The sequence below is a fragment of the Erinaceus europaeus genome, chromosome X, assembly GCF_950295315.1.
Source record: "Erinaceus europaeus chromosome X, mEriEur2.1, whole genome shotgun sequence".
In the NCBI taxonomy this organism is placed as follows: domain Eukaryota; kingdom Metazoa; phylum Chordata; class Mammalia; order Eulipotyphla; family Erinaceidae; genus Erinaceus; species Erinaceus europaeus.
Window position 1 is genome coordinate 40,347,458 of NC_080185.1, and position 72,089 is coordinate 40,419,546.

Sequence of the window (72,089 nt, forward strand, 5' to 3'; positions counted from 1 at the left end):
ATGTCATCATTTTAAAAGCTACATACTACTCCGTTACTTAATACACCACAACTTTCTTAGCCACTCATCTTACATATCAGTTAGGAATACACAAGTACAATATCTCGTTGTTCCATGTCATGTGTTTGTAGACCTATTCCATCACCAATGTAGGTTATTTCATACCACTGTGCACACAATTTAGTCCCCATTACCCGGCCCACTCAACCCCTCCCCCTTCACCATTCCCCTACATCCTTGGTCTTACTCAAGAGATCATGTCTTCTGCCTTTCCCTCTTTGTTTCTTAACAAAGAGATCATCCTGTATTCAACTTTTACCTTCTACCTGATCTCATTTAACATGATTCCATCAAGCTTCATCCAAAATAAGGCAAAGATGATTTCATCACTTTTGATAGGTGGGTAGCATTTCTATTGTGTATATATGCCACACTTGCTTAACTATTAATCTGCCATTTGGTATCTGTCGCTGTCGGCCCGCAACAACGACACAGACACCAGAGTCTTCTTCCTCAATTCCCTTTATTTCCTTCTTATGGCCACCTTAAGTACCTTTCACTGTTACACAGTCAGCCAATGGGCATTAAGCAAGCATACAGCATTCATAGATCATGCAGCCTTCTACCAATCATAAAACAGTTCACATGTACAGCACGCAGTCTGTGAAGTTGGATCGTCCAACTTCTGCAAAGTTGTTTACCACTTTACTGATTTAGCCGCCACGTGGCTGGCGCCATCTTAGGGGCGTGATGTGCAGTGTCATTATGGCTCCCGACAGCTCCCCCGTTTATATATAATAAAATGAGCAGGGGACCATGCCTGTCTTAGGTTGTCCCAGACTGTTCATATCCTTACCCGTCTTCAGCGGCCAGGCAGCTTGGCACACCGCCTGTCTTAGGTTGGTATAGGAAGCCCAGGGAACTTACCCGTCTTTGGCTACTGGTCCAGCATACTTAGCCAGATTTGAGGGGTCTCTCCACCTTGGATAGCCAACATGGCCTGGACCATAATTTGTCGTTCGACTCAAGCCTGTGCTCTGAGACGACACAGACAATAAAGGCCCAGGATGATGGCACCCACAAGCGCTGTCCCGAGGACCCCTACTCCAGCTTATTCTTTTAGGTGGGAGACTGCCAAGAGCACATAAGTGGCAAACTCTTTTGCCGTGGCAATCTGCACTTTGGTGGTATTAATGGGGAAATTTTGGCGTATTAATGGGGAAAATTTGTCAAACTCAGCAGACCAGGTGCCACTGAGCATCAGGGATAATCGCCTGGAGTGATTAGCTGCCAGACTGTTATTGACCCATGCCGTACTGGTGACACACACTCCAGGCATGCTCCGCACGCAATGAGCAGCCAGCATACCCTCTATTTGCTCAACTGACTCTTGGAGAAGGTCTACCCTTTGGTTCACAATCATGATACCTGTTCTGAGGTGTTGAACAACAGCTAGATTGGTTTGTAAGGCCTCGGCCGTGGATGCGGTGAGATTATTTAGAGCTTCTGCAGTAGGTATGCTGGTAGCTAGGGAAATGCCTGCTGCTGCCATGGCGGTGGCAGATACAGCAATGGCAGCAACAATTGCCTCTGTGATACCAAAATTTTGCCTGGGGCGGAGCAAAATCTCTAACTCTCCTTCCTCTATCTTAGTGGGTACAGGGAGATAAGTGGGTACCCTGGCCACTACAGCTGTGCCCATACCGTTCCAACATTGTGTCAGGTTACATCTCCCTGACTTACAAGGCAGCCGAGTGGTATTAACTGAAGCATGAACAATGAACATGAACGGGGGCTGTACATGTACAGGTGTAGGGGGGAAGTTCAATGTAGCATTGCATTCAGAAGGAGAAACATTAGTTTCAAACCTCTCTCCAGGAGTATAAGAATAGGTGCAGTTTTTCCACGTAGCCCCCCACACAAAGGAGAAAGGGGAAACCGAGCAACCCACGTCCGAGGTGCAGAACAGCCACACTTGCCAAGGGTTGACTGGGGCACCCTGCGTGGGGTTGCCAAAAGAGTAGTTATATCCTCCAAAAGAGCTGTTGCTAAAGGTCGGGAATCTGCAAGGTAGAGTTGCACACCCAACGAGGGCAGACCCGCAGGACAGTGGCAGAAGTCATTGTGACTGCGCAGGGGCGCCCGGACCTATTGGAGAAATGTCCCAGGGTCTGATTCAAAAGCGTCACGCAGGGTCCGACAGAGTCTGCCAAGACACCAGGGGCTTGAAAGCAGACAGTCCCTTGGAGTAGAAAGTCCGTGGTATTGAAGTATCCTGTGGCCGGGTCGAAAGGCACTGTAGGAAGTCCCGTGGAGGCATTTGTGGACAGGATTTTGGACTCATTGGTCACTGGCAGGGGGAATGGCCATGTGCGGGCCAGACTCCACAGGGTTCGCGTTTGTGCTCTGGCCGTCATCGTCGTCACCATCATCATGATCAGCAGGGCACGCGGGGGAGTCATCTTTATGCGTCACAGCACGGGTCAGCCTTTCCTGGATCCACACAGGCGTCTGCTGATTCTGTGGAAAAACACAGACAGAGCCTCGCACCCATCTGAGAACTGGGTCCAGGCCGGCCCAGTGGCCGGTTAAAGGATCTTTCCACATGACCATTTCTTTAGGGCCAGAGTCGGCAATGGAGTGCTGATCTGCTGCTGACTTCCCGTGTTCATCCAGGGATAGAAAATTAAGAGTAAAGAGAGCAATATGCAGCTTCTCTTTGGGGGAGCAAAACGTCTCCCCTATACCCCCCTTTTGTTTATATAAGCAATTTTTTAAGGTGAGATGAGCACGTTCAATGACTCCTTGTCCTCTATCTTTCTGAAAACTTCTCCAAGGTGCTCCCATTGCAGGACGGTAAGAAATCCCTCTTTCAGGAACCATGGAGCGACCTCTTCTACTGTGGACATGGAAGTCCTAATGGTCCCCGTCTTAACGGGGGTCCCATTACTCTTCAGTAATTTCTTAATAGTTCCCTCCATGCGCTGGCTTGACTGAAAGCCTCCCATGGCGACTCCCTACTTCAAAGCAGCTTAACCTGTGATCACAATCCTGCACTTCTCGCAGCTCCCTAGTCTGTTTGACTAGCTTTCAGTTTACTCACGGACCGTTTTGAGATTCCCGGGTTTCGGCATCACTTGTCGCTGTTGGCCCGCAACAACGACACAGACACCAGAGTCTTCTTCCTCAATTCCCTTTATTTCCTTCTTAAGTACCTTTCACTGTTACATAGTCAGCCAATGGGCATTAAGCAAGCATACAGCATTCATAGATCATGCAGCCTTCTACCAATCATAAAACAGTTCACGTATACAGCACGCAGTCTGTGAAGTTGGATCGTCCAACTTCTGCAAAGTTGTTTACCACTTTACTGGTTTAGCCACCACGTGGCTGGCGCCATCTTAGGGGCGTGATGTGCATTGTCATTATGGCTCCCAACAGGTATCTGGGTTGCTTCCATGTTTGGGCCATTACAATCATGCTTCTATGAACATTAGTATACACAAATCTAATTGGATAGCTGTTTTTGTTTTCTTTGGGTATATCTCCAAGAAAGAGATTGCCAAGTCATAGTGTAGATCCATTTATAAAGTTCCCAGACTGCCTTTCACAAGGAGGGAACCAATTTATATTCCCACCAACAGAGTAAAAAGGTCTTTCCCCCCTCCCCCATCCTTGCCAACACCTGTAACAGTCCTTCCTGATGTATGACATTCTCACAGGTATAAAGTGGTATTTCATCTTCATTTGCATTTTTCTGATAATCAGAAATTTGAGCATTTTTTCATGTTTGTTGATCCTTTGGATATCTTCTTTGGTGAAGATTCTGTGCATATCTTCTCCCCAAAATATTTAATGGTGTCGTGTTTGTGTGTGTGTGTGTGTGTGTGTGTGTGTGTGTTTGAGAGAGAAAGAGAGCTAGCTCTTAGTGATATACAGACATAGACATGCATATATATGGGTTATTAACCCTTTGTCAGAGGTATGACATGTAAAGATATCCTATCTCATAAGGAGTCTCTCTGTTTGATGGCAATTTCTCTTGCTATGCTGAAGACTTTCTGTTTGGTGTAGTTCCGTTAGTTTATTTTTTCTTTAAGTTTACTTATTGTTGGACTTGATTCATCAAAGACATATTTAAAGGAAACATCATAGATTGTTTGTCAATGCTTTCTTCTTTTTTGAACTGATTTAATTATGATTGAAAAGTCTATTGGATAAGAGGAGTACAATTACACTCAGTTCCCATACTACCAGAGTTCCACATCCCATCCCCTCCACTGGAGGCTTTCCTATTCTTTATCCCTCTGGGAGCATGGACCCAGGATCATCATGGGGTGCAGAAGGTTGAAGGTCTCACTTCTGTAATTGCTTCTCCACTGGACATGAGCATTGGCAGGTCAATGTTTTCTTCTATATACTTGATTGTATCTGGCCAAACGTTTTTGACCCATTTGGAGCTAAGCTTTGTGCATGGTGATTGTGGTAGCCCTGCTTCATTTTTCTGTATGCTTCAACCCAACTTTCCCAAAGCCATTTGTTGAAGATACTCTCTTTTCTCCATTTAATATTTTGAGTCCCTTTTGTCAAAAATGAGTTGTCTATAGATGTGGGGCTTATGTATAGCCTTTCAATTCTATTTCATTGAGCTTGTGTCTATTTTTGTCTTAGTAACAAATAGTTGACTAATTGTAATGGGTTATCTGGACACCTAATTTTTTTCATATACTGGAGACACTTCACTAAAGCTCCCCAAAGTATTCATAGTTATTTTTAAGGGTTTATTTTATTTCATAACATAGAGCTTCACATCAGAGAGAAAGATAGAAAGGAAAACAGAGCACCACTCTGATGCATGCAAATTGGGAGATCAAACTGGGCTCATCAGGCATGTAAGCTCTGCAGTCTACCAGCTTAGTTATTTCCCCTACCTGCCATACTTAGTCCTTAATGAATTTAAAGTATATTTAATAGGGGGCCAGGCAGTGGCACACCTGGTTAAGTGCACATATTACAGTGCACAAGGACCCAGGTTCAAGCCCCTGGTCCCTACCTGCAGGAGGAAAGCTTCACGAGTGGTGAAACAGGGCTGCAGGTGTCTCTCTGTCTCTTCCCTCTCTATCTCCCCGTTTTCTCTAGAATTCTGCCTGTCTCTATCCAATAAATAAATAAAGATAAGTTAAAACATTTTAAAGTATATCCAATAAATAAAATATCAAAAAACACAATAGTTCAGTGAATAACACTTAAGAGAGCATTAGCAAGAAAAGGAGTCAGAGTAGCAGAAATGAAAGCTTCACGAGTGGTGAAACAGGGCTGCAGGTGTCTCTCTGTCTCTTCCCTCTCTATCTCCCTGTTTTCTCTAGAATTCTGCCTGTCTCTATCCAATAAATAAATAAAGATAAGTTAAAACATTTTAAAGTATATCCAATAAATAAAATATCAAAAAACACAATAGTTCAGTGAATACCACTTAAGAGAGCATTAGCAAGAAAAGGAGTCAGAGTAGCAGAAATGACAGATGCAATCTGACAGCACAATCAAAATGGAAAGGTTCACTACCTACAAAAGAGGATATAGAGATTATTTGGGAAGACTGCACATGGTATCTGGTATATTACTTGAGTGGTCTTTTGACTCCTTTTGTGGACATCACTTCTTTGCCTAGATGAAGAGGCTACAACTGACCCCAAGTTAGTAGGTTGAAATATTTTGCTGATTGAGCTGAGTCAGTCATCCTGCCCAAGCTGATTCTAAAAATAAGCATTTGTGAACAAGTTTTTAAAGGCATTTGTCCTTCATAAGGATAAATATGTTTGAAGGGGGGTAGCAGAAATGACAGATGCAATCTGACAGCACAATCAAAATGGAAAGGTTCACTACCTACAAAAGAGGATATAGAGATTATTTGGGAAGACTGCACATGGTATCTGGTATATTACTTGAGTGGTCTTTTGACTCCTTTTGTGGACATCACTTCTTTGCCTAGATGAAGAGGCTACAACTGACCCCAAGTTAGTAGGTTGAAATATTTTGCTGATTGAGCTGAGTCAGTCATCCTGCCCAAGCTGATTCTAAAAATAAGCATTTGTGAACAAGTTTTTAAAGGCATTTGTCCTTCATAAGGATAAATATGTTTGAAGGGGGGGCAGCAGCAGTAGAACATCCTGTTAAGTACACATAGTACTAAGCACAAGGACCTGAGCAGTGTGGCAGGAGCTTGTAGGTGTCTCTCTCTCTCTATCTCCCCCTCCCCTCTCAATTTCTCTCTGTCATGTACAATAAAAATGAAAAAAATGGCTGCCAGGATCAGTGGATACATAGTACTATCACTGAGCCCCTATGATAACCCTGGAGATAAAAAGAAGAGGAAGAAGAAGAAGAAGGAGGAGGAGGAGGGGAAGGGGAAGGGGAAGAAAAAGGAGAAGAAGAAGAAGAAGAAGAAGAAGAAGAAGAAGAAGAAGAAGAAGAAGAAGAAGAAGAAGAAGAAGAAGAAGAAGAAGAAAAAGAAGAAGAAGAAGAAGAAGAAGAAGAAGAAGAAGAAGAAGAAGAAGAAGAAGAAGAAAGAGGAGGAGGAGGAGGAGGAAGAGGAGGAGGAGGAAGAGGAGGAGGAGGAGAAGGATATAAAATAAAAATAAATATTTTGGCAGTGGCATCTTTGGTGTGAGGCCAAGAAAACCAGACTTAGTTGACCACTAGCTTATTTCATTAGATATCAGTATGTCTTGGAGATAGAAATCACCCAAGTAAACTCATTTTTAGGGACAAATAGAAGGAGAAGGCCAGAAAATTCCCATGCTAAACTTGAGACACAGAGCCTAGGTGAAGACTCACCTGGTAATTTGCATACATTGTTGTATGCAAGGACATGGTTTCAAAACCATCAGTGCCCATCTGCAGGGGTAAAGCTTAATGAGTGGTGGAGCAGTTCTGTGAGTATTTGTTCTCCCCTCTTCATTCTATTCCTCTCTGTCTATCAAAAAAGAAAAAGAAATAAAAGACTTCTGGGAACGATGAAGTTATTTTGCAGGCACTGAGCCCCAGCAACAAGCCTGATGACAAAATGATTGAGAGTCAATGGACAGTTAAATACTAATAACTCAACCTCATTCAATATAATTTCTTCTGAGGAAACACCATAGCTATACTTATGACTGGAAATATTAAACACACACACACACACACACACACACACACACACTGGTTACTTTTTTTCCATAGCAAATTATTAGTCTCATTTAATGGAACATGACACCCTCAGAAGGACAGGTCAACAAAGAAATCATCTATGATTCCATAGGGAAAACACTAAGAAGGTGAAGCTCATCCGGACAAGTAACAAAAATCTGGTGCATTTACCACCACCTCACTGCCCTTACATAAAGGAGCTGGAACAGAACAGTAATCAGAACCTGCAGATAACTTGAGGGAATAGCTAACAGAAAAGACTGAAGGTCTCCAACAGAGAACAAAGTAGATTCCAAACCACTTTCAATAAGGAATTTGGAACAGATCCAGCTTTCTATTGGCTCCTCCCACTGGTAAAACCCATTTAAAAGTCAAAGCTAGGTAGGGGAGGTAGCTAATGGTTATGAAGGAACTTTCATGCCTGAGGCTCCAAAGACTCAGATTCAGTCTCTCCCCTGCCTCCGCCAGACCCCACTCCATCATCAGCCAGAGCTGAACAGTACTCTGGTAGGGAAAAAAATTGTCAGCCAGAAATGGAGTTCATTAATGCAGTCCATGAAGAATAGCTTTCCAAGAGTCAGGAAATAATTCTCCCAGTAGAATGTATCCATTGCCATGTGTGAAGGCTTCCATCAGAGAACCCAATGCAGCATATGGGAGCATCATGCAAAAGAGAAACTTCACAAGTTACTGAGTGGTGCTGTGTTGTCTCTTGTCTTTTCACCCCCTTGTCTCTCAAACCTTTTATATGGAAGAAAAATATAGGGTGGGCATACAGTGGCCTACCTGGTATTCTGTATACATTACTATGCATTAAGATCCAGGTTCAAGCTCCTGGTCCTCACCCACAGAAGGAAGTCTTCACATATTCATCTTCAATATTCTTGCCTTAGGTTCATGATTAGTCAAATTTTTTTCTGTTGTATATATAAACTCCTTTTCATCCATCAGGTTCCATGATGCCAACCTGACTTTCCTGGGCAGGCGATCCCACCAATGTGTCCTGGAGTCCCACCTCCAAATCCCTACCCCACTAGGGAAAAAGAGAGACAGACTGGGAGTGTGGATCAACCTGTGAATGTCCATGTTCAGTGTAGAAGCAGTTACAGAAGCCAGACCTTCCACCTTCTGCACCCCATAATGATCCTGGGTCCATACTCCCAGAGGAATAAAGAATAGGGAAGCTATCAAGGAAGGGAATGGGATACGGAGTTCTGGTGCTGAACTGTGTGGAAATGTACCCCCATTATCATATAGTCTTGTCAATATTTCCATTTTCTATTTATTTTCCCTTTTGTTGCCCTTTTTTATTATCCTTGTAGTTACTCTTGTTGTTATTGATGTCGTCATTGTTAGATAGGACAGAGAGAAATGGATAAAGGAGTGGAAGACAGAGGGGGAGAGAAAGACAGACACCTGTGGACCTGCTTCATCGCTTGTGATGAAGATCTTTACTCCAGTCCTTGAACTTTGCGCTACGTGCGCTTAACCGGCTGCGCTATCGCCCGACTCCCAATATTTCTATTTTCTAAATAAAATTAGAAATCAATCAATCAACCAATAAATTGAAGGAAGGAGGGGAAGAAGAAAGGAAGAAAAGAAGGAAAGAAGGAAGGAAGGAAGGAAGGAAGGAAGGAAGGAAGGAAGGAAGGAAGGAAGGAAGAAGGAAGGATAAAGAATAACCTTAGGGACCAAGCATTAGCACACCTGATTAAGTGCACACATTGCAGTACACAAAGACCTAGGTTCAAACCCCTGGTCCCCACCTGCAAGAGAAAGTTTCATGAGTTGTGAAGCAAGGCAGCAGGTGTCTATCTTTTTCCCCATCTTCCCCTCTCCTCTCAATTTCTCTCTGTCTCTATCCAATAATAAAAAAATATTTTTTTAAAAGGATAGCCTTCCAGAATAGATGTTGGGAAGTAAAGTCATTTTTCTTCTTGATGTCTAGGCTCTTGACAAAGATCTGACCTCACACAGAGAATTAAAAAGATTATTAAGAGGAAAACAAACAGAAATTAAACATGCACATTATATATACATGGAGAAATACTCAGAGAAAATGAGTTACTCCCTGAAGTAACCTAAACCAATTCCTTAAGAAAGTGTGGAGTGTTATTGTTGTTATTATTTTGGTTTGGGGTGTAGTGATGGTGGGATAGGGGTTAGGTGAGGATTCTGTTACAGAAAATTATCAGGAAAAGCACAGTAAATAAAGTCATGTTTATTATGCAAATTAAGTCAGTTTTCTCCATTGATAACAGTTACTAGAGACTTAGTCATTCTGTTCCTGGTACAAAGAAGACACCCATACAGATGAGCATTTCCTTTATAGATACAAATGAATGTCCTTTACAAAAATGCAACCTTCCAGAGTTTTTACTTTGCTTCCTTTGAAAGTAATCAGCCTAAAATAACTTTTAAACCTGGAGGGAGGGAGGGAGGGAGGGAGGGAGAGAGAGAGAGAGAGAGAGAGAGAGAGAGAGAGAGAGAGAGAGAGAGATCACTGCTTCATGGGCCATGAACTTTTGCCCTGAAGTTGAGGACTGGGGATTGAACCGGGATCCTTGTACATGGTAGCATGAGAGCTTAGCCAGGCACACCTATAGTTTCAGTCTCTCCTCAAAGTGGAAATTTAAACTAGAAAGTCTGGACTCCTCTGGTTAACACTACTATGATAATACACAAAACGAGACACATTCTCTATCCCCACTCCCAGTCCTCTAAGGGAAGGTGGCTTTGACTGAAATAAGACTTCTTTTTTGCTAATAACCTTATCGTACCTTCTTTCTGGCTATAAAAAAAAAACTTTTCCATTTTGAAGAGTCTTTTACAGTGCTTTTCAATTTGCTAGATGAGATGCAGCCCACTTCATGAATTAATAAAGTCAATTAAATCTTTTAAATTAACTCAGTTGGATTTTTGCTACTTAACATGCCAAAGATGCATAATTTTTCAGTCCATTCCCCTTCATAGAATTCTGAAAGGATCTGAGTAACAAAAGAACAATATCTAGCCTGTGTGTCTAAAAACACTGTTTCTTCACTGCATGAAGACTAATGAGGTTGGGGAAAAGGCTCTTATGGATAGTATACTTCTTTGCCATATGCAGGACCCAGGTTCAAGCCTGGCCCCCACCACACTGAAGAAAGTTTCAGTGCTATGTTCTCTCTCTCCTTCTCTCTCTCTCTCCATATATATATATATATATATATATATATCCTAGCTGTGACCACAGAATATGAACTCAGACCTACAGGGATACAGAGGTTACATAGGCTCCTCTGCTGAATATGGGCCCCAGATCAAATCAATGAGATTTGAAGTTAACAATATTTATACATTTTTCTCATATTTGGAAGCTGCTTTAGTCCCTGATCCAGCTTTCTAGTCCTTTTTCCAACTATGACACCATCTCCCCAGAGAATAACTTGGGTCCACCTGCATATCAGATGGTAGGCTCAGGCCAAAATCAGTAAAGTCATGGACCCTCTGGAATATACTTAATATAGACCTACTAGCTTTTTCCAAAACAGAGACCCCAACTCCTCATGTGCAATATTCTTGCCTTTTGGTTCATGATTCATCAACAATTTTGGGGGTTTATATTTTAACTATTTTTCAGTTACCAGGTTTCAGATGCTACCATAATGCCAACCTGACTTCCCTGGGCAAACGACCCTACTAATGTATCCTGAATCCCCACCTCCCCAGGTCCCTGCCTCACAAGGGGAAGAGAAAAAGAGGCTGGGAGTATGGATCAACCTGTCAATGCCCATGTTCAGTGGGGAAGCAATTACAGAAGCCAGACCTTCCACCTTCTGTACCCCACAATGACCTTGGGTCCATTCTCCCAGAGGGATAAATAATAGGAAAGCTATCAGGGGAAACAATGGGATATGAATGTCTGGTGGTGGAAAATGTGTGGAATCGTACTCATCTTATGGTCTTGTCAGTATTTCTATTTTATAAGTAAAACTTACAAATTATTTTAAAAAGAAAATTACTATTATAACTGAAGGGCAGGTAACAGTGCACTGGGTTAAGCTCACATAGTATGAAACAGAAGGACCTACACAAGGATCGCAGGTTGAACTGTTGGGTCAACCTCCTTTCTCCCCACCCACAGGAGAGTTGCTTCATAAGCAGTGAAGCAGGTCTGCACGTGTATATCTTTTTCTTTCTCTATCTTCCCCTTCCCTCTCAATGTATCTCTGTCCTCCCTCTCTCCACCACCACTAGTCATACCCATCAGGAACAACATCATAGACCCACCTGTGGGTTTCTACAGGACATTGCCCTTAATGTAGAACAACAGTAGTGGAAATTGCCCCAATCTCCAAAGGAAGGCTGTGTCAGCATACTCTGTCACTCCAGGAAGTCTGAATCTGAAATGAATGCTACCTGGGATACCCCTAGCTATGACCATGAAATGTGAACTCAGACTCACAGGGATGCAGAGGTTACACAGGCTCCTGTGCTAAATGTGAATAGATTTGGGCCTGAGGTCAGATCAATGAGGTTTACAGTGAATGGTATTTATATACTTTTCTTATATTTGGGAGCTTCTCTCTGCCCTTCTTCTTCTAGCGTTTGCCCTTCTTCCGTAGCCAGTCAACAGCATCAGGTTGAGCCTCATGTAAAGTTTCGAGACCTCCTTTGAATCTGGAGAGGTGGCAGTCGTTGACTATGTGGGTCATAGTCTGTCTATAGCCGCAGGGGCAGTTTGGGTCGTCTCTGGCTCCCCAGCGATGGAACATAGCGGTGCACCGGCCATGGCCTGTTCGATAGCGATTGAGGAGGGCCCAATCATAACGTGCCAGGTCAAAGCCGGGTTGACGCTTGCAGGGGTCTGTGATGAGGTGTTTGTTCTTTACCTCAGCTGACTGCCAACTCTGTTTCCAAGACACTGGAACAGAGAAGTTCAATGTAGGCATAGGAGACCAGATTGGGTGACGAGACGTCAAGCGTTGGACAGGGTGGGCGAAGATATCCGTGTATATTGGCAGGTCCGGTCGAGCGTTGACGTGGGAAATGAACTTAGATGATGCCGCATCCCGACGAATATCTGGCGGGGCGATGTTGCTGAGAACTGGCAGCCATGGAACCGGGGTGGAACGGATGGTTCCAGATATTATCCTCATGGAGGAATATAATTTGGAATCGACCAAGTGGACATGGGGGCTACGGAACCATACTGGGGCACAGTATTCTGCAGTGGAATAGCATAATGCCAGAGATGATGATCGTAGTGTGGAAGCGCTCGCGCCCCATGAGTAGCTGGCCAGTCTTGCAATGATGTTGTTCCTCGCGCCCACATTTGCTGCAGTTTTTATGAGATGTTCATGAAATGACAGAGTGCGATCGAGAGTAACGCCAAGATAGACATGCTAAGATCGACCTAGTCTGGAAAAGAGAAATTTCCCATGAGTGGTCATCCCACTTCCGGTTATCCTGTCCATCTCCAAAACTCTCTCCCTTTACACTGTCTGAACTGGAAGATGCTTTGAAGAGGGTTAAACCGGGAACAGCTGCTGGCTATGATAACATCACCCCAGAATTCATTCTTAACCTGGTTCCCGCGGCAAAGAAGTGGCTTGCTTCATTCCTGTCCCACATCTTGGAATCTGAGTCTAGGCACAAAGTTTGGCATTGTGCGAAGATTATAGCGGTTTTGAAACCAAAGAAAGACCCAACACTGGCCACCAGCTATAGACCAATTTCTCTCCTCTCCGTGTGTTACAAACTCCTTGAGAGGCTGCTTCTGTCACATATTTCTCATCTTACAGAGAAATTCCTATCACCCGCCCAAGCTGGTTTCTGCCCAGGAAGATCTACCTGCGAACAAGCCCTGGCCCTCTCAACTTACATTGAAAATGGATTCCAGAAGAATTTAAAGATGGGTGCTGTCTATGTTGATCTCACAGTAGCCTATGACATGGTCTGGCACCGTGGTCTCCTAGTCAAGATCTCAAGATGCCTGCTTCCATGGGTGGCCAACACTATATCGTTTCTTCTCCAAAACAGAAGATTCCGGGTGCATCTGGGTGGCAAGTCTAGCAGATGGAGACTTGTCTTAAGTGGCCTCCCCCAGGGCTCTGTTCTGGCTCCTACGCTATTTAATATTTAGATCAGTGACCTCCCAGAAACTTCTTCAAGGAAGTTCATCTACGCCGATGACATCTGCTGTACAACTCAGGCATCCAAGTTCGACATCCTCGAGGAAACACTCACGAAAGACATGTCTCTGATATCTGATTACTGTAAAAAAATGGCGACTAATCGCTAGCACTGCAAAAACGGTATCATCTGTTTTCCATCTACACCATGCCTCGGCCTCTCGTGAGCTTAATGTGCAGCTTGGCGATACGAGAATCCGGCATGAAGCCCAGCCTCTCTGCCCTGATTCAGCTTCATAGTCCTCTATCTTCAACTCCGAAAAACTATCTTCCCAGACAATAATTTTAGCCCACCTGTATGTTAGCAGTTAGGCTCAGGCAAATATTAGTAAAGTCACAGGCTGCTTGGAATAAACTTAAAATAGAATCCACAGCTCATTCCAACATAAAGACCCCAAATTTCATCTGCCATACTTTTACCTTTAGGCTCTTGATTATTAAACAAATTGTTCTGATACTTTTTATATCAGTGATTTTCAGTCATGAAGTTGCAGATGCTAGCAAGTTGCCAACCTGACTTCCCTGGGCAGATGACCTCACCAATGTGTCCTGGAACCCTACCTCACCAGAGCCCCACCCCATTAAAGAAAGGTAGAGATAGGCTGGAGGCATGGATTGACCTGTCAATACCCCTGTCAGCCGAGAAGCAATTACTGAAGCCAGAACTTCCACCCCATAAAGAATTTGGGTCCATACTTTCAGAGGGATGAAGAATAGGGAAATTTCCAATGGAGGGGAAGGAATATGGAACTCAGGTGCTGGGAACTGCATGGGATTATACCACAATCCAGTCAATCATTATTAATTAAGTAATAATTTTCTAATGTTAAAAAAAGCTGGATAAGAGAAAGAGACTGGCTCACTTTAATGATGGCCTTTTTGGTTGATACTAGGCCATTCCATCATCTGGAGCTCTGGTCAGGGAATCCTTGGATTCTCACAGAGATATGATGAATCCAAACCTCTAATATATCCCTCTCTCCACCATTACTGGTCACTTTCATCAGAAACATCATCATAAGCCCTATTCTGGGCCACTCCAGGAATTTGTACTCTCTATAAAGTAGGGACAGCCTCATTCTCCGAAGGGAATCTGGGTCATCCTAAACTGCCACTCAAGGAAAACTGGTCTTGAAATGAATGCACCTAGAATATTCCCAATGTGGCCATGGACTTTGAGCTCAGACAGACAGGACTTAGAGGTTACATAGACTCTTGTGCTAAATATAAATATATATGGGCCCTGGGTCAAGTGGATGGGGCAGACAGTAATTTTATTTATAGATTTTCTTCAAGTTTGGGAGCTACTCTCTGCCCTAATCTGGCATCTAGTTCTCTACTACTCTGACACTAACGTCCCAGACAATGTCTCTAGCCCAACTCTCTGTTAGCTATTAAACTCCAGCAAAGATTAGTAAAGTCATGGGCCCATAGGAATATACCTAAAGTAGACTTCCTTTCTTCTTACCACCCTAAGGTCCCAGGTCTGTCGTATGCTTTACATTAGATTGTTCTAGCCCTCCCCCGCCAAGAGAATTGGGTGAGTCCTATTAATTTGGCGGGCCTGCTTGGCCCTGCCCCAAAAGGAACCCCGGGAGAGGGTTCCTGAGTTCGAGAGTGACAGAGTTGGAGAGTTCCTGAGTTCGATAGTTTCAGAGTTACAGAGTAAGAGAGAGTTCCACAGTGGAAGAGTTTCAGGGGGTTCCCCAGTACGAGAGTTCCAGAGTTCCAGAGTTGGAAAGTTGCTGAGTTCCAGAGTTGCAGAGAGAGAGTGCTTGCGCCGCCGCAAAGAGACAGCAGAGTTCTGTTTGGTGATTAGTTTGGTTTAGTCGTTGTTCCTGAATAAAGAAATACAGCTTCCCTGCCCAGCTGTTGTCTCCGCGTCTCTGTTACCCACCCGTGAAGCTAGCCAGGCCAGCAAGAGCCGCCGAATTTTAACAACACAGGTCCCTATTCCAGTTTTTATTTGTTTGTTTGTTTGTTTGTTTTGGTGGTGTTGGTGGTGGTGGTGGTTGGTTGGTTGGTTGGTTTTTTTGGTTTTTTGCCTCCAGGATTATCACTGAGACTCTGTGCCATGACTATGAATCCATTGTTCCTGGTGAATTTTTTTTTAAATTTTTGTTGGATAGGCTAGAGAGAACTTGAGAGGGAGACAAAGAGGGAGAGAGGAAGAAAGACACCTGCAGACTTACTTTACCACTTGTGAAGCTGCCTACCTGCAGATGGGGAGCTGGGGCTCAAACAAGGATCCTTTCATGGGTCCCTGTGCTTCATATTATGTTGTCAACCAGATACACCACCACCCAACCACACTAAGGTCCCTATTCTCATCTGCTCAGTTCCTACATTTTGGTTCCTATTTTTAAGAATTTTGTCCTATTTTGTATCTGTCTTTCAGCCACCAAGTTGCAGATACTGCTATAATTTCACCCTCATTTCCCTGGGCAGATGATCTCACCAGTGTGTCCTGGAATCTCACCTTTCCAGTGCCTCACCTCACTAGGGAAAGATAGAAACCATCTGGGGGTACAGATTGACCACCCAATGCCCATGTCCATGAGAAAAAAATTACAAAAGACAGAACTCCCACACTTTGCACCCCAAAAATAATACTGGACCATATTACTAGGGTGCAAGAAATGGTAGGGGAAGATAAACAGAAAGCTCTAACGTCCAATTTCAACAGGGCCCAAAGAAAGAAGAGGAAAAAAGGAACAACCAGTTTCCCACAGACACAGTTTTCACTGAAATATATATAACCAAGGCATTCCTAGGGAGCCAGTTAGTTGTCCTTGATGACAGGTCTCCTGTCTCACCTGTGAGGCAGATGGCTCTTCCCCCCCCCCCTTTTTTAAATATTTCTTGTTTATCCGAATAAACTTTATAAAACCTTTAAAAAAACGAAGGACATTTAGAAGTAGTAATAGTTGTGGTTGTTACTTAGAAATGAAGAGAAGGTAGGACCATAAAAGATGGTCATATATATCAACCCATATCTATGACCTTGGGAAAACTACTCCAGTTTCCAATGGAGGAAATGGGATACATAATTCTGGTGGCGGGAACAAAGCAGAATTATACTCCTATTATCTTATAATTTTGTGAATAAATATTAAACCACTAATATTTTTTAAAGTGGTGGTGGGTGATACAGTCTTGCCTAATATCAGAGCAAAAGCCATCATCAGTGTCAGTTTTCATTTTTCAATGACGATGATTAATAGTCCAAACACAGTGAAGGGGACTGAGACCAGACACATAAAAATAAATGCTATATGAATGTTTGATTTTCTATAGTGTTCAGATAAGATTTTTAGTCAGTGTCTCCTTCCCCATCAATTGTTCTTTGAGCAAAAATTGGGAAAGTCAAAAATGTATTTTCTCCTGTTGGAACACAGCTCACATTGTTCATAATAAGACATTGGGATATAATTAGCACATGGTTTGTGAAGATCTTCTCCCATTCTGTGAGGGGTCTCTCTGTTTGTTTAATAGTGTCTTTGGATGTGCAGAAGCTTTTCAATTTGATGTAGTCCCATTGGTTTGTTTCTGCTTTAGTCTTCCTTGCAATTGGGTTTGATTCATCAAAGATGTCCTTGAGGTGTGGGTGGGAAACTGTTTTACCAATGTTTTCCTCCAAGTATTTGATTGTTTCTGGTCTGACATCTAGGTCTTTGATCCATTTGGATCAAACTTCCTCTCCACTATTCCAAGCTTTGGTTCCATGATTTCTCAACAATTTGTTTGGCTTCTTATGTTAACTCTCTTTTCAGTCACCAGGTTCCAGATGTCATCAGGATGCCGGCCAGGCTTCCCTGGACTGAAGACCCCACCAATGTGTCCTGGAGCTCCGCTTCCCCAGAGACCCACCCTACTAGGAAAAGAGAGAGGCAGACTGGGAGTATGGACCGACCAGTCAACGCTTCCATGTTCAGCGGGGAAGCAATTACAGAAGCCAGACCTTCTACCTTCTGCAACCCACAATGACCCTGGGTCCATGCTCTCAGAGGGATAGAGAATGGGAAAGCAATCAGGGGAGGGGATGGGATATGGAGATTGGGTGGTGGGAATAGTGTGGAATTGTACCCCTCCTACCCTATGGTTTTGTTAATTAATCCTTTCTTAAATAAAAAAAAAGAAAAGAAAACATATGAATTTGAAAAAAAAACTAAATAAATAATTAGCACATGGTTGATGTCAGCCTACAAGCATAGTACAAACTTATACAAACCCACAAGGGATTGCATTAGAGCCATCTTTCCTCCTATTGCTTTGTAAGACAGAGAGGAGTTGTTCCTGGAACAAAGATGGAGATCAAGGGAAACATGTCAACTGACAAATAAATTGCAAGTGACCACGAGATGAGCTCAAAATGGAACTTGATTTGTTTACATAAAAGGCAGACACTGCCAATTCATTTTATGAGTTATTAGAGTCATGAGTTCAATTTATATCATAAAGAGTTCAACATCACAATTTCCATCTCTGATCACTGCTTATCTTTTTGCTGATTCTATTTCAGTCAGAACTCCCCTTGTTATGACAAGATGGCTACCAACAACCTTAAGTTTCTTCATCATCATCACCATCCCTTACAGAAGTGGTTTCTCCCTCTTAAAAAATAAATAACATACTCTAGTTCCTTTGATCTAGTTTTAAATCACATGTCTATCTTTAAATGAATAAATCGCTGACACCATGAAGATGGATATGTGTTGAATTATATTTGGTTCATAAGCAATCTCCTGCCACAAGTTCTCACAGCAAAACAAAAGTAATTTTTGTCATGGGACCAGGTAGTGGCATACCCAGTTGAACACATATGTTACCAAGTACAGGAACCTGGGTTCAAGTCACTGATTCCCCCTACCCCATCTTTAAGAGCAGTGAAACAGTGTTTCAGGTAACTTTCTCCCTCTTTATCTCCTACTCCCATCTTAATTTCTCTGTATTATCAAATAGATAGTGGGAAAGCTCTATCACTACAAGAAGTGATAAATATAATATTAAGCAGAAAAATATGCTTATAGGATAAAAATGTGAATAAAGTCCAAAAACTTAATAATATATACATGGGAGACACCTATATACATGGAGACACCAGAAAAACTGAGTAATGTCTTGAAATGGATCATGCCATAATCTTAAAAGTTATCTTCAATTAAAGACTAGAGAAAAATGTCTGGGGCCTTACAGGGAAGAAAAAAAATTTTAGGAAGTAGAAAAAAAAATCTCGGTACAATTTTTTCCTGAGTTATGGCCAATCAGATACAGAAAAGAAATTTTAACAAGCAGACTTAAATAGGTTCCCTTAATCAATCACATTCAGTTCATGTTTTCTGAACTATCAGTAATATTATCTTTTTCTGGAAGAGAAGTTTAGCAATACAATTAGAAATTTCTATTCTAAATATAACTATTCTCAGTTTTAGAGTCCTTTCTGTATCTTATGTTTCCTGAAAATAGCCAATTCAAAATATCCCCTATGCCGAAGAGACATGCTAAGGTAGCAATTTAGTTTATTTTATTACAGTGGTGAGGCATTGTACAACTTCTAACATGGTCCCTTATTCTTGACGTAAAAAAAAATCATTTCTTACTTTGACTGAGGGAAGTGTAATAGGAAGTAGGTGAGGAGATTATCTCAGTCTAAATAGAAACGACTTCATTAGAACTTTATGGTGTCTTTTAAGTCTTTCTACTTGCTTTCTGCATATATTGACTCACTGCAGACTATTGTGCACTTTTGCTTAGAAGTATATATTTTCCCTAATTTATGGATATATATGAACATATGCCCTATCACATGGGACCTGATCTATATCTATGTTTTGGGACTTTGTTAGGAAGTGAACCACCCAAAATGAAATTAGAGAATCCTATGGGAAAGGAAAGGTCTCACCCAAGTAATGAGGCTGAAGAGTTGACATTCCATGCCTGACGTCTCTGGACACAGTCTGAAGTGAAGCATGCCAAGGTGGTACTTGTTGCGTTGATTAGGCAATGGTCAGCAGATACAATATCATTTGGTACAAAAGCTAAATAAGGGTAAGAGACTGGCATACTTTAACAATGACTCTTTAGTCACGATCAGGCCACTTCATCAGCTGGGGCCCTAATCAGGGAGTCTTGAGATTCCCAAACAGACATGATGGACCTAGACCTCAAATAAATCCCTATCTCCATTGTTTTTAGTCATCTCTATCAAGAACAACACAATAGACCCCTTTGTGGGCCCTCATAGGACCTTGCCCTCAACGTGGATCAACAACAGTAGAGAATGTTCCATCCTCCAAAGGGAGGATGAACAACATATTCCATCTTCCACCTGAGGAAGATGGGTCCTGATATTGGGGCAGCTTGCAAGTTCCTACTTATGACCACAGAATGTGAGCTCAGTTCTACAGGGATGCAGAGCTCATATAGGCTTCTAAGCTGAATATGGGCCCTAGATAAGATCAAATCAGTGGGGTTTACCATCAACAATATTTATATCTTTCCCATATTTAGGAGCTACTCTCTTCCCTGATCCAGACTTCTGGTCCTTTTCCAGTTATGACATCATCTCCCCAGATAATAACTTGGGCCCACCTGCATATCAGATGTCAGGCTCAAAAAAAAAAAAAAAAAACATGAGTATAGTCATGGGCCCTTTGTAATATAACTAAAATAGGCCTACTAACTATCTACAAAGCGGAGACCCCCCCAGTTCTTCATCTTCACTATTCCAGCCTTTAGGTCCATGATTAATCAACAATTTGTCTTTATATGTTAACTCTTCTTTCAGCCACCAAGTTCCAGATGCTACCGTGATGCCAATCAGACTTCACTGGGCCGACAGCCCCACCATGTGTCCTGGAGTCCCGCTTCCCAAGATCCCTGCCTCACTAGGGAAAGAGAGACAGGCTGGGAGTATGGATCTACCTGTCAACGCCCATCTTCAGAAGGGAAGCAATTACAGAAGCCAGACCTTCTGCCTTCTGCACCCCATAATGACCCTGGGTCCATACTCCCAGGAGGATAAAGAATAGGATAGCTATCAATGTTCAGAGACTCAACTTTCCAACCCTCTCCTGCTTCTATTGGTCCCCTAAAATGATACAGCCTAGGAGCTGGGTGGTGGTGCACCTGGTAGAACATACATGCTACAATGCATAAGGACCCAGGTTTGAGACCCTGGTCCCCACCTACAGGCATCTCTCTTTCTTTCTCCCTCTCTATCTCCTTCTTCCTCTTGATTTCTGTCTCTATCCAATCAGTAAATAAAGACAATAAAAAAAATTAAATGACATATCCTGAGGGATGGGCAGTGGTGCACCTGGTTTAGCACACACATTACCGTGTGCAAGAATCCAATTCAAGCCCCAAGTTCCCAGCTACAGGGGGGAGCATTTTCATGAATGGTGGAGCAGTGCTAAAGATGTTTTTATCTCTCTCTCCTTTTCTTCTCAATTCCTCAGTCTCTGTCCAAAATAAATATTTAAAAATTATTTTTTGTAAAAAAGTGATACAGCCTTTTATAATTCCTGTTTAAGGAGGAAAGTCACAGAAGGCCCATCATGATCCAGAAGCCAGGAAGACGTAAAGATGTCAGGTCTCTATCGTGTTTGCCTCTTGGTTTATTAGTCCATTTCCTTCTATCTGTGTAAACAGTCCCACAAATAAGTGAGTGGGGGTGTTTGAAAAGCATTGCGTTAAGTCATGCAAACACGTCACTGAAATTCAGTAACATTATATGGAATTAGGACATACTAAGGTATTTTTCAAAAACCCTCAGAAAAATTAAATAAATCTCATTTATCTTAGAATACTTTTCAAGTCATGCCTCAACTCACTGAGTTATTTTCACCATAGTAACCTTGCCTTTGTCTCTTATATCATGGTCCAATATAAAACATTTCATTGACAAATTAAACAGTTCCTCTACTTATAAATAAGTCTGAAAACCACTGCTTAGATCAAAGTGGTGATTAACAATCAGTGTATTTCATATACCAATCCACTTACTGATCTTAGGGCGGTAGAGCACACATTTTAGGAACTTTCTGAAGCCTGGAATTATAGCTTTCTTCCCTTTCCTCACTGGTTTGTCTTTGCTGCAAATAATTTCTCATGACTTGTCCTGCATGGGATTTGACAGCAAGCACTTTTATTAGTTATTTAGTAGTGGTTTACAAAATTGTAAGATTAAAGGGGATAGCACCATACCACATCCATCACTAACTACCCTTCCCCACAGCCCCCATAGTTGTCACAAAGTCAGAGATAGTTTGACTACATTTTCTTGGTTTTTGCCTTGTTTTCTTTTGCAAGTTCATGTGTTCTCTAAATTCTGCATGGAAGGGAGATCATCTGACATGCTGTTTTTCATAGTTCACTCTTCTTTTGTTTTTTAAATAGTTAACTCTAATGAGATACCCAGAGACATACTAGGAGAGAGGGGAGAGAGAGACTAGAGCACTGCTCATCTCTGGCTGGGGACTGAGCCTGGGATTTCAGTGCCTCAGACAAGAAAGTCGTTTACATAGCCATTATGCTATCTCTCCAGTCTAAAGTGATTATACTGTATTTTTTAAGACTTATTTGAGAGAGAGACAGAGAGAAAGAGAGAGAGATTTAGAGCATCACCCTAGCACATATGATGGTAGGGATCCAGCTCTAAACCTCGCCCACCTTATCCACTGTGCCACCTCCAAGATCACCTCATTTTTTGCCTCTTTTACTTCACTAAACACAGTCACCTCCATTCCATCCATTTTCTGTCAAAGGACACAATATCGTTTTTTTAACTGCAGAGTAGTATTCCATGGAATATATATACCCTAACTTCTTTATCCAGGAATCTGTCATTGGGCATTTAGGCTGCTTCCATGTTCTGGCAGCTATAGTAAATAATGCAGCTTTGAACATAGGGATTCACATGTCCCTTTGAATTTGTCAAATGTGATTTTTATTATTTTTTTATCTCACAATCTCAGAAAAATTGGTTGTGTTAAGAAACCTGATTAAATTAAACATTCTTATAATATCTTTCCTTCTACATTGCTTTTTGAGGACACAGATGTTTCCACAGCACAAAAATCTGCACCCTGGGAGTAGGGTGGTAGCGCAGCGGGTTAAGCGCATGTGGCGCCAAGAGCAAGGACTGGCATAAGGTTCCTGGTTCAAGCCCCCGGATCCCCATCTGCAGGAGCCACTTCACAGGCAGTGAAGCAGGTCTGCAGTTGTCTATCTTTCTCTGCCCCCATCTTCCCCTTCTCTCTCCATTTCTCTCTGTCATATCTCACAATGATGACATCAATAACAACGACAATAATAACCACAACAACAATAAAAATACATCAAGGGCAGCAAAAGGTAAAATAAAAATAAATCTGTGCCCTATCTAGATATGAAAGTGACTGTGTTACCCCCCCCCCCTTAAACCTCTGTCTACTTCTCTCTCATTTCCCAGTTCTTAAAGTGGCACACATTTCCCCACTCTGCTGAAGCCTGGCTATGATGATCTTATCTTACAGTTCAGGCCAAAATCAGAACAAAAGGTAGTTGCCATTAAGGCTAAAAGGGATGGTATTATTTGGGAGAAGAGCTAGAATATATTTTTATTACAGCTTTAACCCTGCTCTTGACGTCCTTTGCTGCTTTGTGCAGGAAAGAAACTGAAGGGGGGAAATCATAGGTGAAGTAAAGTGAAGGGAGATATCAAAAATGGAGAAGGTTGTTGAAGCCTCGGGGTTTAATAAGCATGTAATCCAGCACTCACATCGAATTATAATGCAAAACATATTTACAGTGAAAAATCAGTATAACTAAAGCTTTACACACTTGAGTAAGCATATGTAACGTATTGGGAAGTTTTCTCAAGTATATCCCAATTTATGAAGTCTGGTAGCAGTCCTTGTGTTTTTTAACAATTGCTAATCCCCTCTATGACTTCTAATAGTCTAATTTTATGAAATTTAGACCACTTCAAATGTAGAAAGACACATATTAAAAAAATAAACTTCAAAAATGGAGTTATCCTGAGTTAAATTTGTCCAGACAAGAAAGTTTCCCTTCTGCTTCTTCTGTTTCGTTCAGAAACAGAGACTCACCAAATCATAGAAAAGTTTCAACCTCAGCCCTGAAATAACTTGCTGTCTGAATCAGAATAAATTACTTCCCTTTATAATGCTCATATTCCTCCTACATAAAGTTGATATTCCAGACTAGGTGATTTTGAAATTTCAAGCAAATGATGTCATAGTTTGTTCTATCGTCCCAATGTTTAATAGTTACCTAGGCTATGAATTGACACCATTTTTGTAAAACAAATCAAGAGGTATCAAAAAAGCTCTTACTTAATGGACTCAAAAATTAACTTGCAAGATATTTTAACAGAAGCAAACAGTGTCTCACCCTGTCAAAGTCTGTTCAAAATACTTTTTCTAAAAAGCATAAAACTTTATCAATACTTAAAACCCAAAAAGAATATCACTTGTCATAGATATATATTCTCACCAGGATTACTGCTGGAGTTCAGTGCCTGCATGACTCCATCATCATTCCTTATAGTCAATGTCTCCTTTGCCTTTTTATTTATTTATTATATAGGGAGTGTGTGTGTGTGTGTGTGTGTGTGTGTGTGTGTGTGTGTGTGTGTGTGTGTGGTGTATGTGGTAGAGGGTGGGGGGAGAGAGAGGAAGAGGTAGAGAGAAGAGATACCTGCAGCACTTACCAATCATTTGTGAATCCTCTCCCCATAGGTAGGAACAGAGGGCTTGAACCCTGGTCCTGGTGCATAGTGCTCCTGGTGCATCTGTGCTCTACCGAGGGAGCCACCATCCAGCCCCATCACCTGCCATCTTTAAAGGACGGTGGAAAGTAAAATTTAAATGATCTTTGGTGATATGAAAAGTGACATGTGTGGAGCCATATTTTTTAAATTTAATTTTATAGGACAGAAATAAATGAGAGGGGAGGGGGGAGAGAGAGGGAGAGAGAAACGCATAAGCAAACCTGTTTAATAACTCATGAAGCATCCCCCAGCAGAGCAGGGATCTACCCTATGTCCTTGCACATGGTAATGTGTTTACTCAACCAACTCTACCATCATCCAGACATTCTAGAGCCTGAGTTTTGTTTTAGTTTAGTTTTTTTAATGGTGACAGGCAGCTTTTTCAAAGAAACTATATGACTTTGTCTGGACAAGCTCAAAGGCCTTTGAACTAGGCCAAACAGCTTTTGTTTCATTGAAAAGATTTTGAGAAATCAGAACATTCTGATCACAAAGATGGATGATTGTAAGGACTGTGACTATGGAAATAGTTTAGCAGAAAGACCACAGAACTTAAATGACGAAGGCTCCTGGTTTTATTCCTGGGTACCTAATGTACCAGAGTGATGCTTTAGTTTCTCTTTCACTATTTCCCTCATTCAGATGTAAAATAAATATTTTTTAAAATAATAGGATTGCCGGGGAGTCAGGCTGTAGCACAGCGGGTTAAGCGCAGGTGGCGCAAAGCACAAGGACCGGCATAAGGATCCTGGTTCGAACCCCGGCTCCCCACCTGCAGGGGAGTCGTTTCACAGGCGGTAAAGCAGGTCTGCAGGTGTCTATCTTTCTCTCCTCCTCTCTGTCTTCCCCTCCTCTCTCTATTTCTCTCTGTCCTATCCAACAACGACAAAAACAATAATAACTACAACAATAAAACAACAAGGGCAACAAAAGGGAATAAATAAATATTTTAAAAAATAGTAAATAATAATAATAGGATTGCCTAAGGTCAGGAACAAAATAAGGATGCTCACTTTAGTCAGTTTTGTTCAATGTATCATTGGAAACTCTAACCAAACCAATTAAGCCAGAAAGACAAAATATATCTGAATAAGTCAATCACTTCTGTTCACAAGTGACCTGAGCCTAAAAAAGCTCCATAAATATTCTATTTAAAAAAGCTATTTGACCTAATGAATTTCAAGTTGCTGAATGTACTGGTTTTTCAGAACTCATGACACATTTTTATATAGAAAAATGGTCAAATGTCATGACTTTCCTGATAACCCAATAAAATCAACACACACACACACACACACACACACACACACACACACACACACACGTGAATTTAAGATAAAAGGTTGATCAAAAAATGAAGCCTGTGAAACTAGATAGCCACAAGCTAAGGAATGAAAACACTTAACTTTATGCCATAAACAAAATAATAATTAAAACGGGTCAGAGATATAATTCTTTATTTATAAAAAGGAAACATTAACAAACCATACGATAAGAGGGGTACAGCTTCACACAATTCCCACCACCAGAACTCTGTATCCCATCTCATCCCCTGATAGCTTTCCTATTCTTTAACCCTCTGGGAGTATGGACCCAAGGTCATTGTGGGATGCAGAAGGTGGAAGGTCTGGCTTCTGTAATTGCTTCCCCGCTGAACATGGGCATTCACAGGTCAATCCATACTCCCAGCCTGCCTCTCTCTTTCCATAGTGGGAAAGGGTTCTGGGGAAGCAGACCTCCAGGACACATTGGTGGGGTTGTCTATCCAGGGAAGTCTGGTAGGCATCATGCTAGCATCTGGAACCTGGTGGCTGACAAGAGAGTTAACATACAAAGCCAAACAAATTGTTGACCAATCATGGACCTAAAGTCTGGAATAGTGCAGATGAAGAGTTTTTTTGGGGGGGGAATCCTCCATTTTGTAGATAGCTAAAGATCTAAATTTAAGAGCTAAATGGGTAAAACTCCATGAAGAAAACATCAACTATAAGTAAATGTATTCATATGACAACTACTATTTTGTATACTTCTATTTCCCCCAATGTGACCTGTATACAAAAACATTAAGATGGTACTTTAATTATATTTATATGTGTGTGGACAATACAATAAAATGAAACCCAAATAATACACAGGGCAGTTGCAGAAGGTGCTTCAGAAGATAAAGCACAAGATTTTGATATGTGAGATTCAGAGTATTATCCCTGGCACTGCATATGCAGCAGTAATATTCAGGTTTGATTCTTAGGCACATGCTCTCTCTCATTCTTTCTCAAAATAAATAAATATGCTTTAAAACTCATTAAAAATAAATACATTGCATTCATACATAATCAATAGACATAAAGAATAAGAACTCACTAAGGTACATAGGCAGTTCAGTATAATCACAACTACAGTGGACAGAAGTAAGAAAGGTAGGAAATAAAAGAACACAGAGATGCAGTGTGTGCTACTGTAATTAGAACATATCAAGGGGGCCACGTGGTGGTGCACCTGGTTGAACATACATGTTACACTGCTCAAGGACCCAGGTTCAAGCCCCTGGTCCCCACCTGCAGGGGAAAGCTTCACAAGTGGTGAAGCAGTGCTGCAGGTGTCCCCCTGTCTCTCCCCCTCTCTATCACCCCCTTCCCTCTCAATTTCTGATTGTCTCTATCCTACAAATAAAGATTAAAAACTTAAAACAGAAAATATTAAAAAAGAACATAACAAATACTGCATAGCAAAACAAAACCCTTAACATCCCCCATAAGACTTTCTGCTAGCATTATGGGATGCTACAAGACAACTGAAACAAGATTGGAAAGTGGTTTGTTGTTCTTTTATTTTATCTATTTTATTAGGGTGGTTAATTGTTTACAGTTGTTACCCCTGAGTACACTGATTCCCTAAATCTTCATTCACCCCCTCTCAAACTCTCTGCCCAGGGTCTTTTGCTTTGATGAAGTACACCTCACTCAGTTCAAGTTTAACTTTGTGTTTGCCTTTTCTTTTTTTTTTTGTTTTATTACTTAATAGGAGTATATATTAACAGCATTCCCACCACCAAAGATCTGTGTCCTTCCCCCCTGTGTCCCCAGTGAATTTGAACATCTACCCTCACCCTCCACCCAGAGATTTTTACTTTGGTGCCCTACTCTAAACTCAGTCAGATCTTGCTTTGAGTTTCCCTTTCTATTCTTCTTTCTCAACTTCTGTTTATGAGTGGGGTCATACCATACTCGTCTTTGTCTTTCTGACTTAGCTCACTTAACGTAATTCCTTCTAGCTCCATCCAAGATGGGTCAGAGAAGGTGGGTTCATTGTTCTTAATAGCTGCGTAGTATTCTATTGTGTAAATATCCTGCAGCTTTCTCAGTCATTCATCTGTTGTTGGTCATCTGGGTTGTTTCTAGGTTTTAGCTATTACAAATTGTGCTGATATGAATATAGGCGTACACTTATCTTTTTGGTTGAGTGTTATGAAGTCCTCAGGATATATCCCTAGGAAGGAAATTACTGGGTCATATAGAGAAGGTCTATTTCCAGCCCTTTGAGAGTGTTTTCCTTCTTTATCCCTGTTTCTTAAATTTCTCCTATAAATAAGATCACTTGGTATTTATTCTCCTTTGGGCTAATCTCACTTAATATAATGCCTTCAAGAAACACTGGAAATTTTAAGGGAACATTTACACTGAACAGTACTGTAAATCTAAACAAGCTATTAATCAAGGATGGGACAAAACAAACAAAAACATTCTGGAGCATGCAAAAACTCAAAGTTTAATATTCACTAATATTTAAAATGTACTTCAGAATACCCATCAATACAAGTCTAATCCATGAATGAAAAGCATGGGATACAAGGTACAGTGACAGATGAGTATAGTCTAGGAAGCAAAGAAAGGAGTAATTAAAACACTTTGATAATTCTTTCTCTCATGACAATCATGGACTTAATAATACTTTTATTTTTATTTGGAAATTTTTCCTGCACATGATTCCATAATAAATGCCATCCATCCAATTTACTCATTTATTTATGTATATATTTATTTTTGTCACCAGGATTGTTGCTGTAATTTGGTGCCTAGATACTGCTTCCATTTCTCCCACTCTTCCTTCTTCTTTCTTTCTCATAAAGGAAGAGGGTAAAAATAGAAGTAGTGACATATGGAGAAAAAGAGAAGCACTTACAACACTGATCTACCACTTATGAATCTTCCCTCCTACAACTGGGGACTAGGAGTTTGAACGCATATCCTCTTCCATAGTAATATGTGTATTCTACAAAGTCAGCCAGTTATATATTATAACTGCAAATATCAATTATAGATCATTACAAATTAGTAATTTATATATTTATAAATATATGCTTATATCAGTTATAACTATAATTAAAGAGATTGTAGTTTTTATTTTAATATTTTATTACTACTTATTAATAAAAAAGAGAAACAGAGAGAGAAGAAACAGAGCACTGTAGAGCTCTGGCTTATGGTGGTACTTGGGATTGAACCTGGGACCTCACATCCTCAGGCATAAAAGTCATTTTATGGGAGTCCAGCAGTAGTGCACGTGGAGCAAAGCGCAAGGACCGGCATAAGGATCCTGGTTTGAGTCCCCAGTTCCCCACCTGCAGTGGTTCACAAGCTGTGAAGCAGGTTTGCAGGTGTCCATCTTTCTCTCCCCCTCTCTGTCTTCCCCTACTCTCTCCATTTCTCTCTGTCCTATCCAACAAAGACAACAACAACAATAATAACTTCAACAACAGTGAAAAAAACAAGGGCAACAAAAAGGAAATAAATATATATATATATATTAAAAAGTTATTTTACATAACCTTTATGCTGTCTTTCCAGTTCCAGGTTGTAATTTTAAGTCTAAAGAATGTACAGACAAGTATGGATCTGGAAATGAAAATAAGATATAAAGTATAAAAAATAAAGTTGAACTAAACCATAATTAATTTTGGACCTGTATTTTCTTATGAAAAAGATATTAACTGGGAGTCCAGCAGTAGTGCAGCGGGTTAAGCGCACAATAAGAATCCCGGTTAGAGGCCCCGGCTCCCCACCTTCAGGGGAGTTGCTTCACAGGCAGTGAAGCAGGTCTGCAGGTGTCTGTCTTTCTCTTCTCCCCTCTGTCTTCCCCTCCTCTCTCCATTTCTCTCTGTCCTATGCAACAACAACAACAATAATAACTACAACAATGAAAAAAAGATACTAACTATGGAAAGAGAGAGACAGGCTGGGAGTATGGGTCGACCTGCCAACACCCACGTTCAGTGGAGAAGCAATTACAGAAGCCAGACCTTCCACCTTCTGCACTCCACAATGACCCTGGGTCCATACTCCCAGAGGGATAAAGAATAGGAAAGCTATCAGGGGAGAGGATGGGATACAGAGTTCTGATGGTGGAAACTGTGTGGAACTGTACCCCTCTTATCGTATGGTCTTGTCAGTGTTTCTTTTTAATATATTTTTTTAAATTTCTTTTATTATTTTTATTTATTTATTAGACATAGATAGTCAGAAATGAGAGAAGAAAGAGAGAGATAGAAAGACACCGGCAGTCCTGCTTCACCACTCATGAAGATTTCTCCTTGTAGGTGGGGACCAGGAGCTTGAACTAGGGTCCTTGGTTACTATAACATGTGTGCTCAAGCAGGTGTGCCACCACCTGGCCCCTCAGTGTTTCCTTTTTATAAATAAAAATTTAAAAAACAAAACCTAGATATACACCAGTTTCTGTGAGAGATAGCATATGTTCACACGTATCCATAAACTACTGCAAAATTTATACCTAAAAGCAGAAGAAGTTCACTAGAGTTTGCAGTGAGTACCTCCCTAACACTTCCTCTCCACTATTCCAAGCTTTGGTTCCATGATTTCTCAACAATTTGTTTGGCTTCATATGTTAACTCTCTTTTCAGTCACCAGGTTCCAGATGCCATCAGGATGCTGGCCAGGATTCCCTGGATTGAAGACCCCACCCATGTGTCCTGGAGCTCAGCTTTCCCAGAGATACACCCTTCTAGGAAAAGAGAGAGGCAGACTGGGAGTATGGACCGACCAATCAAAGCCCATGTTCAGCGGGGAAGCAATTACAGAAGCCAGACCTTCTACCTTCTGAAACCCACAATGACCCTGGGTCCATGCTCCCAGAGGAATAGAGAATGGGAAAGCTATCAGGGGAGGGGGTGGGATATGGAGATTGGGTGGTGGGAATTGTGTGGAGTTGTACCCCTCCTACCCTATGGTTTTGTTAATTAATCCTTTCTTAAATAAAAAAAAAGGTGAGAAAAAAGACACCATAGAGTACTTAATCAAATAGTGTCTACTTAGACCTAGATAAGCTCCTTACCTACTTCCTATTTCACTTCCCCCTCAATCCCTCTAAGGCTAGCCTTGCCATATAAAGTAAGGACTACAAAATCTGGATAATGACAAGAGATAAGTATACTTTAATGATGGCTCTCTTGGTCACTACCAATCCCCTCCATCATCCAGGACCCTATTCAAAGAATTATTGGATTTCCACATAGACATGATGGTCGTAGACCTCTATCAGATCCCTCCCTTCACTATTACTGGTCATCTCCATCAGGAACAATATCAAAAGTCCTCTTTTGGGCCTCTACAAGACCTTTTCCTCAATGTGGACCAACAGTGGTACAAATTGGCCCAATCTCTGAAGGAAGGCTGGGCCAATATACTCTACCATTCAAGGAAGACTGATCCTGAAATAAGTGCAGCGTAGAATGTTCCTACATAGGACCATGGAATTTGAGCTCAATTACCTAGAGGGATGTAGAGTTTACACAGGCTCCTGTGCTGAATATGAGCCCCAGATGAGTTCTATGGGGTTCACAGTTAATGATATGTATATACTTTTCCAATATTTGGGAGCTTATCTCTGCCCTGATCCAGCTTTCTAGTCCTATGTCTGACTTTGTCACCATCTCCCCAGACAATACCTTTAGCCCACCTGCATGTTAGTTGTTGGGCTCAGGCAAAAATTACTAAAGTCATGGGCACCTTGGAATATACCTAAAATAGACTTCCTAGCTTTTTCCAAAATGGAGACTCCAAATCTCATCTGCTATATTCTTATTTTAGGTTCTTGATTATTAATTTGTTCTGCTTTATATGTTAATGATTTTCAGTCACCAAGTTGAAGATGCTACCATTATGCCAACTTGATTACCCCGGGAAGATTAACTCACCAATGAGTCCTGGAACTCCACCTTCCCAGAGCCCTGCCGCATTAGGGAAAGATAGAAATAGGCTGGCCATATGGATTGGCCTGCCAATGCCCTTTTCCAGAGGAGAAGCAATTATAGAAGCCAGACCTTCCACCCTTTGCATCCAGTAACGGCCCTGGGTCCATATTCCCAGAGAAACAAAGACCAGGAAAGCTTCCAATGGAGGGGTGGGATGCAAAACTCTGGTGGTGGGAATTGTGTGGAATTGTACCCATCTTATCCAACAGACATTTTGATCATTGTTAAAACAATAAAAGTAAAAATAAGTGTGGTGCAGGAGGTGGTGCAGTGGCTAAGGCACTAAACTCTCAAGCATGAGGTCCCGAGTTCGATTCCCGGCAGCAAATGTACCAGAGTGATGGCTGGTTCTTTCTCTCCTCCCATCTTTCTCATAAATAGATAAATAAATTCTTTTTAAAAAAGTAAAAATAAAAGAGAAAAAGTAAATCAAAGCAAAGAAATAAAATATTTATTATATTTAAAATTTTAAAAGAATGCTACTATACAATCAAAAAGGCAATATTATGTCCTTCAAGACAAAATGAATGGAATTGGAGGTAATTATGCTTAGTGAAGTAAGTAGATGAAAAACAATTACTGGACAGTTACCCTTATATATAGAATCTAGTGAACTGATGTACATGAAATTGAAAAAAAAAAAAAAAACAACACCAAAAGCAAAAAAATATCTAAGGCTTTTGAGAACTATGGTGGTTACCTTTGACAGTTTCTGACAAAGTTAAACATTCACCTACCATATGACCATCGATCTTATTCCTAAATCTTTAACAAGAGAAATGAAATATGTCCACTCAGAAGTAAAAAGTAGCATTTCTGATGCACACAAAACAGATAAATTTCTTTATGTTATACAAAATATGACAGACTTGGGGTCACAGTGTACCCAATAGTGTAAACACATTACCATGCGAAAGGACTAAGGTTCAAGCCCCCAGTCTCCATCTGTGGGGGGAGCCGGTGTCTCTCTTTGTCTCTCTAGCTCCCCTTCCCTCTCAATTTCTATCTCTATCAATAAGAAAAAATAACCAACAAGAATGGTGTATTCACTGTGCAGGTACTAAAACCCCAGTGATAACTCTGGTGACTGAGGGGAGGGGAGAGTAAGAAGGCAGACCTGCAGATCTCAATAGTAGCATACTGTACATTTCCATTTCTGTGGTATTCTATAAAATCCAAAGTCCCCAGATGGAGAAAAGATCAGTAATTACCAGGGAATTAGCATAGAAGGAGACATCAGCTAACTATAATGGTGCACAACGAAACTTTTATGGGTAGTAATAATATTCTGTATCCTGATTATGGTAATTATTAAAGTATGCATCAAAACTTGCAGGAATATACACTTCAAAAATGTTAATTTTAATATATGTAAACTATACTTCAATGAAAGTGATGCTTAAAATTTAAAAGTGAAAGGAAATAAAAAGGTCAAATGTTAAAAATTATATATATTCAGCCTTCAGGTCTTAGTAATCTCTCTGTTCTTACAGCCACCCAAGAAGGGAACAAGCAATAGAAACAATCTTAATGGGGAGGGGGGCTGGGTGGTGGTGCACCTAGTTGAACACATACATTACAATATACAAGAACCTGGGTTCAAGTCCCCAGTGCTCACTACAGGGGGAAAGCTTCACAAGTGGTGAAGTAAGGCTGTGGTATTTTCTTGTCTCTCTCCCTCTCTATCTCCCACTTCCTCTCAATTTGTGGTTGTCTCTATCCAATAAATAAATAAAGATAATAAAAAGTGTAAAAAGAAAGTAAGACTTGTATGGTTAGGCTAGCTTCCAATCCATCAGTGGCTTAATTGCTCAACAGATATGGAGCAATACTACAGAAATACTATGGAAAATACTCTGGGGAAGGAGGAAAGGGTGGTAACCAAACTGCCTCAAAGAGTTTGGGAAAATTGTGATGGTTACTATGGAGGGGCAGGGATCACACAAAACTGTGGGTGGGTATGGTCATCTTATAGTCTTACAGTCTTGTAAACCACTATTAAATCACTAAGAAAATTATATTAAATTTAAAAATATATAAATGGTATAAAACAAGTTTTCTTATAAATAAATACTGAGAGTTGGCTTGAATAGAAGATTTACTGTCCTTACTACCAAACATAATACGGATATCTAGAAAATGACAACTGAAAAGTCACTTATGAGGTTATTGCACGGGTACATATTTACAGATCTCCATGCAAAAATGTATTTAGGTATCCTCCATGATCTGGATTTACATACGAATGTATTTTAGCTCTCAGCCCAAACCCTGTGTGATAAAATGAATCCTAAGCTGCTGAATTATAGGGACGGAAGTTCCCATTGGAGGTCCCAGTGTAAGTCACAGCTACAGACTTATGAACTCATAAATATTAACTGCATTTTTCTGTGATTTGTGTCTGACTTTGATTCTCACACATGATTCGTAACTGAAGTGTGCTATCCCCAGATGACACTGGTACCCTGATAAACCTATAAAATTTCTCTTATGTTGAACTGTCTGCACACCCCAGAGACATAAAAACTGAATGATATGAAGATTAATAGGAAATCCATATATTTCATAAAACTATTGATTCTGCTGTATTAAAGCAGGGGAGAGAGTGGATCAAAACCTGGTGTTAGCTAACTGAACTTTATAAGCAGAACTTCTGAGAAGATGCTTATACTTCCCTATTGATCACAAATGAACTGTTTTTTATATTACTTTTTAACGTACTGTCATAACGTAACGTACATTATTTAGTGCTAAATTGCCATATGCATTTGTTGTAGGGAAAGATAACCACCCTTAGTACACAGTATAAGAATCCCTGTTCTAACCCCTAGCCCCCTACCTGCAGGGGGTAGCTTCACAAGCTGTGAAGCAGGTCAACAGGTGTCTTTGTCTCTCCTTCTCTATCTCCTCCATCCCTCAATATCTCTCTGTTCTATCTAGTAAAATGGGAGGGGGGAGAGAAAATATATATAAACACATTCTAGACCAGGAATGTGGTAGCAAATGGACAGTTTGACCTTACATAAAGTCTTGGCTCTGGTGATAGTAAGTAATTCATATGCTAAGACTGACTCCCCACTATAACAGAGAGGCAATTTTCCTTGTGTATTTAGCTGTCAAATGAAGAAAAATACCAAGAGGAAAAAAAATGAACTAAGTGTGAGTGCCACTGAAGTTTTGTTGAAAGTATGATGGGCTATGTAATTCCCATAATCACAAAAGAGCCACAAGCAAGAGAGAGAGAGAGAGAGAGAGAGAGAGAGAGAGAGAGAGAGGGAGAGAGAGAATATATTTCAAAAGCCCCAGGTGGGGAGGGAAAACAAAGTAATCTCACTCAAGTTCTCTGGCATATAATTTAACATCAAGAGTAAAATATGAATATGGGATGATCTCACTCTCAGGCAGAAGTTGAAAAACAAGATCAGAAAAAAAAAAAAAAAACACAAGTAGAACCTGAAATGAAATTGGCATATCGCAACGAAGTAAAAGACTGTGGGGTGGGTCGGTGGGGAGAATACAGGTCCAAGAAGGATGACAGAGGACCTAGTGGGGGTTGTATTGTTATATGGGAAACTGGGGAATATTATGCATGTACAAACTATTGTATTTACTATGGAATGTAAAACATTAATTCCCCAATAAAGAAATTTTAAAAAGTAAAAGAAAAGGTGTGAAAAGAGGTGTCTTGCAAATTATGCCAGAACTACAAGTAAATATTTCATTTATTCCTGGCAGACTGCTAAGACCAGAAAAAAAAAATCCTACAATAATACACTTACCTGATTACAGAGAATTAGATCTTTGTCATATGGGTTATTCTATCTTTTTGAAGCTCCAGGCCTCAACCCCATACTTTAGGTCTAAGATACAAACCCTCATTTTGCCCCCATTGCCTTTGGAATCCGTATTAATTTAGATTCTCCATATGTACTTAATTAAATTTGTTTTCCCCTATCGATCTGATGTTAATATGATAGTTCCCAGAGAAATGGGAGGGGGGGTTCCTTCCTCCCTCATAGAAATTTATTTCTATTAGTTTCTTTTGATCTGTTGTTTATTTGTTACCAAGTTTTTCACTGGGGTTCAGTGCCTGCATGGAAAACTCTACCACTTCTGACAGACATTTTTTTCTCCTTTTTCTTTAGCTGAGGATGAGGGAGAAAAAGAGAGAAGGAGAAAAACACAGAGATGAAAGAGAGAGCTGGTGAAGCTTCTATACTGCAAGTGAGGAGGACCAGGGACTTGAACTTGGATTCTTGTCTGTGGTAATGTGTGTACTCTACCACCTGCAACATGACAGGGTCCCTGATACAATCTTATTCAGGTCTCTGAATTGCCATTGTAAGTCTTTTCTTTCTTTTATTTACTGATAATCTTGTTCCAACTTATATATAACTATAAAGCTTCCATTATCTATAAATTCTTTTTTTATATTTATTTTATTTATTTATTCCCTTTTGTTGCCCTTGTTGTTGTTTTTTATTGTTGTAGTTATTATTGTTGTTGTCGTTGTTGGATAGGACAGAGAGAAATGGAGAGAGGGAGGGGAAGACAGAGAGGAGGAGAGAAAGATAGACACCTGCAGACCTGCTTCACCGCCTGTGAAGCGACTCCCCTGCAGGTGGGGAGCCGGGGTTCCAACCGGGATCCTTATGCCGGTCCTTGTGCTTTGCGCCACCTGCGCTTAGCCCGCTGCACTACAGCCCGACTCCCTATCTATAAATTCTTGCAAATTCTTTCCACTTGTTGAATGGGATTCTGCTGGTTACTTAATAATGCCAATTAGATCTCTAAACGTATTTCGATAAATGTCCTTCAGTACATCAGAGTTTAAATGAGAAAGTACTATGTCATTCAGTGGGTAGGCTTCAGAGTTCCTGAATAGACAGAAGACCTTACTTCTGTCCTAGTGACTAGAAACACTCAAGAACTTATTTTTAATGACTTATTGTTTCCTTTCTTGCTACAGCTCTTTGGTTTAGCCCTCCTAGTGTCCTAGTGGCGGTTTTCATCACATATATTTTCCTAAACCCCAGTACAGACTGTTATAGTCTGTAGCTTAGACTTTTGAGTATTAAGAACTCTACTAATATTTTGCTATTACCTTTACCATGGTTTTCTTTTTTAATTATTATCTTTATTTATTTATTGGATAGAGACAGCCAGAAATTGAGAGGGAAGGGAAAGATAGAGAGGGAGAGAGACAGAGAGACACCTGCAGCCCTGCTTCACTACTCATGAAGCTTTCTCCCTGCAGGTGGGGACCAGGTGCTTGAACCTGGGTACTTGCACACTGTAACATGTGCGCTCTACCAGGTGCGCCACCACCTGGCACCGTTTTCTTTTTTTATTAGTGATTTAATAGAGATTTATGAAATTACAAGGTAATAGGAGTATAACTCTACACTGTTCCCACCACCAGAGGTCTGTGTCTCCATACTCCTCCAGGGGAAACTATAATAGTTCCCCGAAGATCACAGATACATATTGACTTTATATCTACAGTTATCTGTCTATATCTGTATCTATATCTCTATATCTATATTTATTATGCTTTTTTCTATAGCCCTGCCTTCAATTACTTACTTTAAAAAAATTTTTAATATTTATTTATTCCCTTTTGTTGCCCTTGTTTTACTTTTGTACTTATTGTTGTTGTTGTTATTGATGTCATTGTTGGATAAGACAGAGAGAAATGGAGAGAGGAGGGGAAGACAGAAAGGGGGAGAGAAATATAGTCACCTACAGACCTGCTATACTGCCTGTGAGGCAATTCCCCTGCAGGTGGGTAGCCAGGGGCTTGAATCGGGATCCTTGTGCTGGTCCTTGCACTTTGCACCACGCGCGCTTAACCTGCTATGCTATTGCCCAACTCCCTCACCACCTTACTTTGAATTTTTTTGACATTTTCTTTCTTTTTTTAAAAAAATATTTTTTATTTATTCCCTTTTGTTGCCCTTGTTGTTCTTTTTATTGTTGTAGTTATTGTTGTTGTTATTGATGTCATCATTGTTGGATAGGACAGAGAAAAATTGAGAGTAGGGCAAGACAGAGAGGGGAGAGAAACACCTGCAGATCTGCTTCACTGCTTGTGAAGCGACCCCCTACAGGTGGGAAGCCAGGGGCTCAAACCGGTAGCCTAATGCCGGTCCTTGTGCTTCGCACAACGTGATTTAATTTTTTAAAGATTTTTATTGGGTCATCCAACACCCATACATGCTCAAAACACTACAAAAATGGGAATAGATGGGAAATTCCTTAAGACAGTGGAGTCCATATATAGCAGACCTACAGCCAACATCATACTCAATGGCAAAAGCTGAAAGCAACCCCCCTCAGATTGGGGACTAGACAGGGCTGTCCACTATTACCATTACTCTTCAACATCGTATTGGAAGTTCTTGCCATAGCAATCAGGCAAGAGAAAGAAATCAAAGGAATACAGATTGGAAGGGAAGAAGTCAAGTTCTCACTATTTGCAGATTATATGACAGTATACATAGAAAAACCTAAAAAATCCAGCAGAAAACTACAGGAAGTTATTAGGCAATATAGCATGGTGTCAGGCTACAAAATCAATGTACAAAAATCAGTGTCATTTCTTTATGCAAACACTAAATCTGAAGACGAAGACATCCAGAAATCACTCCCATTCACTGTTGCAGCAAAATCAATAAAATACCTTGGAATAAAGTTGACCAAAGAAGTGAAAGACTTGTATACTGAAAACTATAAGTCACTATTCAAGGAAATAGAAACTGATACCAAGAAATGGAAAGACATCCCATGCTCATGGACTGGAAGAGTAAATATCATCAAAATGAATATTCTCCCCAGAGCAGTATACAAATTTAGCACAATACCCATCAAAGTGCCACCAAGCTTCTTTAAGAGAATAGAACAAAAACTACAATCACTTATCTGGAACCAGAAAACACCTAGAATTGCCAAAACCATCTTGAGGAAAAGAAAAGGCAATGGAAACATCACACTCCCAGATCTCAAACTATATTATAAGGCTATCATCATCAAAACAGCCTGATACTGGAACAAAAATAGGCACACAGACCAGTGGAACAGAATTGAAAGCCCAGAACTAAACCCCCATACCTATGGACATCTATTATTTGATAAGGGGGCTCAAAGTATTAAACAGAGGAAGGAGTCTCTCTTCGATAAACGGTGCTGGGAAAACTGGGCTGAAACATGCAGAAAATTTTTATTAGGTGGATTAATTTTTTTCTAGCACTAACCTTGTAGAAAATTCATATATTTAAATTCTTTTCTACTTAGTTCCTTGGAGAATCTACAGTACTATCTACCAACTATCTCTTGCTAAATTTTAGTAAACTTTCCCAAAGATACATTATTAAGAAAGTAGACTGTGATCTGCTATATTCTTACCCTTAGGTTCCTGCTTACTAAATAACTTGTTCTGTTTTATTTTTTTAATTTTTTAAAATTTTTATTAGTGATTTAATAATGGTTGACAAGACTGTAGGATAAGAAGGGTACAATTGCACACAGTTCCCACCACCAGAGTTCCCTGTCCCATCCCCTCCATTGGAAGCTTCCCTATTCTTTATCCCTCTGGGAGCATGGACCAAAATTCTTTTTTTTCTTTTTTATTTAAGAAAGGATTAATTAACAAAACCATAGGGTAGGAGGGGTACAGTTCCACACAATTCCCACCACCCAATCTCCATATCCCACCCCCTCCCCTGACAGCTTTCCCATTCTCTATCCCTCTGGGAGCATGGACCCAGGGTCATTGTGAGTTGCAGAAGGTAGAAGGTCTGGCTTCTGTAATTGCTTCCCCGCTGAACATGGGTGTTGACTGGTCGTGGACCAAAATTCTTTATGGTGAGCAGAGGGTAGGAGTTCTGGCTTCTGTAATTGCTTCTCCACATGGACATGGGTGTTGGCAAGTGGATAAACACCCCCCTTCTGTCTCTGTCTTTCCCTAGTGGGGCAGGGCTCTGGGGACGGGCAGTTCCGGGACACATTGGTGAGGTCGGCTGCCCAAGGAGGTCAGGATGGTAGCATCTGCAACTTGATGGCTGAAAGGCAGAAAGATATAAAGCAGGACAGATTGTTTAATAAACAGGAACCTAGAGGGAGAAATAGAGCAGGTAAGACTAGGGGTTGTGGTGATCCTTTTAACTAGGTAATTCTAGATGACTGAGTCCATAATACGACATGAAGTACATAAGGTTTACCAAACATAAAAATAAAACCCTGGGTCCATGCTCCCAGAGGGATAGAGAGTGGGAAAGCTATCTGGGGAGGGGGTGGGATATGGAGATTGGGTGGTGGGAATTGTGTGGAGTTGTACCCCTCCTACCTTATGGTTTTGTTAATTAATCCTTTCTTAAATAAAAAAATTAAAAATAAATAAAAAATAAATAAAACTTAAAACACCAGCAATGTGAAAACTCATCTCTGTGTGGAAACACCTATCTTGACATAAGAATGAAAATCTATAAATGATGGGAAGGAAGAAAGACAGAGACACCAAGAGCTGAAGCAGCTAGAGGGTTTGGGCCCTGAGGTTGCTTGTGCGGGAAGACGCTGACAGCACAAACCACAACTCAGTCTGGAGGATCAAGCCAGGGCTCTGTTGCAGATCTTGCCAAAAGAGAGACCTGGAAAGCCAGAGAAAGACCAGCAAGTACAGATAGGAGGTCATCTATGTTCATTAGGCAATTGACACCTCTCTCTGGCCTGGAACTGTCTGCTGAAGAAGGCATGGAAAAGTGCTGACCAGCCCCAGAACACTGCTGAGGCCATGAACAGGTCTGCCTTAAATAGTGCTTCTAATGAAAAGCGATTCCTACTGCCTCTCTCTGTTCTTTTTTTAATTATTATTTTAAAAAGGAGATATTAACAAAACCATAGGATAAGAGGGGTACAACTCCACACAGTTCCCACCACCAGAACTCTGTATCCTTGGAGGTAAAAAAAAAAAAAAATAAGAAGTAAAGAAAAAATAAGAAGTAAAGAAAAAAAATTAGGAGAAGGAGAAGAAGAAGCATAGACACCAAAAACAAGGAAACCATACAGGCACATAGCCCCAGTGATAACCTTGGTATCAAAAAAAAAAGAAACGGGTCTTTATGACATGCCAGAGCTATAAAATTCCAGTGTAAGAAGACAACATACATGTATCTATTCACCCAAATGGTGAAATCCTCAGAGCCCAGAGCCAGCAGAAAGTGGTTAGTTCTGGGATAATATGAAGTAATTATCAGTTGTGGTAAGGTTATCAAAGCATGACCTTTCTCAAGAAAGGATTGGAAATCCAAATTTCCACTAGCCAGTGCCCATGGAAACCTTCCTGTTGGCAGAAATTAACCCACTAAGGAACATGCTAGTATAACTCCAAGTTGTTCTTTTAAGTGAAATGCAAGGTCAAATGACTTTTCTATCCCAACAGCTTACCAGTATTCCATGATTTGAATATTTCTTCTTATAATCATAAGCTTACCACACCACCCTTCCCCCAGAAATAAAAAAGAAACTGTAGATCCTCAAAACAAGTTAAAATTCAGGATGGTCTATGAACAAATAAAAGGTGATTGATTTATTCGTTGTTGATTTGCCCTCTCAAAATAGCAAAAGGGAAGAATTTATCGCTGGTTCAGACATCCTTCAATCTAACCTGCAAAGCAAGCAGATTTAAGGTAACCTTAGTTTGATGCAGAGATTTCTTGGCCCAACTCCAAAACCACTTCCTCTGTCTACATTTTACAGGGATAGAGAGAGAGAGAGAGAGAGAGAGAGAGAGAGAGAGGGAGAGAGAGAGAGAGAGAGAGAGAGGGAGAGAGAGAGAGAGAGAGGCTGTGCCATACCAAGATCATTAAATTCTAACAAAAGCACCATTATCAAGAATAATTACATAATCACTAAATACACCAAACATTGCCTCTGCTTTAGAAATGCTTACTCACTGTCCTGGCACTCCTTAGCAAAATGCTGGTTGTCAGTAAGGAAAATGTATTTGCATCCTTGTGTTTAAACCCTACCTCTTCTGCCTCAACCCCACTGTCACATACATATATTCCCAAACCCACCATAAATTTATACCTTCTAAGTGTGGAAAATAATTAGTCCTTAAGGTCTAGTGTTTGGAATTTTCCTTTTTTTATAGTCATTAGCAACTCAGCTTTAGAATGCTTGTCTCTCATTTTCCAGCATACACTCTCTGTGCCAAAGTCAGCTCCCATTCCATAATTCCACAAGCTGCAACATTATGCATGGTTTATAGCGCTTTAGGGAAAGGGTAGAATGTAAACAATTCCATTCAAGCACACATTATCAAGCAGAACAGGCAGTGTGGGTGAGTGATGTACACAACCTTGGACATGGTATCAGTATTTAAGTTGGAACCTTCTCTCAGAAGGTATGGAAAGAAGGAGAAAGAAGATAAGGAATTGTACACAATATCTCATAGAGCCAGGACAAGTTACATTCTCACTGCTGGTGTCACCCTGTTGGTGTCAGATTTGACAGAAAAATAAAATAACTCCCTTCAAACAAAATTTCATATCCAAGAAGGTAGCTTTTTTTTTTTTTCTGGCATCAGCACAATTAGGATTGAACCTTTTTCTTACAATGATTTGAGACTATGAGAAGCCATTATTTAAATTGAGTATGGGAGCCATAACAGGGGAATTTCTTTACTTGTATCATTTAAATTAGGTCAACAACCTTCACTCTAGACCAAAAGCCTTTGGACTAAGGCCCAAGATGTTGTTTTAAAAAACTATCAAGCAATGAGGCTAAAGGGTTGACATTCCACAACTGATGTCTCTGGATACAGTCAGAAGTGAAACATACTGAGTTGGTACTCGTTGCATTGATTAGGTTGGGAATGGTAGATGTGATATCATTTGGTATGAATTGAGATAAGCATGCAGAAAAGTGAGTCCCACCATAGAGGTTCCAGGGCTAAGGAAAATATAGGCTCTATAGAGGAAGCAGGAGGTTCCTGCTGTCTTAGGGTTTAAGAAGGAAATAGATAGTTATTTTTATAATCACATTACATGGAAATTGGGTTAACTTTGAAAAATCCCTTTGTCAGGATTTGCTGTATTATACACAACATCACCATGATTTATGTCCTTTGACATTATTAGTATATAGTTGTGCCAACAGTTGCTTCTGTTCTCCCCAGTCTAAGCTTTTAAGAGTGTCAACATATGTCAACCCTTCAACCTCATTACTTGGGTGAGACCTTTCCTTTCATAGGATTCTCTAATTCCATTCCATGTGGTTCACTTTCTAAAAAGTCCCAAAACCTAGATATAGACCAGGTCCCGTGAGATAGAGCATGGGTTCACATGTATCCATAAATTAGGGCAAAATATATACCTGAAAGCAAAAGTACACAATAGTCTATAGTGAGTCAGTATAAAGTTCATAATGAAATAGTGTCTACTTAGACTTAGATACCCTCCTCACCTATGTTATTACACTTCTTTCACTCACTCCAAAACTAACCTTAGCAGAGAAAGTACTGCAAAAGCTGAATAAGGGCAAGAGATTGGCATACTTTGATGATGACTCTTTAGTCACTATCAGGCTACCCCATCAGCTGGGGCCCTAATTGGGGAGTCCTGAGATTCCCAAACAGACATGATGGGCCTAGACCTCAAATAAATCTCTATCTCCATTGTTACTGGTCATCTCTATCAGATAGACCCCTTTGTGGGCCCCCATAGGACCTTGCCCTCATCTTGGATCATCAATGATAGAGAATGCTCCATCCTCCAAAGGGAGGCTAGACAACATACTCTATGTTACACCTGAGGAAGATGGGTCCTGATATTGGGGAAGCTTGGAAAGGTCCTACTTATGACCACAGAATGTGAGCTCGGATCTACAGGGATGCAGAGGTCACATAGGCTTCTAAGCTAAATATGGGCCCCAGATCAGATCAAATTAATGGGGATTACAGTCAACAATATTTATAGACCTTTCCCATATTTGGGAGCTACTCTCTTCCATGATCCAGCTTTCTGGTCCTTTATCCACCCATGACATCTTCTCCCCAAACAATAACTTGGATCCACCTGCATATCAGATTTCTGGCTCAGGGGGGAAGAAGAAGAAGAAGAAGAAGAAGAAGAAGAAGAAGAAGAAGAAGAAGAAGAAGAAGAAGAAGAAGAAGAAGAAGAAAACTAGTATAGCCAGAGGCCCTTTGGAATATAACTAAAGTATGTCTAATAGCTATCTACAAGACAAAGACCCCCCCAAACTCTTCATCTGCACTATTCCAGCTTTTAGGTTCATCATTAATCAAAATTTGTTTGGCTTTGTATGTTAACTCTTTTCAGCCACCAGGTTCCAGATGCTAGCATGATGCCGACCAGACTTCCCTGGACAGACAGCCCCACCAATATGTCCTGGAGCTCCATTTCCCCAGAGCTCCACCCCACTAGGGAAAGAGAGAGGCAGGATGAGAGTATGGATTGGCCTGTCAATGCCCATGTTCAGCAGGGAAGCAATGACAGAAGCCAGACCTTCCACCTTCTGCATCCCACAATGACCTTGGGTCCACACTCCCAGAGGATTAAAGAATAGGAAAGCCATCAGGGGAAGGGATGGGATACAGAGATATGGTGGTGGGAATTTTGTGGAGTTTTATCCCTCTTATCTTATGGTTTTGTCAATGTTTCTTTTTTATAAATAAATAAATAACAGGAAGAAAGCCCACCAGAAGCAATGGAGTCATATATAGACAGGATGTCAATAAGAAAAAAAAAAGATTCCCTTGGACATTTATATGTTTGCTCATATGACATCAGTTATTGGACAGTGTCTTAAATAGGCATTGTCCACAGATGACAGTTCAGTTTCAAACTGAAAAATAAAACAGTTATATAATTCAAAATGAGAAAGCTACTACCTACTGACATGCAATATGTCTGAAACCCATCAGTAATGAAACATATAGAGAAAACTGACTTTTTTAAGCCTCCATTCTTGGTCTCTTATTTCAACCACCTGCAAGCACCATGATGATTTCCCATATTGAAGGAAGGCCTGCCTCATTCTTTTTAACCCTACACCTGCTGCTCAAACATTTTCAATCTCTCTGGCAAGAGGACTCATATTGCTGTGTATTATTTTCTTTATTTTGTTTATAATTTTCATTTATAAAAAAGGAAAAACACCGACAAAAACCATAGGATAATAGGGGCCCATACTCCCAGAGGGATAGAGAATGGGTAAGCTATCAGGGGAGGGTATGGGATATGGAGATCGGGTGGTGGGAATTGTGTGGAGTTGTACCCCTCCTATACTACTGTTTTGTTAATGTTTCCTTTCTTAAATAAAAAATAGGGGTATATCTCCACACAATTCCCACCACCAGATCTCCAAATCCCATCCCCTCCCCTGATAGCTTTCCTATTCTTTATCCCTCTGGGAGTATGGACAAAGGGACATTATGGGGTGCAGAAGGTGGAAGGTCTAGCTTCTATAATTCCTTTCCCACTGAACATGGACGTGGACTGGATGATCCATACTTCCAGCCTGTTGTATTCACCGGGCTATGTTGTTTTCACAGGGCTGGCCCCACGTTGGGCGCCATTATGTTGTTTTCGATGGGCTGGCTTCACGGGCGGGTAACAGACGACCAGGGACTCATGGTTGAGCTGTAGGCAGTATCTCTTTATTCATGCAGGACGCAACGCAATCTATACCAAGCTAAGCTAAACTAAACTACAAACAATCTTGTCCTTATAAATATACTAACCCAGTAGGATGGGAACAGGATGCGATGCAGAGAGGGTGGAGAGAAAAGTGACTGGTGAAAATCAGGGTATGAAAAGGAGAGGGGGCGGAGCAGGCAAGAATTCCATCACTGAACCACCAATGCCCTGGAGGGAGGGTGGTGCTTGTTAACAGCGGTTATGTGGGAGTCAGGCTGTAGCACAGCGGGTTAAGCGCAGGTGGTGCTAAGCTCAAGGACCAGCGTCAGGATCCCGGTTTGAGCCCCCGGCTCCCCACCTGCAGGCAGGTCCCTTCACAGGTGGTGAAGCAGGTCTGCAGGTGTCTGTCTTTCTCTCCCTCTCTGTCTTCCCCTCCTCTCTCCATTTCTCTCTGTCCTATCCAACAACGACATCAATAATAACTACAACAATAAAACAAGGGCAACAAAAGGGAATAAATAAATTAAATTAAATTAAAAAAATTTAAAAACAGCGGTTATGTAAATAGAATGAAGTGGTTATGTAAATAGAATAGTGTTAAGCAGGGGGGATTAAACTAATGAAACAGAAGGGGTTTTTTAAGCATACCAACAATTCCCCCTTTCTTTTTAACTAATGGCCATAGTATCAGGATTGTGGGGTGAAAAGAAACCTATATCGTACAGGCGTTTTCAAAAGAACTGGCTTAAGACATGGAAAACAAAATAGGCGAGCAGCAATAACCAGTGTGATGCCAAGGGGAACGTTTTTTGCCTCAAAGGGCAAGGCCTAGCAGGCGAAAGGGCATTTCTTGCCTCTGGGAGCAATTCATGCCTCTGGGGGCATCTCTTGCCTCAAAGGGCGTTTCCTACCTCTGTGGACATAACCTAATAAGGAGGGAGAGTTTTCTGACTCTGGGGAAGAGCCTGCAGGTGAGGGTACATGGTCTATAAAGTCTCAAGGCAATTGGCTGAAGTTAGTCTTTGAGAAACACAGCAGCGTGTACCAGTAAGTCCGATGGAGGTGTCAGTCCAAAGTAGATGATCATGGAAGAAAATGCCAGGGGATGAAACGCTGCACTTCTGTCTCGATGGGGAATGTCGGCCACCAGAATTCTGCTTTTCTGTAGAGAGTGATCTTTGGAGTCTGTGAATCTGTTTCTTCAGGTCGTGCCAGGTCACATCATTGGTTTCCGGGGGTGTGTTGTAGTCATTCCATCTTGTGGGCGATGTCAGAGAACAGGATCCAAATGGATTTCCAGGAATTCCATTTGAGTAGATGCTTTTTCATGTGAAGACTTGACAGCTGAAATTCACTTACTTGTCAAACAAAACTTGTAGCAGATTAGAAGTTTACTATAATTGATAATTCCATTATAATTGGAAGTCCTTTCTAGTATGATTTTAAGGTTGTTTAAACAGTTTAAACTCAATAAAATGTGGAAAGGTAAACAGAAGAACCACGGTAGAAGCCTCAGGCATGAGACTAATTAACATAATCATTGCACTATCTGCCCCACCCATAACTCATACCGTTTCAGGATTAAACATTTCAGATTTATGCCAAGACGTAAAAAAGAAATCAAAGGAGGGAAAAACAATTTTTTGGATTGTTTCTGGATGTCTCTAGAAATCATGGCTGCACCTAGCACTTTTTTAAAGTCAATGTCATACAAAAATTCAGTCATTAAAATCACTCTCTTATGAAACAGATCTCACCATGTAGTACCAAGAGTCCCTGGAGGGCGTCCTAGTCCAAAAAGCTCTTCAAAATTCCATTTAGGGTGCTTCTGATTGTTCCTGCTGGATTGCTTCAGGCACCCATTTTTAAAAGTGTCTTCCCATCGAAGAAAGAATCCAGTCAGCAGAGTAGAACTAACCACGTGTCTCCATTCTTGGGGACTCCCAGGGTACTGGAGAACGCTCCTCAAATTAGAGTAGTCCTTCTCCAAGAGAAACATGCGAGAAGTCCAGAAAGTCCCAGTGGAAATCCCCATGCATATCCCAAGGTCTGTGATCATGGTCACAAAGAACCAAATTGTGTCCCAGAGCAAAATGTAGTCCTTTTCTTCAGGAAACATGGGAGAGGGAATCCAGAAAGTCCAAGGAGAAATCTCCATGCATCTCCCAAGCTCTATGATTAGGGTCACAAGAAACCAAAGTTCCCGGTCAGGGAAACAAAGTGTGGCCCAGAGCAAAATGTTTCAGAGACAGAGTAACTGTCTCATGATGAAACAGTAGAGGCTTTGGCAAACCTCTTCATAAGTAGAAGAGAAGACCATAGTGCATAGGTAGGCAAAGTCTTCACTTCTCTGGGAGTTGCGCAGGTCCGGTCCCATCTGGGTCGCCATATGTTTTTTTCACCGGGCTATGTTGTTTTCAACGGGCTGGCTTCACGGGTGGGTAATAGACGACCAGGGACTCATGGCTGGGTTGTACACAGTATCTCTTTATTCATGTAGGATGCAGCACAATCTATACCAAGCTAAGCTAAACTGAAAACTACAATCTTGTCCTTATAAATATACTAGTCCAGTAGGGTGGGAACAGGATGTGACACAGAGAGGGTGGAGAGAAAAGTGACTGGTGAAAATCAGGGTATGACAAGGAGAGGGGGTGGAGCAGGCAAGAATTCCATCACTGAACCACCAATGCCCTGGAGGGAGGGTGGTGCTTGTTAACAGCGGTTATGTAAATAGAATGAAGTGGTTATGTAAATAGAATAGTGTTAAGCAGGGGGGATTAAACTAATGAAACAGAAGGGGTTTTTAAAGCATACCAACACCAGCCTGTCTCTCTTTCCTTAGTAGGGTGGGGCTCTAGGAAACACTGGTGGGGTCGTCTGCCCAGGGAAGTCCAGTTAGCATCATGCAAGCATTGGAACCTGGTGGCCGAAAAGAATTAGCATACAAAGCCAAACAAATTATTAACTAATCATGAACCTAAAGGTTGGACTAGTTAGTGCAGGTGAAGAGTTGGGGGGATCTCTGTTTTGTAAATAGCGGGGAGGCCTATTTTAGGTATATTTCAAAGGGCCCATGACTATACTAGTTTTTTTTTCTGAGCCTGACATCTGATATGCAGGTGGACCCAAGTTATTGTCTGAAGAGATGATGTCATGGCTGGAAAAAAGGACCAGAAAGCTGGATCAAGGAATAGGGTAGCCCCCAAATATGGGAAAGGTGTATAAATACTGTTGACTGTAAATCCCGTTGATTTGGTATTTTCTTGTAGAGTATGCCAACATATGTGAAGATTCACCAACTTCCTATTCATTCTTAGACTTTCCAGTCCCCGCATCAATTTCAGATGGTCACTGCAAAAAAGATTCTGATCTAGTTTTATGTTTCAGCAATCCCAGCATCATAATGGAGAACATCAAAATGTTTTTATAGCTTTTCAGTTATTTTTCTTTCCTCTGTAACATGGAACCTAGGGCAACATCCCCTCTGACTTTGTCTTTTCCTTTGGCAAAGGTCAACTTTGACTGTGACTTGGTGCTTCAGCCAAGATAGACAATCAGTTTAATGAGTCCAAGTTCCTGCTCTGAATCATGCTATAATTATTTTTAATCATGCATTTGGCATACTTGGTCATGGAAGTTCATCATTTCCTGTGCAAAGTTGCCTTGTAAATGATAATGAGAGCACTTACTCTGGGCAGTATGAAAAGAAGCTGTCACCAAAAGGGCAGGGATCACTTTATAATGATATAGGTTCCTCCCAAAGTGTACAAAGAGCAGTTCTGCATGGCCAGCCTTATCATTCCATGAACACACCCCTTTCTGATATGCTCTATGTTCATCATCTTTGAGTGACCATCACTGTTCATATGCACTTTTACTTAGTTTCATCCAAGTACTAACCAGGCCCAACCGTGATTAGCTTCCAGAAATCAGCCAAAATTGGGTATCCTCAAGGTGCTTTGGCTATAGACTAGGCTTACAATCTTTTCCTTTTTTATTTTTTTTCCTAGTGGTTACTGGGTTTTCAGCACTCCAAGTTGATATTTTCAAATAGAACGACAGAGATAAGAAAAAAGGCACCACAGCTTATCTCTGTCATTGCAGTGGGGTTCAGGTTCAAACCTGGATCATGCCAGTGACAAATCATATTCACAATCCAAGTGAACTATTAGGCTTAGTGTTTCTAAGAAATAGTAGGCATAAAACATCTGGAAGTGTATAACTTACCCTTTACAAGAAAAATATGTGTGTCATTACTTTATTTATTTTTACCAGAGAACAATTCAGATCTGGATTATGGTGGTGTGAGGGATTGAAACAGGGGCTTTGAAGCCTCATACATGAGAGACTGTTTGCATAGCCATTGTTAAGGAACTCTATTAATAATCAAGATGACTGAAGCTGAGGTGGGTGGAGGAAGAGAGGAACCTTTTGTTTATGCATGTGCCATTAGCTCAAATCTTTCTCGTAACTCTGGTACCAAACAAAGGGATGGTACAAACTTATACGGGATATAGGCTTGAGAGCAAAAGGCATCATTACAGCAGCAGAGGCTACAAGGTTAAGGAGTGGGACTTGGACCCATTTCTCAGAGTCTGGTTGCCTTATTTACTGTTATCTTTCCTGTATAGCTTTGTCTGGGAAAGTTTAGCCTCAGCATAAGATACAAACATTTTAGGAGGGCAGAAGCTAGCCAGGGTTATGGAAGCAGCCTTCTCAGGAAAAGCTCAGTCTGACCTTCATCATCTCTACTTGTTATCACTTGCTCACCCAGTGAAGGCCAGCCTGCACTAACCACCTGCACTGTCTCAGACTTTCTACATATTCTTAACCCTTTATTATATTTTCAGACTTTGTGTCCTGTATTGAGGCCTACTTACAAATGCATCACAATCAGATTATAAACACATAAGCATACCCAGTGGCTAAAATCTGGAAATTCTCTATCACCATTATGCTATTTACCCCCACCCTAAGAAAAATTAAATACATCTTCAGAAACTCTCATTAACAGGAAGGGAGTAACTCAGATTGATTTAACAACCATACCTTTATTTACTATTACTTTCCTGATAACCTCCCATACACACAGAGAAAGACACAAAGGCATTTTATTTTTGGCTGAATGTGGTATTGAAGGCAGGAACAAGGTATTTTCCTGAGTCTCTACCATGTATATAGGAAGTATACATGCTACTACATTTCTGTTTGTACTTTCACAATAGTCTGTTTTTTTCTCCTTTCTACCTGCCTTATTACAGGATAATCTCAGACAAAAATCTAGAAGGATTAAAGGGATAATTATTTTTCTCCCCTACAGAGTTCAATCTGTGCCTTTCAGTGGGTGTGCCATAAGCTAACTTTGATACTAGATAATAGCCAAGAAAATTGGCTATTATCACCTGGATAGTACACCTGTTTCACCATGAACAGGATCCAGGTTTCTGCCCAGTTCCCACTGCATTTAAGGAAATTTAGCTGTTATGGTCTGTGTGTAGCTCTCTCATTTTCTCTAATGCTCACTCGTTCTCTCCCTCTCTGTGTCTCTGTCCAAAACCATCTTCCCAGAGTGCTGAAGTCTTAGCAATAATAAGAAGAATTAAAAAATAAAAAAGATAAGAGAAAACAAGAGAAGACAGAGAGAGATAGAGAGATGTTATGAGTGTTGGTATGCTTCTAAATTCTGCTTCTAAGACCCCTTCTGTTGCATTGCTTGATGTTGTAGTCTATTTACATAATCATTGTTTTCATTGGTTTAATCCCCACTGGTTCACACGCTATTTTCCTTCTCCCCACCCCCTATCCTACGTACTTCCTCTTCCTGACACTTCTGCCTCAGGAGATATAAAAGACAGGCATTTCTAATGAAGAGAGATTTAGATGAGATTAGATTGTTGAACTGCATCCCCGCTCATCAATAAAGATTGAACTGCATTCCCAGTTCAGCCATGAGACCCTGGTCGTCTCTCTCCTGCCTGCAAAGCTAGTTTGGCAAATGGTACCCTGAACAGGGACTGGCATATGGTGCCCAACCAACATGGGACCTAACCTGCCCATCCTCCAGATAAGTAAACTTGGCTACCTATCCACTATGGGCTGCCTTTCTACTTATGAAGAGGTTTTCCAAAGCCTCTATTCTTTTGTCATGAGACAGTTTCTCTGTATCTGGAACATTTGCTCTGGGTCACACTTTGGTTCCCTGACTGGGAACTTTGGTTCCTTATGACCGTGATCAGAGAGCTTGGAAGATGCATGGAGATTTCCCCTCAGACTTTCTGGACTTCCTCTTCCATGTTTCCCATGGAGAAGGACTACTCTAACTTGAAAAACATTCTCCAGTACCCTGGCAGTCCCCAAGAATGGAGACACATGGTTAGTTCTACCCTCCTGATTCAGTTCTTTCTTCGATGGGAAGACATTTTTAAAAATGGGTGCCTGCAGCAATCCAGCAGGAACTGTCAGAAGCACCCTAAATGGAATTTCGAGGAGTTTTTTTGGACTAGGATGCCCTCCGGTGACTCATGGTGAGACCTAAATAATCTGGTTCAAGGTGAAAAAAAAAACTACCTACCTCTTTTCTCTTGATTCCCCCCTCGTTGTTCTCTCTGAATATCTTGTTTCTATCTGCTTTTAAGTGTGTTTCGTAAGAGAATGATTTAAATGACTAAATTTTTGTATGACATTGACTTTACAAGAGAAAAAAAATTGCTGGATGCAGCCATGATTTCTAGAGACATCCAGAAACAGTCCAAAAATTGTTTTGTTCTTTTTTGATTTTTTACATCTTGGAAATATTTAATCTTGAAAATTGTATGAGTATGGGTGGGGTGGATAACACAATGGTTATGCTAATGATTCTCATGCTTGAGGCTTCTAACCATGGTTCTTCTGTTTACCTTTCCACATTTTATTGAGTTTAAACTGTTTAAACAACCTTAAAATCATACTAGTAAGGACTTCCAATTATAATGGAGCTATCAATTATAGTAAACTTCTAATCTACTACAAGTTTTGTTTCACAAGTAAGTGAATAGCAGCTGTCAAGTCTTCACGTGAAAAAGCATCTGCTCAAATGAAATCCCCGGAAATCCATTTGGACCCCTGTTCTCTGACATCACTCACAAAATGGCATGACTACAATGCACCCCCCTGAAACCAATAATGTGACCTGGCATGACCTGAAGAAACAGATTCACAGACTCCAAAGCTCACTCTCTACAGAAAAGCCGAATTCCGGTGGCTGACCTTCCCCATTGAGACAGACGTGCAGCATTTCATCCCCTGGCATTTCTTCCATGGTCATCTGCTTTGGAATTGACACTTCTATCGGACTTACTGGTACACTTCTTGGACACTTTCCACAACTTTACAGCAGATTCCCATTACACTGCTGGGTTTCTCAAAGACTGACTGCAGCAGTCCATGGACTTTACAGCCAGCAGACTTGGGACTCTATAGGCAATGCTCCCTTGCCTGCAGGCACTGTCCCCAAAGTCAGGAACCCCCCACTCCTTACTAGGTCCTGCCTACAGAGGCAGGAAACGCCCTTGAGGTATGAAATGCCCCCAGAGGCAAGAGATGCCCATAGAGGCAGGAAAAGCCCTTTGAGGGATGAAACTCCCCCAGAGGCAATAGATGCCCCCCCAGAGGCAAGAAATGCCCTTTCGCCTGTTAGGCACTGCCCATTGAAGCAGGAAACGCCCCTTCAGGCCTCCCCTTAGCATCAAACTAGTTCTTGCTGCTCTCTTACTTGTTCCTCCATGTCTTGTGCCAGTTCTTTTGAAAATGTCTGTACAATATAGGTTTCTGTTCACCCCACACTCCTGATACTATGGCCATTAGTTTAAAAGAAAGGGGAAAATGTTGGTATGCTTCTAAATTCTGCTTCTAAGACCCCTTCTGTTGCATTGCTTGACGTTGTAGTCTATTTACATAATCATTGTTTTCATTGGTATAATCCCCACTGGTTCACATGTTATTTTCCTTCTCCCACCCCCTATCCTACATACTTCCTCTTCCTGACACTTCCACCTCAGGAGATATAAAAGACAGGACTTTCTAATGAAGAGAGATTAGAAGAGATTAGATTGTTGAACTGCATCCCCGCTCATCAATAAAGATTGAACTGCATTCCCAGCTCAGCCATGAGTCCCTGGTCGTCTCTCTCCTGCCTGCGAAGCTAGTCTGGCAAATGGCACCCTGAACAGGGACTGGCATATGAGAAAGTGCTGTATTATCCTGTTGGTGGCAATTTAGTTCCAAGATGAATTTCTGCTTTTAAGATGTGTTTTTTTTTTCTTGGTGATTTAATATTTTTGTACAAAATTATAAGGTACTAGGGACATAACTCCTCACCACTTCCATCACCAAATTTCTGTGCCCCCACCCCATGATAACACCCATAGTTCTCCCACGGTCTTATCAAACAAGATAGGTTGGTTTTTGTTTATTTTGCAGGTTCATGTATTTTAATTCCCTGGATCCCACATGAGTAAAACCACCTGGTAGTCATTTTTCATCTCCTTAAACAATTCACTAAGCATAATCAAATCCAGACACAGTATCATCATTTTTCATTGTAGATTAGTACTTCATTGAGTGTATGTCTCATAACATCTTTAACCAGTCATCTGTGGATGGGCATTTAGGCTGCTTCCACTCTTTGGCTATTACGAATAATGCAGCTATGAACATGGGATTGCCTGTGTCTCTTCAAGTTAGTATTTTCATCTCTTTGAGATTAATGCCTAGTAGTAGTTTTGAAGGATCATAAGGTATTTCCATATTTTATTTAAAGATTCCCATAGTGTTCTCCACAGTGACAGCACAAGCCTGCATTCCTAGCAGCAGTGTAACAATTCTTTTTCTACATCATAGCCAACACTTACCATTTTCAGTTTTGTTTATGTAGGTTTCTCAGGGTTATCACTAGACCTTGGCACTTGCAGGACAAATCAACTGCTCTCAGAGGCATTTTTTTGTTTTGCTTTTCTTTTTAGTAGATAAGAAAGAGAAATTGAGAGGAGATGAAGAGAGAAAGGATAGAAAGGATAGAAAGACATTTGCATCCCTGTTTCACTTGTGAAGCTTCCCCACAGCAGTTGGGGTCTGGGGACTTGAACCTGAGTCCTTACACCTGGTAACAACACTGATGTGCCACCACTAGATCACCCACATAAAACTCGTGATTAGGGCGCTGAGCAGTGGTGCAGCAGGTTCAGCATACATGGCGTGAAGTGCAAGGATCAGAGTAAAGATTCCGGTTAGAGCCCCGGGTTCCCCACCTGCAGGGGGGTTGCTTCACAGGTAGTAAAGCAGGTCTGCAGGTATCTATCTTTCTCTCCCCTTCTCTGTTACCCCCTCCTCTCTCAACTTCTCTCTGTCCTATCGAACAACAATGACAACAATAATAATAACAGCAGCAACAATAAAACAAAAAAACCCTCGTGTTTAAAACAAACAAAAGAGAGTCAGGTGGTAGTGCAGTGGGTTAAGTGCAGGTAGTGCAAAGCACAAAGACCGGTATAAGGATACTAGTTCGAGCCCCTGGCTCCCCACCTGCAGGAGAGTCGCTTCACAGGCGTGCAGGTGTCTATCTTTTCTCTCCCCCTCTCTGTCTTCTCTTCCTCTCTCCATTTCTCTCTGTCCTATCCAACAACAAAGACAATAATAACCACAACAATAAAACAACAAGGGCAACAAAAGGGAATAAGTAAATAAATATATATTTTTTAAAAATAGATTGGCTAGATAGCTCACAGCCGTGCCATATGTGCACTCAAATTCAAGGCCAGTCCCCCATCACATTAACAGAAACTTCTGTGCTATGGCTTCTCTCTCTCTATCCCTTACTCTTTTTTCCTATCTGACAAATTCAGCATAGAGCAATGAAGTCCCAAAAATGAAAAGAAAAAACAAGTCATAGTAGAAATTGTATTTTCCTTTGGATCAAGACAATTAACATACACATAACACATTCTATCTACTGGCTATACAAAAGTATCATTTCTTTGCTTTTACACTTTAGGGAATTGCCAATCATGTGCACTGCAGTCTGCTCTAATGTTTAGTCGATAATAACATTGTTTCATTATTTTGTGGAAATGTTTTATTAAATTTCCCAAACATTGTTATGTTTCCTCAGGACAGAAAACCTCCCATGGCTCTTCAGAGCAATGGTGATAACCTTGTAACGTTCATCTCCTGCTACACTCAAACCACACTCAACTCAAAGATCACTTTGATACTCAGTTCTGCTAACCAAAGTCAACTTCCAGGACCAATGGAGTAAAGTAAGGGTCTGGGCTTCCTCTATGAATTATACCAATACTCCCCAAATGCTACTCACAACTCAGACTAGGGGGCTTGATTGATTCTCACCCTTTCACCACCAAAAGTTGAACTGTAGGATTAAAAGTCAACTATTTTCATTCCCAAATCTCCTGTATACCACGTAAACCTGGAGTTATAATTATAGTTGTAATTATAGTTGTAATTAAGTTGTAATGACTAACTTATAATTGCAAGAAACCCTAATATATGACTGCACAACAAAAGAAGCTGCTAAAAAATGCTGTATTGTTTTTGGAAAAGGCCTACTGACATTTGCTGGTCCCCTGGTGGAAAACAAAAAAAATTAATTTCATCCAACGGTGAGGCTCACAAGAGGTCACATAGGTTCCTAAGCTGAATATAGACCCCAGACCAAATCAAATTGATGTGGTTTACAGTCAACAATATTTATACTCCTTTCCCATATTAGGGAGCTACTTTCTTCCCTGATCCAACTTTCTGTTCCTTTTCCAGCCATGACATCATCTCCCCAGATAATAACTTGGATCCACCTGCATATCAGATTTCAAGCTCAGGGGGAAAAAAAACTAGTATACCCACAGGCCCTTTGGAATATAACTAAAATATGCCTACTGGCTTTCTACAAAATGGAGACCCCCCCTCTTCATTTGCACTGTTACAGTCTTTAGGTTCATGATTGGTCAATAATTTGTTTGGCTTTGTATATTAACTCTCTTTTCAGCCACCAGGTTCCAGATGCTAGCATAATGCCAACTAGACTTTGCTGGACAGACAACCCCACCAATATGTCCTGGAGCTCTGCTTCCCCAGATCCCCACCCTACTAGGGAAAGAGAGAGGCAGGCTGGGAGTATGGATTGACCAGTCCACGCCAATGTTCAGTGGGGAAGCAATTATAGAAGCCAGACCTTCCAGCTTCTGTACCCCATAATGTCTCTTGGTCTATACTCCCAGAGGGATAAAGAATAGGAAAGCTATCAATGGAGGGGATAGGATACAGGATTCTGATGGTGGGAATTGCATGGAGTTGTACCCCTCTTATCCTATGGTTTTGTCAATGTTTCCTTTTTATAAATAAATACATAAATAAATAAATAAATAAATAAATAAATAAATAAATAAAGGATATACCAAACTCACCTATAAATAGCTCCAGATCAGCACTGCTTATTTTGAAAATCAACTTCCTGGAGTGTGACTCTTGCAGTAAAATGCAACCACTTAAGTGCATAGTTCAGTGAATTTTTTTCATGTGTACAGATAAAGAGTGTTTGCATACAACAAAAAGCTGCCTTCAGCCTCTTGATAGTCAGTTCCTAACCCACAACTGATCTCCAGAAACCACAGGTTTTCTGTCACTATGGCTCAGTTTTATGTCTTGCAGTATTGCATCTAAATGAGGTACAATGTTTTATCTATTTGTTTGTTTGTATGTTTATTATAGCTGTGTCTGACTTCTCTTGCTCAATTCAATTTTGGGCCTTGTTTCAACAATCAGTGTTTTTTTACGGAGCATTATTGATATAAATCCTACAATTCATATTAATATACCAAATTTTTCATTTAATTGTTGGTAGACATTTTGGTCAATTTCTTTTTTTTTTCTTGCCAACAGAATTACTCCTGGGGGTCAATGCCTGCAGGAAAAAATCCACTGCTCCTGGTGACCTGCCCCCCTTTTTTATTTCCTAGAAAAGATAGGAATTGAGAGGGTAGGGGGAAATAGAGAGGAAGAGAGCAAGAGAGACAACTGAAGCACAGCTTCACCACTAGCGAAGCTTCACCCCTGCGAGAGGAGACTAGGAGCTTGAACCCAGGTCCTTGCATTGTAACTTATGTGCTCAACTAAGTGCACCCAGCTGATCCCTTGGTTGATTTTTAGTTTCAGAGTATAATGAAACTACTAAAGACATTCATGTGAAGGGTTTTTTTTTTTGTGGACATATGTCTCCTTTTAGTTGGAATGTACAACAAAGTGCAAAATTTTGATAAATTAGTAATACTATGTTAACGTCTTTAAAAGTATATCTTGTGTTTTTAAAAGTAGATGTAGCATTTTTTACAGGACTAGTCATGTATAAAAGTTTTGGTAGTGGGTCCAGTCAGTGGTACACCTGATTAAGAGCACACATTACTGTGTGCAAGGATCTGGGTTCAAGTTCCTGGTTCCCACCTTCTGGGGGGAAAGTACCATGAGCAATGAATCAGAGATGCAGGTGTCTCTCTGTCTCTTTATCTCTCTCTACTACCCTCCTCCTGTTAATTTCTATCTCTAATAAATAAAAAGATTAAAAATAAATAAAAATGGGTTAAAATAAATAAGAGTTTTGGCAGCGAGGGCCAGGGCGTGCCACATGTAATAGAGTACACTCTTGACCATGAGCAATGATCCAAGTTCAAGATCCTGGTCTCCACCTACAGAATGCAAGGGGGGAAGCTTCTTGAGTGGTGGAGCAATGCTGAAGGTATCTCTTCGTTTCTTATCTCTATCTTTGTTTCTTATTTCTTATTTTCTCATTTGTTTCTTATTTCTCTGTATTTCTGTCTCAGTAAAAAGGAGGCTTAGGGGCAGGGGAGATAGCATAATGGTTATGCAAACAGACTCACATGCCTGAGGCTCCTAAGTCCCAGGTTCAATCCCCTGCACCACCAAAAGCCAGAGCTGAGCAGTGCTCTGGTGTGTCTCTCTCTGTGTCTCTTTCTGAATCTCTCTCAAAAATAAAAAAAATTAGAAAGAAAGAAAATTTAAACAAAAGAGGAGGCTTACTAGTTCTATATCCTCTCCTCTCTTAAATGTCAGATTCTCTTATCTTAAAGAAGCCATTTTAGTAAGTATAAAGTTATGATTCTTGTTTTGTGGTTGCGTCTTTCAGTTGACCACTGGTAAGTGTTCTTCCATATTTATTTACTATTCCCAATTCTTAAACCTTCTAGATCTTTTTGTTCTCATTTATATTTTGTTGTTTGTCTCCTATTGAGATATTAAAATGCATCATGTATTATGGAGAAAAAAATCTATCAGATGTGTGTATCACAAATATTTCTCCCTATCTGACAAGGTTTTTAGCTTTCTTCTGGAAAAACAGGGGTACTGTTTAATCATTATTGCAGAACTGCAAAGGTTTCCTCACAGAGATTCTTTTAGAAATGTCATTTTCACTCTGATATGTTTTGTTCTACAACCAACTGAAAGTTCTTTTTGTATGTGTTAAGTCTTGGGTTCATTCCGTGGAAGTTAATATAAAAATAATTGTGTATAAAACAAACACATAAAAGAAAAAGGAAAAAGCAGGAATGGGAAGCTATCAAAGTGGTTGTACAGCAGACTTTTTAAATTTTGTGACTATTTTTTTAAAAATATTTTTATTTATTATAGAGACAGATAAATTTGGGAGGGAGAGGAGGAGACAGGGAGAGAGAGAGAGAGAGAGAGAGAGAGAGAGAGAGAGAGAGAGAGAGAAGAGAGAGCGAAAACCCTGCTTCATGGCTCATGAATCTCCCCCGCCACCCCCTGCCCCCAGATTGGGACCAGAGGCTTGAACCACAGTCGTTGCACATAGTAAAATGTGTACTCAACTGAGTATGACACGTCCCAGGTCCTACACAGCAGACTTTCATGCCTGAGTCCCCAGGTTTAATCCCCAACACCAACATATATCAGAGCTGAGCAGAGCTCTGGTCAGTCTCTCTTTCTGATGTTCTCTCTCTCTCTCTCTCCCTCTCTCTCTTTCAAATAAATAAATCTTTAAAAAAGAAAGCATGTTTTAAAACTGTAGTATCTTTAGAGTTGAGATTTTCTGTCTATCAAATCTAAAAAAGGATTCTGTGAGAAAAAGAAAATTCAGAGAATAAGAGACATTAGAACATTTAAATATGTATATCACTATGTGTATAGACATATATTTTAAGACATACACATATTTATACATATAAGATGCCAAATAAAAATAATTCATGGGTTAAAAGTAAGTTTCACAGCCTTTCATAGGGCAGGACTCCAATAGAACTGAATAGGGAAAATACTTCCTATCCTAATCACTGCAAATCAACAACAAAACAAACTTAATCAGACCTGAAACCCAGATGAATGAGAGTCCACAGCAAAGGGCAAAAGGAAGAGTATCCAGATGGTAGGACAGAGAGATGCCCTCCCCAAGAAAGAAACCCCACTGTCCAACAAGGAAACACACTTAGAAAGAAATCTCTAAGGTACATAACTTTACTCTGGGGGTGAAGGGAACAGGGACTGGATGAACCAGCTATGTTGTCATCCTGTATTTACAACTCTGGAATGGGAGGAAAGAAACTATAGGCTGTAAAATAAGTGGGAGTCAGTGCCAGGTAATATCCTGACCACCTAATCAACCTTGCTGAGAATGAATACTGGTAGGCTTCATGTTAAACGTCATCTCCATGGCAACAGATGGGGGGGGGAATTCCCAGATAAAATAAAGATCCCTTAACCAATAACAAGTACTTGATTTAGCTGGGAACTAAAGGATATTCATCAAGAATGTCAACTGTGATAATGCTGCTGGCAGACAAACATACAGACTCATTCCTTGCCAGACCACAACTGACTGGTAGGAAACAAGACTCACCAATCAGCAAGCACGTGACACACTTCTCAAATCACAGTAACCTATCAAATTGTCCTAACTGACTGTTATGCTCCCCTGCTAACTTTTTCCCCCATTTTTATTCACTTCTACGGTCTTATCTCAACTTCCTTTCTAAGACACACCTACACCTATCATTTCTTCTGGCTATCCATCTTTTTTCCTATTCCCTCTCAGATAAGACAAACAGTGCCTAACTTCCTCTGGTGTTTTCCAGATTCATTTCCCTCTTGATGATGGAGCAAAAAGAAACATTTCTGCTTATAAATGTTCTGAGTCCTATGGAATTGGGGTTCAGAGCCCTCTGGTCACCTTCCCCTAATATTTCATCCCTCTGAGAGTATGGACCAAAATACTTTTTGGATGCCGAAGGTGGGAGTTCTGGCTTCTGTACTTGATTCTCCACTGGACACAGACATTGGCAGGTTGATCCATTCCCCCAGCCTATTGCATATCAATTTGACATGAAGATAGAGAAGCACTTTAAACATACTAAGTCTCAAAAAATAATGACTGTTGACTACTCAGCTCTGGCTTATGGTGGTTCCAGGAACTGAACCTGAGACTTAGGAGCCTCATGCATGAAATATGCTGCATAAACTACTGTGCCATCTCCCCACCCTGGGACCTCTTTCATGTTCTCTGGTTCCCCCACCCCTTATTCTCGCTTCCTCTCCTTATTTTATGACCATGTTCTCAAATAGTGTGCCTGAAAAACAGCTTACTTGGATAGTGCTCTATTTTGCCATGTGTAAGACCCAGGTTCAAGTCTGGCCCCCAACATACTATACTGGAGGAAGCTTTGTTGCTGTGGTCTCTTTATCTTTTGATCTCACTCTGCTTCTCTGTCTCTATTTGAAAAAATAAAGCAATCAAGTAGCTCTGACACCTGTGTTATGATTAAAAAATAATAATGGACCCAAGTTTTACTTTGTGTTTGACCTTTCTGTTTTGTGTATTGCACCAAAACAAAGGACTCCAAGGAAGTCAATGTGTATGGGGGGTGGGGGGGGGCACTTTCAGGTCCTGGTACATGATGACAGAAAAGGACCTAAGCTGGGGGTGCAAGTATTGGGTACAAAACAATCAGAAGTTGTACCCATGTTGTTGGATAGTATGCCAGCTCCCCCTGGCTTCTGCTTAACCATATGCCTATATAGGGATAGATTTAATCCCATTCAAAGCTTTGGTCTATTTACGTAAATCACTTTTACATTTACATAAAGCACTCCTTCCAAGGCACTGGTGGTTCACTGATAGGATTCTCACCTGCTCTGCCCCCTCCTTGTCACACTCTGATTTTCACCAGTCACTTTTCTCTCCACCCTCTCTATATCACATCCTGTTTCCACCCTACTTGGAGAGTATAAAAACAGCTGCTCTTCTGATTAAAGACACTTGGAAATTGCTTTCCGGCTCTAAGAGTTCCAGAGTGTATCTCCTGCGAAGTTAGTGCGGCACGAGTTCCTGATCCCTCTCCCATGCAACAGCCTAGATCGGCTCCAGTTGAGTTCTCTCCAACCCAGAGAGCACTAGCTCGGGAAGAAGTACCCTCAGGCTATCCCGGCACATGTGACCAACAATTTTACTGTAAACCATTAACCTCCCAATAATAACTTAATAAAAACCAAACAATGAATCCTGCCATGAATAATAAAGTAACCACAACAGTTTGCACCGTTGGAACCAGAAAACAGAACTTATGATGGTAAAGCCCCAGGATGACAACTATACAGGCTACTTAAAGAACCACAAGTTCAATCTGCAACACAATGATGGGGGCCTATGAGAGAGATGTCTCCTGGAGGAGAAAGAGAACTGATTAACTTCTGCACCTTCCTATATTAAAAAGGTCTTACAAACCTAGTGAAGTGATGATGGGTACTCTAGAAAATCAAACTCAATGAGTGTTCATTATTAATTTCAAAGAAAGTATAATTAAAGAACCTTGATCTATTTATCTCGCTGTATCAAAATACCACAGACTGGGTAGTTTATAAGCAAAAAATTTCTAATAGTTCTGAAGGTTACAATCAATATATCAACACATTCTTGCTGAGGGCATTCTCTATTAAAGACTTTTCACTATTCATTAGATAACAAAGGGGCTAGAGAGATATGTGGGATCTCCTTAGAAAGCATTAATCCAATACATGGGGGTCTCTACCCTCATGTCTTTCTTCTCCCCAAAACCCTATCTACTAATAGCATCAACTTTTGGGATTAAGATTTCAATTTACGATTTTTGTGGGGGGGATACATATTCAGACCACAACTAAAAAAATCATAATATACCACAATCTTACTGGCTGTGTACAATATTCACAGAGCTGAATGTCAACATCACATATTCATACATGCATTGGGGAAACAGGAAAAGCATTTGTGTAAGAGGAGTTAGATTTTGATAACTAAAATCAACTGATATGCTAAAGAGTTTTTAAAAAAATCAAAGAAATTCCACTGATTTTTGTACATTGATTTTGTACCCTGATACCTTGCTATATTGCCTAATAACTTCCAGTAATTTTCTGCTGGATTCTTTAGGTCTTTCTATGTATACTATCATATCATCTGCAAACAGTGAGAGCTTGACGTCTTCCCTTGCAATCTGTATTCCTTTGATTTCTTTCTCTTGCCTGATTGCTATGGCAAGAACTTCCAATACTATGTTGAAGAGTAACGGTGACATTGGACAGCCATGTCTAGTCCCCGATCTGAGGGGGAATGCTTTCAGCTTCTGTCCATTGAGTATGATGTTGGCTGTAGGTTTGCTATATATAGACTCCACTATCTTGAGGAATTTCCCATCTATTCCCATTTTTTGTAGAGTTTTGAGCATGAATGGGTGTTGGATTTTGTCAAAGGCTTTCTCTGCATCTATTGAGATAATCATGTGGTTTTTGGCTTTGCTTTTATTGATGTGGTGAATGACATTGATTGACTTACGGATGTTGAACCAGCCTTGCATTCCTGGATGAATCCCACTTGGTCATGATGAACAATCTTTTTGATGTGTTGCTGTCTCTGGTTGGCCAAGATCTTGTTTAATATTTTGGCATCTTTGTTCATCAGAGATATTGGTCTGTAGTTAAGACAACACTAAGAAACCACCTCACTCCTGTAAGAATGGCATACATCAAAAAGGACAGCAGCAACAAATGCTGGAGAGGATGTGGGGACAGAGGAACCCTTTTACATTGCTGGTGGGAATATAAACTGGTACAGCCTCTGTGGAGAGCAGTCTGGAAAACTCTCAGAAGGCTAGACATGGACCTTCCATATGATCCAGTAATTCCTCTCCTGGGGTTATACCCCAAGGACTCCATAACACCCAACCAAAAAGAGGTGTGTACTCCTATGTTCATAGCAGCACAATTCATAATAGCTAAAACCTGGAAGCAACCCAGGTGCCCAACAACAGATGAGTGGCTGAGAAAGCAGTGGTATATATACACAATGGAATACTATGCAGCTATCAAAAACAATGAACCCACCTTCTCTGACCCATCTTGGACAGAGCTAGAAGGAATTATGTTAAGTGAACTAAGTCAGAAAGATAAAGATGAGTATGGGATGATCCCACTCATCAACAGAAGCTGACTAAGAAGATATGAAAGGGAAACTAAAAGCAGGACCTGATCAAATTGTAAGTAGGGCACCAAAGTAAAAACCCAGTGGTGAGGGGTAGACATGCAGCTTCCTGGGCCAGTGGGTGGTGGGAATGGGTGGGAGGGATGGGTCACAGTCCTTTGGTGGTGGGAATGGTGTTTATGTACACTCCTAGTAAAATTTAGACATAAAAATCAGTAGTTAATTAATATGAGAGGGGGGAAATCAACTGTATGTCTCAAAGTTTCTCAAAAGACAAACTGAATCTTTTTAATATATAGGCTATGTATTTGATATGCGGACTCTCTCAAAAGCCTAGACCAAGTAGATCAGAAGCATCCAATAGCACAGCTATATACAAGATACTGGGTACTGTACAGCAAACCATAACAAAGGGACTTTTCAAAGTTAACCCAATTAACAAATAATGTGATGATAACATTAACTATCCATTGTCTTTTTGAACCCTAAGACAGCAGGAACCTCACATCTCCACTATAGAGCCCCTACTTCCCCCAGTCCTGGAACCCTTGGATAGGGCCCACTTTCCCGTATGCATCTCCCAATCCAAACCAAATAATATTGCATCTGCCGATCACAACCTAACCAACGCAACGATTACCACCTCAAGATGCTTCACCTCAGACTGTATCCAGAGACTTCACGTGTGGAATGACAACCCTTCAGCTTCATTACTCGGGTGAGACCTTTCCTTTTATAGTACACTTTAATTTCATCTCAGGTGGTTCACTTTCTAACAAAGTCCCATAACCTAGATGTACACCAGTTTCTGTGAGAGAGAGCTTATGTTCACACGTATCCATAAATTACTGCAAAATATATACCTGAAAGCAGAAGTACACTAGAGTTTGCAGTGAGTACCTCCCTAACACTTCCTCTCCACTATTCCAAGCTTGGGATCCATGGTAGCTCAACAAATTGTTTGGCTTCGTATGTTAACTCTCTTTTCAATCACCAGGTTCCAGATGCCACCAGGATGCTGGCCAGGCTTCCCTGGATTGAAGACCCCACCAATGTGTCCTGGAGCTCAGCTGCCCCAGAGACACACCTTACTAGGGAAAGAGAGAGGCAGACTGGGAGTATGGACCGACCAGTCAACGCCTATGTTCAGCGGGGAAGCAATTACAGAAGCCAGACCTTCTACCTTCTGCACCCCTCAATGACCCTGGGTCCATGCTCCCAGAGGGCTAGATAATGGGAAAGCTATCATGGGAGGGGGTGGGTTATGGGGATTGGGTGGTGGGAATTGTGTGGAGTTGTACCCCTCCTATCTTATGTTTTTGTTCATTAATCCTTTCTTAAATAAAATTTTTTTTAAAAAATCAAAGAAAAACCAATGAAATATGCTATTTTAAAATAGTGATATAGTAATAGAAGAACAAACTCTGGGGAACAGGAGTCTGTAATGATGAGGCCAATGAAGTTGCTGCTTTTACATATGCACCTTTCTAAAGTATATATTGCTATTTAAATTCTTTTAATATATATATATATCTTCTGAACACTACCTCTAATTTCACCTTGGATGCAATATCTCAAAAATGGAAAAGTCAAGGAATGGTCAGAAGGGTGAACCTTATGAATCTAGGCTGAACTCTTAGTAAGCAATCTACCCTCAACATTCATGCACACTAAAATTCTTCCAGTGATAGACCTTCGATCCAGACTCTTCCTGTTCTGGAATCAGAAAGACCCAACTTCATATTCTATTATGACACAATCAAAAGTTCTTTTCCCTAAAACAGAAGAGACCACTGATTTCAAGAAAGACAGTCAAGGTCACTAATCTTTGCTCAGAATATTACATGTCATGATTAGGGGGGAAATGAGTAATAGGCTATTGTTTCCTGATTAAATCCCTTTATTTAGAAACTCTGATGGATTACTTGCTTTCTTATTTGTTTACTTATATGTATGCCTTCATAAATCAATTAGGAACAAAAATGTCCCTTTGTATCAAATAGAAAAGGAAGCCATAATTAGATTTCTCCACTAATACCCTGTTTCTGGACCTAGAAGAAACTTCTGTGTCTCTCTCTTCGTCAGCCCATATGAATGAAAAAGTGACCTGGAGTGGTGAAGTCATTCTATGTGTGAATAGCAGTCTCCACAATAACAAGAAAAAAATTTAGAAAGATTTCCAGATGTGACTGTTAGTTTGATTAGCTAATACTAGTCTTGATTATATCCGATTAGAGAATTTTTGTTATACTCTCTACTCCTCAGTTTCTACTGTCTCACCCCATCTCATAAACACAGAGACAGACAGACAGACAGAAACACACGTACACCAAATTATTTGGTACAAACTCTCACATGCTGTTTCTGTATCTTGGAGAAAACTATTCAATTGGGTTGTTGGAAAAGTCATGACACATTTTTACAAAGAAAAATATGTCATAAGTTTTCTGACAACCCAATACCTATTATACTGTAAATGTCCTGTGCTGGCTAGCTTTGCAGGTGGGAGAGAGTCGACCAGGGACTCATGGCTGAGCTCGGAATGCAGTTCAATCTTTATTGAGACGGAATGCAGTTTGATCTAGCTATCTCTAATCACAATCTTGTCCTATATATCTCCTGAGGCGGAAGTGTCAGGTCAACAGAGGATGTACGTAGGATAGGGAGTGGGGGGAAGGAAAAAGTGCGTGAACCAGTGGGGATTAAACCAGTGCGGGTCTCAAAACAATGATTATGTAAATAGACCACAGAGTTAAGCAATGCAACAGAAGGGGTCTTAGAAGCAGACCAGCATTTACCCCTTTCTTTTTAACTAATGGCTATAGTATCAGGAGACTGGGGTGAATAGAAGCATATATCATGCAGGCATTTTCAAAAGAACTGGCATAAGACATGGAGGAACAAATAGGAGAGCAGCAAGAACCAGTGTGATGCCAAGGGGAGGTCTGAAGGGGAGTTTCCTACTCAAAGGGCAGAGCCTAGCAGGCGAAAGGCATTTTTGCCTCTGTGGGCATCTCTTGCCTCTGGGGGTGCTTCATGCCTCAAAGGGCTTTTCCTTCCTCTGTGGGCATCTCTTGCCTCTGGGGGCATTTCATGCCTCAAAAGACAATTCCTACCTCTGTGGGAAGGGCCTGCAGGCGAGGGGGGTTGCCTATAGAGTTCCAAGGCTCTGACTGCAAAGTGTTCCAGAGACAGAGAAACTGTATCATGAAGGAAGAGTAGAGGCTTTGGGAAACCTCTTCATAAGTAGAAAGGCATGCCATGATGAATGGGTAGCCAAGTGGCTTTACTTATCTGATCTTCTTAGGTCTACTTTTTGTGTGTGGAGCCAAGATTCATGCCCCACGTTGGTACACCATATGCTGGTCCCAGTTCAGGGTGCCAGTTGCCGTTTAGCTTTGCAGATGTGAGACAGACGACCAGGGACTAATGGCTGAGTAGGACGCAGTTCAGTCTTTATTGATGAGGAATGCAGTGCAAGCTATCTAACTCTAATCACAATCTTGTCATATATATCTCCTGAGGTGGAAGTGTCATGTCAGATGAGGATTACGTAGGATAGGGGGTGGGGAGAAGGAAAAAGCATGCCAACCAGTGGGGATTAAACCAATGTTGGTCTCAAAACAATAATTATGTAAATAGACCACAGAGTTAAGCAATGCAACAGAAGGGGTCTTAGAAGCAGGCCAACAGTCCTGGACTCCACATCTGTGTTTATCCATATAGCTAGATTTATGTATGCCTAGATCCACAACCTTATGCCAGTATATTGCTTTGTTTTATGAAACAATACCAATTCTGGCCACTAGGTATCACAGAACATATATACCAAGCCCTTAAAGTAGTAGAGAAATCTATCCAATGTTTTTCCAGCTCTTTATATGAGTGTTCATTATAGAAAACATAGTTTTTTTAACTTGACTTCCAAAGAATGAAATTACTTGATTTACCTTACTGGACTGGTGAAATACCTCACTTGAATAGTGTCCTACTTTGCCATGTGCACAATAAATAAACTAAATTTGGGGACCAGGCAGTGGTGCACCTGGTTGAGCACACATGTTCCCATGCACAAGGACCTGGGTTCAAACCACCACTCGCTAATTAATGAGGGAACCTTCAGAAATGGTGAAGCAAGTGCTACAAATATCTCTCTTTCACTCTCTCCGTCACCTCCTCCAGTCTCAATTTTGCTCTGTCCTATCACTTTTTTAAAAAGAAAATAATGGTCACTAGGAGCAGTAGAGTTATAATGCCCCCCGTGATAGTCCTAGTGGCAATAAAAATTTAAATAAAAAACTAGATTTATTTTAGGCAAGTAGTTATGGAAAAAAAATGCTAACACAGATTATCATGGGACCTGTATTTCCATTATAGTGGCTTAAAGAACACAGTGTGCCTAAGTGTTCTTAGATGGGTAGCACTGATTTTCTTGGACTCCAAACTGACCTAGAGTCTGGAGGTCTGGTGGTGGTGCACCTGGTTGAAAGCACACATTATAGTTTGTAAGGACCTGGGTTCAAACTCCTAGTCACCATCTGGGGGGGGGCTCCATAAGTGTAAAACAGTTATCTCTTTCTCTCTCTATCACTCTCTCTCCTTCTCTGTATCTATCCAAAATGAAGAAATTGAGTGCTCTCTCTCCTTCATCTCTCCACTTCTCTGTCTCTATCCAAAATAAAGAAATTGAGTCTGTAGGTCTAGGGTGAAGTATAGGAATCCTAATTTTTTATAAGCATGCCATTGATTCTAATATCAGCAGATCTGTGGATCATACTTTTTAAAATAGCATGCTTATGGGCTGGAGCACTAGCTTAATGGGTAGGTTGTTTGCATTGCCACATGCACAGTCTGTTTCAATGCCAACACCACATAGCAGGTACTATGGCACAGGAGAGAGTACCTGTGCTTTGTTACCTTTCTATCTATATGAATAAAAGTGGCTGGAGTAATGAAACCACACATGTACAAGACCAGCACCACACACACAAAAGAAATAAAGTGGTTATTAGTGTACTAAAACCCACAGAAACCCACTCAAGTGATAGAAATACAGTTTCTCCTTTCTTTACTCTAAAACCCATGCATTGAAAAGTCTAATGGCCTCTAGTGACACTGAATACAGAGAGAAGGAACTCATGAGCTAAAGTGCTGGCACTGTTCCTTTAAAGAGCATCATTATTCTGAAAATGAAATGTTTCTTCTCGCTTCCATCTCAAAGAAAAAAAAAGTTCTGTTTGTCGTAGGAGTAAAAGGTGTTATGATTGCAATAATCTTTTTTCATTTTTGTTAACTAGACAAATTCCAGTCCTTTTCATATGGCTATAGACAACACTCTTTCTTAAATGTTTGTACAGCACTTCAAAAATCCTGAGGAGGTGGTTGCAGTGTGGGTTAATACCAGTGTTATTTAGAGAACCTGCAAACAGAATCAAGGTTTAAAGCTGATCAGGGGGACAGAAAAGTGGCCTCCACAGCAAAAGGACTGCACTTCCTGGAGACAATGAGTCATCCCCAGTGCACAAACTACCCACCTCTGTTAAAAGTTGTGAGAAGGGAGAGAAGAAATCAGTTACTTTATATTCTGGCCTAAAGAGCCAAAATCTGGTAGAGAAGCTCTCCCTATCCCGATGCTTCTACATAATTCCCAGAAATTCCTGCATGGAGACATAAACAGGAGCCCTCAGTTCCAGCTCTGACACTTAGCTTATGCAAGGCTCCTGAGAAAGTCCTTTCATGATCTGAAGCTTACAGAATTAGGATGGCAACATTCACTTCACAAAATAGCAATGGAAAGTTAGTTCATGGAAATATGGAGCATAAAATTATGGGGAAGGCCGTGTTGCTTCATTTTTTTATCTTTATATTCTTTTTTTAAAATTTATTTATTTTAAAAAGGAGACATTAACAAAAACCATAGGATAAGAGGGGTACAAATCCACACAACTCCCACCACCAGATCTCTATACCCCATCCCCTCCCCTGATAGCTTTCCTATTCTTTATCCCTCTGGTAGTATGGACCCAAGGTCATTGTGGGTTGCAGAAGGTGGAAGGTCTGGCTTCTGTAATTGCTTCTGAGACTTAAATGAATCCAGGGACCAAGTGGTGGAGCATCGGGTTGAGTGCACATGTCACAATGTGCAAGGACCAGGATTCAAGCCCCCAGTCCCCACATGCAGGGGGAAAGCTTCTCAAGTGGTTAATCAGTGCTACAGATGTCTCTCTGTGTCTCTCCCTCTCTATCTCCTCCCTTCTCTCAATTTCTGGCTGGCTCTATGCAATAAATAAATAAAGATAAAAATAAAAAAGAATTAAATAAATGCATACCTACAAAGCCTCGTTACTGGCATGCAGTAACGTCAAGCTTTGTGTTCTCTCTTTCAGACATTCCCCATGTGACTCACAGCCTTTGCTTATCACATGACCTGGGGTATTATTAATTATTATTATTATCGTTATCATTATCTTCTTTCTTTCTTCTCCTGGATTCATGAATGAATCCCCAGGGAAGACTGATTGGCTGCTCAGTTCTTTTTTTTAGTAGTTTATTTTATTTTAATTTCTTCTTCTAGCATTTGCCCTTCTTCCGTAGCCAGTAAACAGCATCAGGTTGAGCCTGATGTAAAGTTTTGAGACCTGCTTTGAATCTGGAGAGGTGGCAGTCGTTGACTATGTGGGTCATAGTCTGTCTGTAGCCACAGGGGCAGTTCGGGTCGTCTCTGGCTCCCCAGCGATGGAACATAGCGGCGCACCGGCCATGGCCTGTTCGATAGCAATTGAGTAAGAAGATCTGAAAGGGAAACTAAAAGCAGGACCTGGCCAAATTTTAAGTAGGGCATCAAAGTAAAAACCCAGTGGTGAGGGGTAGACATTCAGCTTCCTGGGCCAGTGGGGGGTGGGAGTGGGTGGGAGGGATGAGTCACAGTCTTTTGGTGGTGGGAATGGTGTTTATGTACACTCCTAGTAAAATGTAGTCATATAAATCACTAGTTAATTAATACGAGAGGGGGAAAATTAATTGTATGTCTCGAAGTTTTTCAAAAGACAAACTGAATCTTTTCAATATATAGGCTGTGTAATTGATATGAGGACTCTCTCAAAAGCCTAGACCAAGTAGATCAGAAGCATCCAATAGCACAGCTATATACAAGATACTGGGTACTGTACAGCAAACCCTAACAAAAGGACTTTTCAAAGTTAACCCAATTAACAAATAATGTGATGATAACATTAACTATCAATTGTCTTTTTGAACCCTAAGACAGCAGGAACCTCACATCTCCACTATAAAGCCCCTACTTCCCCCAGTCCTGGAACCCTTGGATAGGGCCCACTTTCCCGTATGCCTCTCCCAATCCATATCAAATAATGTTGCATCCGCCGATCACAACCTAACCAACACAACGATTGCCACCTCAACATGCTTCACTTCAGACTGTGTCCAGAGACTTCACATGTGGAATGACAACCCTTCAGCTTCATTACTCGGGTGAGACCTTTCCTTTCATAGTATACTCTAATTCCATCTCAGGTGGTTCACTTTCTAACAAAGTCCCAAAACCTAGATATACACCAGTTTCTGTGAGAGAAAGCATATCTTCACAAGTATCTATAAACTACTGCAAAATATATACCTGAAAGCAGAAGTACTCTAGAGCTTGCAGTGAGTACCTCCCTAACACTTCCTCTCCACTATTCCAAGCTTTGGGTCCATGATTGCTCAACAATTTGTTTGGCTTCGTATGTTAACTCTCTTTTCAGTCACCAGGTTCCAGATGCCATCAGGATGCTGGCCAGGCTTCCCTGGATTGAAGACCCCACCAATGTGTCCTGGAGCTCAGCTTCCCCAGAGACCCACCCTACTAGGAAAAGAGAGAGGCAGACTGGGAGTATGGACCGACCAGTCAACGCCCATGTTTAGCGGGGAAGCAATTACAGAAGCCAGACCTTCTACCTTCTGCAACCCACAATGACCCTGGGTCCATGCTCCCAGAGGGATGGAGAATGGGAAAGCTATCAGGGGAGGGGGTGGGATATGGAGATTGGGTGGTGGGAATTGTGTGGAGTTGTACCCCTCCAACCCTATGGTTTTGTTAATTAATCCTTTCTTAAATAAATAAATAAATAAATAAATTTAAAAGAGGGATACAACTCCACACAATTCCCACCACTGCTCAGTTCTAATACCTGTTGTTTCAGGCAGAGTGAGGCACCTAGTTGTCTAGGCCTAGTTCAAATACTTGTTCCTACAAGGAGATTTGGAGTGAGCAGTAACGATCACTGGATGTCGCCAGGGGAGAACAGGCTGCCGAGGGCACCGTGTGGGCTATGTGATGGTAGCCTCTCCGTGCCTTCTAGCTATTTCATACCCTGTAAGTTGTAGATAAGTGATAGCAGTGTCAAATAACTCTTGTCTCTATAGACATGCAAATAAAATTTGTCCAGTGCTTCAAAAAAAAAAAAAGAAAGAAATATGGAGCATAGTACCTAAA